The sequence below is a fragment of the Notolabrus celidotus genome, chromosome 8 (assembly GCF_009762535.1).
Source record: "Notolabrus celidotus isolate fNotCel1 chromosome 8, fNotCel1.pri, whole genome shotgun sequence".
Classification (NCBI taxonomy): Eukaryota; Metazoa; Chordata; class Actinopteri; order Labriformes; family Labridae; genus Notolabrus; species Notolabrus celidotus.
In genome coordinates, this window is record NC_048279.1 from 6,885,363 (window position 1) to 6,957,451 (window position 72,089).

The window sequence follows — 72,089 nt, forward strand, 5'->3', positions numbered from 1 at the left end:
CTCCAGCAGGACCAGACTCATGTTAGACACACATCTGCTGAGACCGAGTTGGAGAGAGGGATAGAGGGAGATGAAGAAAGAGAGAGATGATAGTGGTAGTGTCCGATAAAGGATGGCTTAGAACTCATATTCCTGCTGTAATGTAGGCAGGGCCTTTATGTACCAGCATGCATTGCACCCATGATGCAGAGCTAAACATGAGAGACACAAAAAACATCAGCTACATTTTTTTTTTCATGGCAATCCATTCAGAGCATGAATGTCTGCAAAATATTTCACTGCAATTCATCTAACCGAGGTCGAGGTTTTCTCGATTACACTGAGTACATGGACTTACAGACGGATACAGCCATCCTTAGAACCGTGATGAAAAGCATTTCTGAGAAACGCTGAAGGATTCACTTGCACCCTCAGCTCGGTGTAGATGTAAGGCAAAAAAAAAATGTGAAATGAAGAAACAATTTTTAAAGGAATGAAAGAACCTTCACCTAAATGGTTTCAACAATGACTTCTATAACAGAACGCAGGGACATAAACTGGAACATGAGGAAAGAAAGGAGGCGCCATCAGAAGGAGAAGAGACTTTGAAAACAAAAGGAGAGAAAGCTAAAAGGTTTTCCTCCGGTTCTGTAAGAAGAAGCTCACCTTGTGATGGTACCACGTGCGCTGGGTGTGCAATTACTCTATTACAGACGTATCTGGAACAGAGCTTGAGGGAAGTGTCACACAGCAGCGTGAACTGGTTGTGAAATATGAATCCAAAAAGAAATATGTGCTAATTGAACAGTAAATGGACGATATTTATAGAGCCTTTTCTCTGGCTTTCTGACCACTGAAAGCTCTTTTACATTACACTTTGCATGACACCCATTCACAACATATTCATACACTGACAACAGAGGTATTAGTATTAGCTAATCTCTTTCACACATCGCTTGCACAGCCACAGGGGACAGTTTGGGGTGAATTTCCTTGCCTAAGGAGACTTGTGGACAGCAGGACCACAGTTGGGATCAAAACCTCAACCTTCCCATCAAGAGATGACACCACCACTGAGCCTCAGAAGCACCATAGTTCCAGAGGCAGAACATCTGTGGGTCCACCTCACCTGAGATCTGATTGCCCCCCCGATTTAATTGGCTCTTAACGTTGTCAATCAAGGTTGCTACCCAATGTTCAATGATCAAGACTGGATCCCAGTTCCTGACTTTACAATATTCAAAATGTCAGGGGGCTTTTAATTTGAAGTGCATACAGGAAGTGCCAGCATTGGACCAGCTCTGTAACTTTATAATACAGGCACTGGTTGCAGACGTGGACTATGGTTGCGGACTGTGGTCGCAGAGTCTTGAACACTAATTCTGTAAATCTGCAATCTGTAAGTTTATGAGAATTAAAGGTGACATATCATGCTTTTTTCATCAATATATATTGGTCTAAGAGGTCCCCAAAACATGTCTTTAAAGTTTATGCTCAAAAAAACACTTTGAAATCAGATTTTGGTCTGCCTGAAAAGCCCTCTTCTTCAGTCCTCCTCAGAACACTCTGTTTTCTCTCTGACCACGCCCCCTCAGGAAGTGGATGTGCCCTCGGCTCTCCGGAACGTTGATCTAATGTTTACATGTTGGCTGAATATACACGGCTGCGCAGAGATCACGTTACTTCAACCCTCTGAATCTGATCCAGAATCTGATCCTGACAGAGAGGCGCCTGCAGCAGGACCGTTCTAAACGATTGGTCACAGATTTAGTGTTTCTTGTTGTTTTATTTATCAGTATGTAGACGTGTGTCTTGGTACACAGCTATGAACATGTAGCTATGTGGCTATGCTAATTAGCGCTAGCACTTTTCCATGACAAATAAAAATCATCCACTAGATCTTCAAATCTGCAGACGTGGGGGGTAAAACCGACCTTTGTATTTATAAATACAGCCTACAACTAGCATGCCTCCCTCCTAAGCTCCTTGTTAGCACACATGTGTGCAGGGAATGAAAAACAGAGGAGGAGTTGAGTTGTATTTTATAAAGACTATGGGCTGAACAAGCTCCGAGCTCTGACTCCGTGACAGACCGGATATTGTTGTTACGTAACAAAAACACGGAAGTCTGAAACGGCTCGTTTCACACACATTTACAGAAAGGTGTAGAAATCTGAACAGGGGCAGAATGGATTTTTTTAAATTCTCGGGGGGTTCGTAGACATGCCAGGGACACATATTTCAGGTAGAGAACCATTAAAAAGTCCATTTTGCATGATATGTCACCTTTAATGCCTATATAAGTCACTACAAAATGTTGCAAACTAATATAACAATGCATTACTGTACATTAACATTAGAAACTGTTAGCTGCTGGCTTACCTTAGCATGTTCATAATTACACTAACTTCTCCGTTTTCGTGCACTATTGTTTTGCCAACGTGTTTACAAGGTAGACTCAAAAATTAAACAAAGGGGAGACATTCAAGATTTCTTCATTAGAAGAAAAGGAGCTCTCAAAGCAGAGACATTGCAGATTTGGCGCTGAGTGCAATGATATCACTACTGATAATCAGGGAAGGCCAGAGTGATGCAACTATGTCTAGACCAGCAGCCACAGATCTCAGGGGGGAATAAACTGACAAGTAGAAATGATCCTATTATGCAGGATCTTACAGTAGTAAATTAATTGACTAAATAAGCAACTTTAAATACAAAATTGATCTGGTGGTGTATTAGACTGTGCAGTTTAACATTATGCCTTTGTTAAACATCTGCTCTTTAAGCTATGTTATGTACAGTATGTACGTACAGTGAAGCCAGGAAGGAGACCACTGACTCTGATATGATTCAAATGACAGCAACACCACCACCAACACTACCTTGCTTGCATCCACCCATCCATTTACGTTCTTTCGTTGTGTCCACCAAGTTCTCTCTGACAGTTTCTCTATTCTTCTATTACAAAATGTTCCCTTCTAAAAATGCTTTGAAATCTACAAAAGACACTTTGAAAATGATTTCTGTATATGATTCTTTGTTGAATATTCTCAAGGCCTTATAATGACACCCTCCTCTTCTCCCTCATTAAAAAACTAGACTACATAAACGAGCAAATACTTTTAATTTCTAATATTTTTTTGCTGGACCGAAGATGCCTCATAGTTCCAAGCACTGATTACACGCTGGAGGCTTCAAGTTTCCACATCACACTTGTAGGAGTTGAATATTGGATCAAGATTGGCTCCCTAACTGCTTTGTCATGAAACAAATCATTCTCATAGACCTGTCTGAGAAAAAAGTTTTTACTGTCTGCAGAGAAAATTCAAACTTTGTTCAGATTAATATTACAGTCTCCTCGGTTCAAACTCCATATAACACACCATTCCACACAGCGAAGCTCAAACATTGAACCAAAGGAACTAACAGTACTTGAACAGTGATGTAATCCTTGTGAACTTTAACACTGATCAGGAGAATGAGCTTTCAAAGACCCATTTTGAAACTTTTTAATTTTACAGACATTTCTCAAACAAGAGCAGCCCAACTCGGACAGGAGAGGACTAGAGCTTTTAAAGCCTCTTGGTACAAAGACTACAATTGGCTTGGGTATCCTCAAAGCCAGAATTCTGCACATAGTTTTGTATGAAGGCATTTTTCACTCACCTCTCCTCTGCTCGGGTTCTGGTTTATCAAAAATGATCTACATGCCATGGTGGCTTGGACAGAGTACAAGAGGGGTGTCCTGAGTAATACTCTAGGCAATGGACAAAGAATATTTTAAGAAAGATAGAAGAAAGCAGAAAGTATATTAAGACAGTTTTAGATGTCCTGCCTCGTACTGCCACCAAAACATTGCACAGCAAGGACAGTCAGAGGACTCTGGCAACAAAGGAAACTTTTTGGCCATCATGGAACTTATTGCCAAGAGTGATGATTCAGTTTAGAATGAAACAAAGAAATGCCAAATAAACCAGTCACATCATTGAAATTAGATTTTGGAGCTGCTGGCTGAGTCTGACATTGTTGATGAAGTAAAACAAAATTGAGTATTCAGAATCCAGGCAGACAAGACAAAGAGTTGCAAAAACACGAACAGATTTAATAACTGCTCAGGTACCAGAACTGTGCATGAAAGTTTTATGCATTGTGAACATGCAGATACATTTGTTACTGCTGGGAAAAAACAAACAGCTTCCAAAAGTCTGGACCAAGCGGCAACCTCCGGCCTCAAACGATGAAGCCCATGCGGAAGTGTTATAAACTGCAATACATCGAGAATCCGCTTGAGGCTGGCTGCAGAAACACCGGAAACCACATAGACATGAATGGGAAAAATACGATCTTTGCAGCATTAATAAACATGTTTCCAGCCTGGTTCAAAAAACGGCTTGGCCCTACACTGTAAAAAAAAAAAAGTCAAATTTACGGTAAAATACCGGCAGCTGTGGTTGCCAGGAATGTACCGTAAAAAGAATGGGGAATCTGTACAAGACAAAACGGTACATCGGTAAGGTGACCTTAAATTTTACTGTAGATAACATATTTTTTCACTGAAAATCATTGTAAAAAAAACAAATATTGTAAACCATTATACTGTAATTTGCTGTAAAAAATAACAACTTTCCATAGATTTTTACAGTTAGCTGCAGTAAAAACAACAGTTATAATATAGTCCTTTTAACGGTAATTTGCTGTTAATTTAACGGTAATATGATGAACCCTATTGTGGTAAATAACTTTAAAAACAACAGAAATATCGTAAACCTTATTAAAGTCTATGTCAATAAAAAACACGGTAAAATTGTACAACAAATTACAATATTTTATTTTGACCAGTTTAATTTCACGGTAAAATCCTGGCAACCACAGCTGCCGGTATTTCACCGTAAAAAATACAGTACAAAACATGAGCAACATCAGTGGTTTGGCGTAGCTTTTACATTTAGCAACTACTAAATCTAAATTTTTTTTAAAGATGCCCATATTAACCAAGGTACTGTGATCAATAATAATTATTAAGAACATTTTACATACCATCTGTGAAACAGACTGAACAGATCATATTAATTGTCTATACACTCACAAAGCAGCATAGATCTTGAGAGTACAGCATGTGTCCATATATAGTATGACTGGTAATCCATGGTGGAATGAATAAACATGAAACAAATAGTCACTTGCCCCCGACTGATTAAGAGTAATGAGTCAGTGAGTCCGGCCTTGGTTGAAGAAAACACTCAAACATGGAGTGGAGTTTCAAATGCACATGGTGTCGAAGATACAAGCTCTGCTGGAGTACTCATATGTTGTCCATCGGGTGTTCACTTTGGACTGGCAGGATCCTCTCTGCAGCAAAAAATGGACACAAGGTTTCAAAGGTTTGATCAATGCAGTGCTTGCAAAAAATGTACAAAGATTAACAAAAACTTATGTCAAAATAAACTCCCATGATAAATGATTTCGTTAGTGATAAGTCTGCAGGTCTAAATATCTATTCAGGTTAAAGTGACACATCGACTCAAAAATACCCAAAACACAATAATTATTTGTTGGAAACAATGCATCTTAGTTAACCATTGATTTATGATAGAACTTGAAGTTAATGACTCAATAAGGTGGTAAAAAGATCTATTTCCTGTCATTCAATCTATATTTTATACTGTTAGTTTCCTTTATTATATGAAACTGCTCACCTGGACAATGAACCTGAGCTATACAGATTAATGTTTGCATTTTCTGTCCATCTTTCTTTTGCTACAGTGAACAATATCACTACTTACCTCTGAGTGAATCTATAGGTGCAGACTTGACTGAAGACAGGTGAGTCTTATACAGACATGGTGTGATGTTTAGGGAATCCAGAAAATTGCCATCATCTCTACTTGAAGACTCACATGTTGACAAAGGAGGTTTCACTGCAGACTGACTTGATCCCATCTGCATTTAGAAAGAAAACAACAAAAAGGGCATACACCAATAAATAATTATAACAACTATGATAATAATAATGAGGCAAGAAATTACTGTAAGAAGAGTGCAAAACAAGTTTCCCCCTATACTGCACAGTATGGGTTTGTGTTGCTTTTCACACTCTTCCTACAACACTCTGTGACCACTTATAGCACCCTCATCAAAACAACAAAAATTGAAAGAAAATTTAAATAATTAAATGTTTTCTTATTAAAACATTAAAATAAATAATTGAGGGACTTTTGGAGGCAAATAACTAAGCTAGGCAGAGGATGCAAGAAACATGGACAAAAGAAAAAGGTCACTAAGAAAAGAGATTTCCATTTTACACATACTTTAGATTTTAGCTAAATGAGTAAAGCAGTTTAAGACAGAACACAGTGCCTAAATGCACAGATTGCATATTACAATAATATGACTAAAGTCCCATTCAATAAAATTAAAAGCTAGGCCATCCAAGTGGCCAAATTGGTAAAACACATACCAAGAATTTCCAACCAAGGTTTGATTCTGTCTTCAGCACGTTTTGGTCAGTCATCTTCTTGACACTGGTTTGCCTGTCACTCTCTTCTGATGCTGTTCACAAAAACAGGGCACTATTGTAAAGGGACAGAGAAAAACTTAAGAATGTTGCTTTAAAAAAATAAACAACAAAATATGTTTGGCTTTAATACAACTTGAAATCTTACCGTTTCCTAAGAGTCACAGGGCCTTTGAATTGTTTCCCTCGGGTTGCAGTTCAAATTCAGCGCCTGAAAAGGGCAGGAACAAGACACTTCACTTTTTGCTCATAACAAAAGGACAAAATAAAATTTAGACAGCCGACAACTGTTTCAAATATCAGAGATCTGTGTTTACTTTACTAACCTTGAAAAAGATTCTCAGGTCTTAGCTGTGTCACCACCCTTAAACCTACTCTTGTGTATGTCAGAAAACCGCAGAAAAAAAATCTCAGATGTCCTTCACTGACAGTTTTATTGTCTTGAACACATTTTGACCTTTGCACAATACCTGCTAGTCAAGTAAACTGTTTCAAACAAATAAAGGCAAAACATTTTAAAGCTTCTCCTGGCATTATAGAAAAGAAATCCAAAACTGGTAAAGCTCTAGACACTAAGTCAATGCCTGACAGATTAATCTCAACCATAGTCATGAAAACATGAATTACAAAAATGAAAAAATACTGCCTCAAAATATATATGACAAACATTACAATGACAAAGTTGTGAATGGACACAATAAGCAAGTGTCATCAATTTTGCAGAAACTTAGTGCTACAAAACACTATATGAAAACATCTGAGAACATGTTTCCCATTAACGAAAGCTAACAGATAAAATTAAGTAATGTGTATACTGTTACAACCACCTTATTGTGTCTCCGAACTTTAGTAACTTAAATTTACTTTTAAACAGAGCAATTTAAATGCAATGCCTGAAGGGGCTGTTTGCTCATTATGAAGACAAAAGAAAATTTAAACAGTTTAAACACTGTAGTGTAAAATATATGAAATCATTGAAAACAACAAGAATAAAGTTCTCAATAACAACAGCAATAGTACAGATAAAGTATACATTGCTTTAAACAAGCAGTGCTGTATAAAATCTCAATCTTAACAGTTCAGTTGAATGTAACCATTTTTAAATGTCTCTGAATTTCAGTTATTTGAGTCCATTGTTTCAAAGATCAGAGACCAAACCTCTGAAAAGCATGCAGAAAATGCATGTGATAACAAAAAACATGAAATATTTAACTTCTCAATATCAGTTGGGATAACTGACAACACGAAAGAATGCAAACCTAATACAGAATATAGTTCCAAGTTAAGGTACAGTAAAGCTGACCGATCAGTTTGACAGTTTGTCTTTAAACTGTCTCTCGCCATTCGTGATCAGAGAGATCTGCAATGAGGGTGAGCACTCTTGGGTTGACATGCAGTGTCTTCTTTCTAGTTTTTTCAACTTTTGTTCCCTTCTCTGGGTTAATGTTGAAGAAACACCTTGATTAACACAAGAATCAATAATTATCCACTCTATAAAAGAAAAAAAAGGTGCAGAAGTAGAAAAACAAAAAAAAATTACCTCTGAAGGAACTCAAGTGTGGAGCCAAGTTTCACTGGATAGTGGATGTTCAGGCAGTAGTAGCTTCCAAGCATCAAACAGATTGCAGAGATGAAGTCAGTGATTTGGTCATTCACAACTTTGTGGTCAATACTCAGCATGAACAGCCTCGATGCATAGCAGGAGGAGCCTGGGAAGAGAATACAAGTGTAAAATAATTACCAGCAAACCCCCCTTTACTATCCAATTGTGTCTTAAGGGTCTGACAGTGCAGGAATTTAATGTAACATATCCTTAAATTAGCTTAGGTTCCTTGCAGTAAAACTTGTTAACTTACCACAAACAATGATACATGGTGTCACAGGCAGGCTTTCCATTTGGACTTCTTTTGCCAGGCATGTTTCTTCAACATAGTGGAAGAGGGTCTCCTCTTTTTCATCAAAATAGGACAGAAGAAGGAGCAACATATCTTTGACATCTTCTGAGCAGCCCTTCAGCTGTCCTCTCTGCATCCGGAGCTTTATGACAGCCTCCAGGACTCGCTTGCTCTTGTCTGCGCAAGTGGTTTTCAGAAAGTCCAGAAGCCGTTTTGCTTTCTTTTCCAGACTGGTGAGGAAAGTATCTTTTAGCGATACCCCAGTAAGCTCTTCAAAATGGACAGCCATTCCAACCTCCTGAAACAAAAAAGGCCACTCTTCTATGAGTATTTGCAAGTCTGCTCCCTTGTTGACTGCTTTACGCTGAGAGTAGTAGGTGCATTTCATTAGAGTTTTTACTTCTTCAGGACTGAAGCTTGTCTGTTCACTGAGAAGCTTCATTTCTTCTTTCTTCTCCTGCTGGCTTTCCAGTGTCTCACTGACTGGCAAAAACTTAATGTCCCACTTTATGCAGCCATATGTGTCTTGAATAGTAGCTCGCTTTTCAGGTGGGACTTCATCTGTGTCATCTGATCCTCGTCGTTTGCGCTTCTGTATCACTGGTGTAAAAGACCTCTTCATATTCTCAATTCGTGCTTGCATCTGTTTCACCAATGAGTGGTATCCTTGTCCTACCACATCCCCTTCTATAACATCCTGCAGTGAGTTGGGATACATTGCAACCAGTCTTTTGGCAATTTCTGTTGAGGCTCTTCTAGATGGAGAGGCACAGGCTTTCATCATCTCCTTTACAATGATGCGGATCATCTCCCTCCGCAATCTTGGCTTTGGCCTTTTTTCTCTCTGAAGACATTGCATCAAGTCTTCCGGGAAATTTTCGCATGGAATTTTAAAGTTATCGACCCAGTTCAGAGAGGACATTGGACAACTGGGCAAAGGGGAGGCAGAAAATGTGGAGCACGAAGATGGAGATGATATGCTGGCCTGGCTGGAAATTTCACTGTTCGGTGCTGTAAAAAAGAATCAATTAAATTCTATTAAATACTGTTGGGGCTTTGTTTTTTTTATTCTTCACTGTACTTAAAATATAACGGAAAAAGACTGAAAGCTCTTCATGGCTATTGTGCATTGAAATTATAATACTTACTGGTTTTCTTCCATGCAGCCAGCAGTTTTCTTGCCTGAACTGGTCTCAGGACACAGTCCAGATCAGTCTCATTGATGAACTGTAAGTCCTCAGATGTCTCCACCCCTAATGATTGTAGTGCCTCCAGGACGATTTCAAGGATTGAGGCAGTCAGGTCTGGCAGTACTTTAGTGATTGAACTTCTTATGTTGTCACCCATTTCCAAGATGTCTGATAAAAGAATGTGAATAAATGTCAGTTTACACCAAGTGGTACATTTGGCCTTAAAATATGAAGCCAGTACTTACAGCCCAATTACTGTGACAGCACACAGTGTTTCAATGGAACCATTTGGTGCCCATACTTCATGTAAGATGTTAATGGATAGAAATCAATTAAGTCAATGATGTTCAGGCACTGCATCTTTTCATTTTCCTTTCTCACAGAGTACAGATGATACTGAGAATGGTATTCTGTCGAGTGCACCGACACCAGAAAATAGACACTGTCATTTTTTATCAAAATAAGAACTACCTCACTAAACTCAATAGAGTCAGTGCCCCCAGTGACAAGAAATTGTCCTTTCTTGTATTGTGTTCCTTTGTACATCATTTCTACTGTTACCTTTGTATTGGTTTCAGTAAAGTCAAACTTTCCGACTGCATCTTGAATGGCTTTACTGTACAGCACTGAGTAAAATGGAGAACCACCTTTGACTTTCAAAACAGATTGACCCAATGACCCTGCTGCAAGATAAGCCTGAAACATCTGATGTCTTTCTGAGAGTGTATGGCAGAGGTTTTTGAAATTTTTCAAATTTCTCGCACATCTCTTGAAATAACTGTGCTTACTTTCAAAGCGCATTGTCCATAGTCTTATCAGGGGGCCAAATTTCAGAATCAGTGCTGGGTAATGGCGTAGAAAATGGTGTTTTGGTCTCAGGTTGATTTCTGGGAACAGAGCTTTTCTTGACTCTAAATATTCTTGAATAAGAACATCAAGATATGCTACCTGAGGCACAGAGATTTTCTGGGCACATACAATGTCCACAATATCTTTCAGCTGCAGAGTCAACTGCCACACATCATCTGCGGGGTCTTTGACTGTGTCACCAACTATGAGAGGCAAAAATCGGAGGAAGTTCCAGTTCTGTACAGCCTGTCCTGAGAGTTTAGCTGCTGAAGGGCTGACCTCACATGGTTTTGTAGAAGCATCAGAGGCATGGTACCTAAACTGTTTGATGCGTCGATTCAGAGTGGAATAAGTGAACCATTTTTTTTTTCTTTATGAAATACTTAAGATACAGTGCCACATCGTAAGCCAAAACTCCCTCAAAGATGTCATGACCTAGACATGGTGGCAAGCCTGGCATACAAACATGGAAGTATTTCAAAGAATTGAATACTGACCGGAACTTTACTCCTTCGACATCTGGTGTATTGTCAATCTGAAGGCGATCAACAGCAGAGTTGTAGTTATCTTGGGTACGCTCTGGTCCACACAGATTTGGGTCAGCATCCTGAAATTCAGATCTGGTTATTAGGCAGTACCTGCAGAAGTACTTTGAGGAACTAAAATTTTCAGAGAAGCCACCAATGCAGTGAGAACCCAAATTATCTCCAGCAATGCAAAACAAGGTTCCTTTGACTTTAGTTTCATCTGGTGCAACAATTCCATTGTCCTCCAATTCCTTCAAGTCTGCTAGTAATTCTGAGAACACCTTAGCATGACCAAACTCTTTGAAATCCTTCTCCCTGCACAGTAAGACAAGAGACATGTGGTCTGTGTCTGAACGAACATGAAGTGGCAAGTTAGCCACTGATGCATATACAGCTAATACCTTGTGTTTTGTCCTTGCAGAGCCTAAAGGGTTAACAACTTCAAAGGCATCCTGGTAAAGTACTAGCTTGAGGCATGATGGGTTTTGACCAAAAAAATCATTTGATTTAAATAACTTACTATCACTTATGTCACATAGAACATCAACAGGAGACTCAGTATAGGGCTCTTCTGATTTCTGCATCAGATCAGACTCTAACAAACATTTTAAAGTCTCTCTTAAAGGCACATAGTAGGCAAACCTATCTATCCTGTTCTCATCTCTCCCTAAAAACATTTTCTTTGGTTCCACATAGTTGAAGGCTTTTTTAAAAGTCTGAGCTCTTGAGTACACTGTCCTCATTGGCCCCGTATGACATGCAGAAAACAGATCAAAGCCTTTGACAGACTCACACACTTTGTTGATGTCCTCATCTGACAATGATGTGTCATCTTTCAACAGTGATGCAAGTTTACTCAAACTGTATGTCTGACCCAACTCATGTATGTTCTGCATTTCCTCCACAATGTTCTGTATGGTCGAAGCAGGCAGTAGAAACTGACCCTGCAATTTTAAGTAGAATAGTGAAACGTTTCTCAGAAAAAGATCACAGAATTCTGGGGACATTTCTGTATTACCTTCATCTGTACTGGATTCTGCAGCTGCCTCAGAAACCAGGGGGACAAAGTCATCTGATGTGGTTGGAACAGATGATGATTGGCATGCAGAATCTCTATATAAATCACGAATGCTGCTGTCTGAAAATTCTCTGTGTTTACGTGACATGTGGGCAGTAAAAGATGATTTGACCTTAAAAGTGTTTGCGCATCCTCTTACTGGACAAGTCACCACATGTCCTTCCACAATATGGCTCTTCAGATGAGCTATTAACTCTTTAGAGTCTTGACACTGGCGTTCACACATCGCCATTGCGCATTTAAAAGCGGCAACCTCCTTCACAACAGCTACATTGGTCGGGGCAGTGTGTCTCCGGTAAAAATGAGCCTTAAACGCTCCATACCTGGTAAATGTCTGCTTGCAGTCAGCTTCAATACACTTAAAGAAACAACGTGGCTCATTCCGATGAAGTTTACAATGAAGCACATAGCCCCTTAATGATTGAACTACCTTGCCACAGAAATTACAGCTCAACATGTCTTCATATACTTCTGTAACAGCTACTTAGCTAACTTAGCACTTGTTCAAAATAAAAATTAAACACGTGCAATACCTTCCTCTCAACAACAAAGATAACGAAAACATTAAATTCTCAGTCAAAACTGTGCTGGTGGGTTTTTATAACAGTGATAAAAATAGCCTCCCAACCTAGCAAACTTGAAGTAACATTAAAATAGCGTCGGAAATAACTGAGACAAACTTCAAATTACTTTTTACTTTAATACTGGCGAATCTTTTTTTCAGATGTACTCACCTCACGAATAATTTTCAGCAGCCAGGGTGTCGAAAAAGTCCAAAAATGCTGTAGTACCAGCAGCTAAAACGGCGCGGCGAGTTCAAAACTGCGTCCGTTAGCGTGGTCAAGAGTTTCAAAAGAAATGGTGGACAGGCTGTCTCCTGCAGTCAAACGAAAAAAGAGCGATCTCCACACAGCTCAGCATCGCGCCGCGCTATTGGTGAAAACGCTCTGTAACTTCGGCAATTGGATACAAGCTTCCATGAGGGGAGGGTTCTACCAAAACGTCAATTTCGAGCGCTCTGCAATTCAAACTGTCACAGAAGAAGACGTAAAACGTCTGTACCTGAGCTGTATACGGTAAACCAGCAGTCTAGCTGTCAATCAACAACCATCACACCAACTCGAGATTTAAGGCGGACCCACTTAAGGTGGTCTGTTTATATATGAGACATAACAGGACAGAAAAAATAATTCGTAAAATCAACTTTATTCAGCAACTATAAACCTTATTTAAGCATTTTGTTGTGTGTGGAAATGATGGATAGTTTTATTGTAATGTGCATATCAGCAGTATCTGAAACTTGAAATAAGAACATATATTTTAAGGTGATTTACTTGACTGTTTTCTCCTCAGCTTCTACTCTTTTTTTTCCTCTGAAAATTTTATTTTTTTCTTCAAATTTGCACTCTATTTTTTTCTTTCTTTCTGTAAATGAAGAAACAGTAAACTGAGACAGTAAAAACAAAAAGGGTTGATTTTTTATTAATTTCACTATTTTGTCATTTGTGGAAATTGAATGTTTTTCTTATGATAAGATACCATTTTCAATTTTTTTGTCTTTTATTGCTGATGTATATTCCCTTTTTACAGTATTTACTGTTTACATTTTTAAGGTGGACCATATTTTTAACATTTTGCTTATGTAAAAATGAAGGTTTCGTGTTTGCATTCACAATCAACAGGTTTATACTGTAAATTTGAATGTGCACAACTCCATAAGCTGTAGTTTTACCCAAATAATACTGTAAAATTTAAGGTTTTTAGATATTTTTAACATTACAGTATTTTCTTATAAAATGTATGTATATTTATTTGTTTTCACTATAAATCACTATCATTTTAACATTTTTTTACAGTAAAAATCAAAGTTTTTTCCAGTCTCTCAATTAACTGATATTTAATGTATTTAATACAGTAAAATACATTTTTGGGTTTTACAGTCTTTTACTGTTGCTATTTGACGGTATTTTGCTGTATTTTTTACTGACTTTTTTTACAGTGTATGAAGATAATCTCTCTAATGGCACACACTGTACGGGGGGTGATTTTTTTTCTAACGTGACAGTTCAGAAGATATTAAGATTACAAGTTTTTGCCCAAATAAGGACATGACTGATGTGACTCCCGGTCGGGAACACATAGCTGTTGGCTAGGAGTCTCACACTACGTCTCACTCTGCCTGGTTGAGTTCCGCATTTCTAATATGGCTGCCGCCGTCGATTTGCTTCAAAATAGCTCTCAGGAACAGATGGGTGACGTCGCGGATACTACGTCCATATTTTATACAGTCTATGATGCATACTGAGAAATTTTCCCGAGTCAGTACGACATCCGGTTAGTTTTGGCATACTGCAGATTTTGCTCTTGTTAACACACTGCATACTGAATTTTGGCCAAATCAGTACGTTTTTTCATTGTTGCACTTTTTAGTCTGCAATTTGGATCCTCTTCTTTTGTTTTCTGCACACTGTGACACATAACTTTGCATCAGACGTATTAGAGATACTTTTCAAATAGTCCCGGAGAACTATTATTAAGAATCTATGTGATAAAAGTAGATTTACTTCACCGAAAGTTGCCACTTTATTAGCATTCTGAAATCAAGACTCAAAACAGTGACACTTTTCCATTTTAACCTGAGGAAACCTTTATGGATTATATATGGAATGACCCATCCATCATTTAGGACTACACCCTCATTGAAATTAAGTGATCCTTGCACTACATTATTAAGAGCTGGTGCTCCAGGCGCCTGATAATGCTTGGATGGTTTACATTGGAGTAAGTGGGAGCCTCATGTGTTGCTGAGGGCCATGACAAAGCATCTGTTTTTAACTACATGGGAATAAGAGCAGGCTGCTGTCTCTATGCAGACAGGACTGACTGAGACTGCAGTCACCTCCAGCATGAAACAGCTGTCACCAGCTCCTCCTCTGTGTTCTTTTTTCCCCTCTACCTCTCTTTCACAGTTCTCCACTGTCACAGACATTTGGAGCAGTTCAAACTCTTTAAGACTCTCCTCCAGGCAGATACGAATGACATTTACATGTTCTAGTTTTATTTTTTTCTTTTCAGTGTAAAACTAAAGTATCATTTTGTGCTGAAGCAGACATGAGAGAGGTTAAACGAGGACAGAGCTTAATATCATAAGCTCAGTTTGTCACGTCAGCAGAGCAAACAGTATGAGTAATGTGTACACTAGAACTTAACTCTTGGCCTCCGGCTTAATTTCCCATGGCTGTTGAACTTGAAGCAGAACTTGTTTAAGGACACAACGGATGGTGACAACCACCCATAATTAATAATCTAAAGTTCAGAGACAGACTTTTGTATCGCAGGAAGATGGTTTAAACTGTTTAAAAGCATGTCTCCAGTGTTGTAATCTCACCTATAATCCCCAGTGTGCTCCAGGGTCCCTCTCCAGCTGTGTGCTCCTTGAATTGCTCAGACTCCCTGATGTGATCCACTGTGAGGTGAACAAACTAGCTGTGCTTTTGTGTATGGTAATTAATCCAAACACTGTGACACAAGCATACTGTGTTCTCGGGTCTACCTCGAAGAATCTAATCCTAAAAAAAACCACATTTCCTAATAACTCAATCACAGTGCCAGGTTTAGGGATCCAATGAGGATGGAGGTATAAAAGCTTTGCCTCTATAAATACCTGTGTGACTATTTTGAAGGACTTCTCATTTCAGATTGAAATCTGTCTGCTAATATGCCATGTTACATGTAGGTGAAGTACCTGAAAGCCACGCTTCAGTAAAAGTGCAGATATAATATTAGAATTAAAAGGCAGCCATTCTATTTTTGCCTGAGATAAAGTCTTAAAGTATCTGATATTAACTGAACGTAAGAATCACAATCCATAACCATTAGACCAACACATTTGTCCTAATTCAATTTTAAGTGACAAGGATTCTTTGAGGAAATACATCCGAGTGTGAAAACATTTTATTTCAGCAGAGTAAAAGTGGAACTTTACAGAATTTGAAAAACTCCAGAAATTCTCAAGTACTTTAAAAAGCATTACAATTAATGCTAGGGGTGTTAAATGATTGGTTCTTTAATTAATCCCTGAATTCAAACACTGTACAGCTAATTCAGAGTGGTCTCATTTTCAATGTTATCAACAGGACTGTGGTGATTCACAAACGCCAAAATAGTACTCTGCTGACTTTTGCAAAGTGGTTGCCTGCTGACATCAGCCTGATTAGCTGCACCCGTACGTTTAGCCCATAGCTTTTATTTCTGATGTAGTGCATAACTTATCAACTGAGTCATATCAGAGCTTTTTAATGTGTAATGTGCCATTTGAAAGTGCAGTATTGTTATTTTTGATCACAGCGTCATTAGAAGGCTTGGTGAAGCTGCAGCGGATTTACTACGGTGTGCCAAAAGTGACAAACTGGCATGTGATTAAAGGAAAATGCTTTAATTAAACCACTTTTAAATGCCATGGACATATTTCATAAAATGTTAAAATTGTGTGTTGACGTAAAGCATTGCACTTAAAATAGCTGGTAGAGTCTATCAAAGTGTGTGCAGAAAGTCAAAAGTGATGGACCACAAATGTTGGCCTGGTGGTCTAACGCCCCACATACAGAGGCTATAATCCTCGCCGCAGGGGTCACCGGTCTGAATACTGGCCACGACCATTTGCTGCATGTCTTCCCCCACTCTCTGCTCCCCACTTTTCCTGTTTCTCTACAGCTGTCCTGTCAATAAAGGCAAAAATACACTTACATGTCATACTAGTAACTTTATGCTACGAGTCCTCTTTGACAGGTGTTACTTTTCTTGCAGTGAGACTAACACTAGCTGCAGATGTTCCTCATGAAATGCTAAAAGATAAGGAAACGACTACACATTTTTAGCTGCTGAAAGGCTTTCCACTTAAAATTGAGTTAGTTCACATTTCTTTATTTTTATTACCATTCAGTTTCATTTTTTATTTCAAACCTTGTAACTGGACATCGAATGGAATGCATTTTTTGTCATTGCAACAAGCACAATGAATTTGAAAGGTGCAGTCCTCATTAGGTGCCATTTAAAAGAGACAAAAACAACAACAATCAAGGTATAAAAAGTACATCTTAATAAAAAATAAAAAAACTGTCATACACGCACAACATACAAATCAAATCACTGAGTCTTATTATTGCACAGTTTGTTATTGTTGCACTTGTGTATTGCACTTGACTATATTGCACAAAGTCAATATTCAAAAAGCCTCAAGCAGTGTTGAGAGCAGTAATGGCTCTTGAATAAAAACAGTTTTTTAGTCTGTTTGTTCTTGCTTTTCATGTCCTAAAACGTCTGCCAGAGGGAAGCAGCTCAAAAAGTGAGGATGATTTGGACCTCTTAGGATGTGTTTTGCCTTCCTGAGGCAGTGCGAGCCGTAGTTTTCCTCCATGGATGGAACTGTGGTTCCATGACACGCTCACTGAAAAAGATTTGCTTTCAAGGGTTGCTGGTGTAATGGATTTGTCCAACTCAATGGGCTGTCGGTAAGAACAGAGTACCATGAGGCAAGCTTTCCAGTCCAAATGATTTATCTGAGTTCATTCAACTGGTTTGTCTGTTGAAAGGATCAAACAAAAGTAACATAATTATGATAGTAGTTACCATCCCATCAAAATAACTTTAAGTTATTCCACAAGATATTTTGTTTAGGTAGACTTACAGATTTAGTTATAACTGTAAATAAATCAATACATCTATAAGGCAAAATCAATCAAAGCACACACTTTAGATAAGAGGACAACTTACAAATCAAATACTCTGTTGGTCAATTGAGGAGATGTTGGATCTACAGCCAAGCAGCCAGCTCCATTGTTCTCTGAACAGGCTGACACAGGTGAGCTGGCTGTTTATTAGCTCTAGAGCTCCTCCCACTTTTCCACACTCACTGTATAAAAAATATTACTCCTTATAGCTGCTTTGTCTGCCATATATTATTGTGTTTATCTATCACTTTGTGTCACTCTTCTGTCCCCTGACATTTTGCTCAGTCCCCTGCCGCTATATTCTTCTCCTGTTGAGCTTCACATTGTGAGTTTTATGTGGACAAACGGGCATCTCACTGGGGGACACTCTGAGGTTGGTAGAGTGTGTGTTCAGAGAGAACAGGAAAAGGAATAACGCTGATTTTTAAAAAAGAGCGCTAAGAAAAGGTAGGGACGAGTTAGATAGCAAGTGGTCAAAGGAAAAGAGAAGAAACGAAGGAGAGAGCGAAGGAGCCTCCAAAGTGGCTCTTAAACTGCTTCAAATTGGTCATTAGTGTAATCAGGGGGGAAAGCATTGCGGAAGCCTTCTCCATTAGGGGGAATGGTGACTCTCTGTCCCTCTCTTCTTTTCTCCCTCTTTCTGTCACTTCCTCTCTCATCATTTCTTCTCTGCTTCCTCTCTCGTGCCTCTTCAAAGACCCGTCCATCTTTTAATGCTGCTCAGGCAGAAAAAGAAGCCTACTCGTCTCACATTGATGTGACAGCCTGAGCAAGGCGTAAATCTCTGGAGGAAGGATAATTTCTAAAAGTAGTAATCACGGTATTGTAAAACCAAGTCAAAGGAAGTTCAGACATGCATGGAATATTTATGGAAACATTACTGGTGCAGAACAAACTTCAAATGCTTGAACATGAACAAAATAACAGGTTAATTTTAACAGCACTGCTCAGTCAGTCTGTGCCTGAAATAGATGCTACCTGTTGAACTGAAGGAGAAGTTTGCTAAGATATAACTTTATTCTAAGGGTGTGTTGAAAAACAGTGTTGGTAAAAAGTATGAGACAATATATGGTGCTAAAAATTACAACTTTAAAAAAAAGTGGATCAAAAATCAGTAAACACAAATAGAGTAATGGAAAAGATTGACAGTAGGAATGGCCAGTGGTGAGTTGCAAAGCTGCACAGGGCAGTTAGCAACAAAGCACATGATCAGACCATGATTTTATTTGTATAATATCATCGTATCAATGCAAACAAGTACATTTTTTTCCTGAAACAATTCTTTTTTTATCTTCAATGATGGTTTATAAGAAGGGTATGAAGTATGTCTTTGCAGAGATGCTGCTCTCTGCCTGTTTTTACTCAAGAACAGAAAGTAGGGTTTAAGGACAGGACCATTGGAAACAAAATCTGGTGCCAGATAATAATAAAATAATAACTTTATTTGGAAAGCACCTTTAAAAAAAAATGTTAACAAAGTGCTTTCACAAGCAAAGCATGGCCAGATTCTGAAGACAGAAGAAACCTTTAACAGACAGAGAGGAGTGTAGAAATTCTAACAATGCAAAAAGAAATACAGCGCAAAAGATTAACAAGCATAAACGCAAATGAAACAGAATAATGTAGTGAGACAGTAGACCATTACATCATTGTTAAAAATGATTTTAAAAAATACAGAAATAAATGAATAAATACAAATAGATAAGTAAATAAAAGCATCAAAGGACAATAAAATAAAAAGGATTTAAGAAGAAGACATCATATCTGAGAAAGACGAAAATGGAAAAGGATCAATTAAGAACATTAAAATACCAAACGTGGTTCTCTCCTGGCACGTCGGCAGATACTGTTTAAATGGAAAGAAAAATATCCTCCAACTTTCAAATCATGGATAAATAATGTTATTCATGATTTGACATTTGAGAAAATACGAAAAATGGACGCGAAAGATATTATAAATTAGAGCTGATGACCCCAAAACATTCCAGGTAATCTTTTATTTGTTTCATTTCTAATATTCATTTATGCGCTTATTTATTCATTAATTAGTATATTCTTATTTTGTGTGTACATGCATACATGTGCGTATGCTTTTATGTGTATATATTTGTGTGTTTGTGTGCGTGTATGCATATATGTATCTTGTTAATTTCATTTATTTATAAATTTTTATTTATTTAATTTTATCTTCTGACGATTTATTTTATTTTTTCTTTACTAAGTAAGGGTACATTGGGAAAGGGGCTCTGTTGGAGCTTTGGGGGGGGTGGGGGGTGTTTAACTGTTCAAAAAATTAAACATCATTGTTGTATATGTTTGTTTGTGTATAACTTAGGGTAGGGCGATTTGGCCAAAGAGTTGAATCTCGATTTTTTTCAGCTCAAAATCCGATACACGATTTTAAATCGATTTTTTCTGTGTAAATAAACACAATTAAACATAATTCAAAAACTAGATTTTTTTATTGGATGACAAAACATCAGCATATAACTAGGCAATATAACATTTTAACAACACTTGCATGGGCACTGTATTGAAATAAATAAATGTTTATAAGAAAATAATGAAATGATAAATAAAACAGTACTGTATGACTGGAGAAAAAAGTGCAATTAATGCATTACAACAAATGAAAACAAAATGTGAATTATTCACCATGAAAGTGCCACAGAAGAATAACAAGAACAGCACCATTATATGACCAACTTTGTGCTTCTGCAGAGGTATTTTTACTCAAAAAGAAAACTTGCATCAAGTGCACAGTGCACTGCACTGAAACATTTTTAATAAATTAAATAAAACAGTACTGAGAAAGAAAAATGCATTGAATGCATTACTACAAATGAAAAAAAAAACCTCACAAAATGGTTAAATGAACATTCTTCAACATAAAAGTGCCAGCATAGAGCAGAAGAACAAGAACAGCACCATTACATGACCAACTTAGTGCTTTTGTGATGTAGGGACAGTCTAAGGTTGTGCTAGATGCACATAAGTGTCAAAATAAGAGACTTTTTTTTTCCCTCTCATGCTTACTAACACGAAAAAATATAACTTCTGCAGAGGTATTACTTTACTTGATTTTACTTTGAACATCATTTAGTAATGTTCCTTTTAGGTGGACATTTGCATTATGTGCACTGCATTTAAATTTACAAAACAGGAAAAAATAAGATGATAATCACTGCATTACGAAAGGTAAGCATGAAACCTTGTCACTAATATAACTCTCTCAATAATGTACCCAAACAAAAATGATTTTTTTTTAACACCTATGCATCAACCTGCCTCTCCTCCAACTAGATTACAGTGTCAAATGTCTTGCCAAGAAAACAAGTCTATCAACAGACTCTGGCTTGAGACATACTCTATGGCATGTCACAATGTTCCCCCCAGCGCCAGTCCTCCTGGTGTGGTGACTGTGTGTATTACGTGCACCGGGTCGAAATAGCAGAGAACCAGGGAAACATCAAACTCGATGTTGAGATTTAATTTTTTTCATATCGATTGAAAAAATGAAATCGAATTAATTGAATTAATTCGTTTAATCGCCCAGCTCTAGTATAACTATTGAAAAACCAATAAAAAGACTTTGACCAAAAAAAAAAAAAATACCAAATTAAACAATTAATTAATTGGATAAAAATTAAAAAATAATGATACATTTTTAAAAAAGCGGTTAAAAGGATGAAGTCACATAAAAGCAAGTCTGTAAAGATGTTTCTTAAGAAGAGATTCTAAAGATGACACTGACTCTGGGAGCTTTATCTCCTCGGGGGAGGTCGTTCCAAAGTCCAGGGGCTCTGATGGAGAAAGCGCAATCTCCTTTGGATTTGAGCCTTGACTTTGGAAAGACCAAAAGTGCCCCACCCAAGGATCTAAGGCTGCGAGATGGTTCATATTGTGTTAGCAATAGCTCGGGGCAAGACCCAGGCAAGCTTTAAAAGTGGTCAGTAAAATCTTAAAATCTATTCTAAAACACAGAGGAAGCCAGTGGAGAGAAGAAGGACAGGAGTGATGTGATGTCGTCTGTTAAATAACATAGTAGTTCAACTTTTCAGGGGACACTCCTGAAGTTGCAAGGCCAGGAACAAAAAACAAGGTGATGCAACTAAGGTCTGAATTAGTGTTAATATATTTCTATCGTGTGGCTTTTTTGGTCCCTTTCAACACATCATAATTCAACTTATTCTGCCACCTCATAAATATCAGTGCTGTGCTTTTAAATGGCAGATTCCACCTTGAAAACCTCTCAGGCAGCTCAGGTGATGAGTCAAAAGTAACATGCACTTTGTGTCAAATTAAAATATCCTCTGAACAAAAACAGAGAAAGTGACTGAACTAGAACTCCTCAAAAGTGTGAATGCTGTGATGTTAAAGGTGACATATCACGCTTTTTTCATCAATATATATTGGTCTAAGAGGTCCCCAAAACATGTCTTTAAAGTTTATGCTCAAAAAAACACTTTGAAATCAGATTTTGGCATGCCTGAAAAGCCCTCTTCTTCAGTCCTCCTCAGAACACTCTGTTTTCCCTCTGACCACGCCCCCTCAGGAAGTGGATGTGGCCTCGGCTGTCCAGCACGTTGATCTAATGTTTACATGTTGGCTGAATATACACGGCTGCTCAGAGATCACGTTACTTCAACCCTCTGAATCTGATCCAGAATCTGATCCTGATGGAGAGGCGCCTGTAGCAGGACCTTTCTGAACGATTGGTCATAGATTCAGTGTTTCTTGTTGTTTTATTTGTCAGTATGTAGACGTGTGTCTTGGTACACAGCTACGAACATGTAGCTATGTGGCTATGCTAACTAGAGCTAGCACTTATCCATGATAAATAAAAATCATCCACTAGATCTTCAAATCTGCAGACGTGGGGAGTAAAACCGACCTCTGCCAGAAAGGCAGCGGGACCTTTCTGAACCATTGGTCACAGATTCTGTTTCTTGTTGTTTTATTTGTCAGTATGTCAACGTGTGTCTTGGTACACAGCTACAGCTATGAACATGTAGCTATGTGGCTATGCTAATTAGCGCTAGCACTTATCCATGACAAATAAAAAACATCCACTAGATCTTCGAATCTGCAGACGTGGGGAGTAAAACCGACCTCTGCCAGAAAGGCAGCAGGACCTTTCTGAACCATTGGTCACAGATTCTGTGTTTCTTGTTGTTTTATTTGTCAGTATGTCGACGTGTGTCTTGGTACACAGCTACAGCTACAGCTATGAACATGTAGCTATGTGGCTATGCTAATTAGCGCTAGCACTTATCCATGACAAATAAAAAACATCCACTAGATCTTCGAATCTGCAGACGTGGGGAGTAAAACCGACCTCTGCCAGAAAGGCAGCAGGACCTTTCTGAACCATTGGTCACAGATTCTGTGTTTCTTGTTGTTTTATTTGTCAGTATGTCGACGTGTGTCTTGGTACACAGCTACAGCTACAGCTATGAACATGTAGCTATGTGGCTATGCTAATTAGCGCTAGCACTTATCCATGACAAATAAAAATCATCCACTAGATCTTCAAATCTGCAGACGTGGGGAGTAAAACCGACCTCTGCCAGAAAGGCAGCGGGACCTTTCTAAAGGATTGGTCACAGATTCTGTGTTTCTTGTTGTTTTATTTGTCAGTATGTCGACGTGTGTCTTGGTACACAGCTACAGCTACGACATGTAGCTATGTAGCTATGCTAACTAGCGCTAGCACTTATCCATGATAAATAAAAATCATCCACTAGATCTTCAAATCTGCAGACGTGGGGAGTAAAACCGACCTTTGTGTTTATTAAGACAGCCTACAACTAGCATGCCTCCCTCCTAAGCTCCTTGTTAGCACACATTTGTGCAGGTAATGAAAAACGGAGGAGGGATTCAGTATTATTTTATACAGTCTATGGGCTGAACAAGCTCCGAGCTCTGACTTCGTGACAGACCGGATATTGTTGTTACGTAACAAAAACACGGAAGTCTGAAACGGCTCGTTTCACACACATTTACAGAAAGGTGGAGAAATCAGAACAGGGGCAGAATGGATTTTTTTCATTCTCGGGGGGTTTGTAGACATGCCAGGGACACATATTTCAGGTAGAGAACCATTAAAAAGTCCATTTTGCATGATATGTCACCTTTAACTGGGGATCACTGGACGTGAGTAAGTAATCAGTATTATCTTGGACTAACTGCACACCATATTGACACTGACTGGACATTTTGTATGATCATTTCTACATACTTCTCAGCATGTTAAAGCACTATCCTTTCAATGATATAGTAAAAATAAATTCTGCTATGTAAACAAAAAGGATTCTGTTTTTCTCCTCCCATGGTTTCACACCACACTGGTGTAGCATATTTACTTCCCTTGTAAACAACTTGTTATATTCCCATGAATGAGTAAACACACTTTTTGAAAACATTGATTCTTCGGCCAGCTCCATTTGCTGCAGGAATCCTAAATGGGTCTCCAGAAACATATTAATTCATTTTATTGTTCTTCCTTTTGAGTTGTGGCATTACCAGTTATAGTATTTCAGGGTTTCTCTGAGGCTAATGGATGTCCCATTTAAAAGGAAGGTTTGAAATGTGTTTATTAGTGGAGACGTGGAGAGTTTGGATAAGGGCTTGAAGCCAAAGTCATTTAATAAGGTGAAAAATGTGAAAAATAGATCACTTTAATGGGGAGGTGTTTGAGGTAGAATAAAGGGATTTTTTTTTCATTCTTAGTGTCATATTTTGTAGCAGACACTTATGTGTTTCAGAGTTTTAATACCTTTCTTGCAAGTTGCCAAGATCATTTCTCTTTTCATAAGGTTTTGGCCAGTCTTCCTGCTCATCCCTCCCCTCCTCTGTTTCTTGTTTTCCCTGACACTTTCTCACATAACTTCCTCCTTTCTGTATTTCTTTCTCTTTTCACACCGAGCCATCTTCCCAATGCAGCTCAAATTGTTGAAAGGAGGACCTGCAGATCTTTTCCCAGCCCTTTCAGAATGTGCTCTTCCCCTTACACAATGTCTTTTAAAGCTTGACCATCCCTCACCCCTTCTCTCTCTTTCCCCTTTAAACCACATTTCTTCCCTGTAGAGTCAAGCCAAAAGGAGCAAATCCTTCAAAAGAGAGTTTTGATGATGAAACAAATAAGGCAGCCATCGGAGAAATGCCTTGTAGCTCCAGCGAGGCGTGCTGGGCAAGATTAGCAGCCAAAAGGCCCTTTTTTTCTCCTGCCTCTCACTCTCAGGGTGCAAAGTGAATCTTCCGTGGCAACTTTCCAAAGGAGACGGATTTTATCCACAACTTCTTGCACAGAAGACTGAAATAAAAACAGAGGATGGGCACTGGATCAAAGCCCAGTGTCTCCAAAGTTCAGCAGTTCATGAAGTGAGCAAACAAGTGAGCTGATTTTACTTTCTCCAGGGCTCACTTCAGGTCAGTGGGATTATGACACTTCCACTGATCTACACTACTAATACTTACAATAACTGATGATGTTATACAGTGACAGAAGCAGCATGTTACAAGTTTAACTACTTCAATAGCGAGGGCCATTGTTATTTTTGAATCCATTAGATTTTCAGGTGCTTGGCCAACATTTTGGAAAAAACACATATTACCAAGCATTTCTCAAGGTGAAACAAGTCAGGTATTGACACCATCCCATTCACAGACTCCTCTATGATGGTGTATCAATTCTACTACTAGAACTGTACTACCATGTCTCTGATGCTGGTGAACCGACTGGTGAGCTTCACTTGACTTCAGAGAATGATGGCGAATAAAGTGGGTGAAAATAATGTCCAGCTGATCACTGTGGCTTGAGCAAGTGGCAACCTCCAGTCTCAAAATATGAAGCCAATGCGGAAGTGTTATAAACTACAGTTCATTGAGCGTCCCCTTGAGGCTGGCTGCAGAAACACCAGAAACCACATACACACCAATTCAAAGAAGACGATCCTTGCAGCAGAAATAAACATGTTTACAGCCTGGTTCATGAAACGTCTTTTGGTCTACATAGATAATTTCTCCATCGGCACACACTGTACGGGGGGTGACATTTTTTAGAACGCAAATGTTCAGAAGATATTAAAGGTGACATATCACACTTTTTTCATCAATATATATTGGTCTAAGAGGTCCCCAAAACATGTCTTTAAAGTTTATGCTCAAAAAAACACTTTGAAATCAAATTTTGGCATGCTTGAAAAGCCCTCTTCTTCAGTCCTCTTCAGAACACTCTGTTTTCTCTCTGACCACGCCCCCTCCGGAAGTGGATGTGCCTCGGCTGTCCAGCACGTTGATCTACTGTTTACATGTTGGCTGAATATACACGGCTGCTCAGAGATCACGTTACTTCAACCCTCTGAATCTGATCCAGAATCTGATCCTGACGGAGAAGCGCCTGCAGCAGGACCTTTCTGAACGATTGGTCACAGATTTAGTGTTTCTTGTTGTTTTATTTATCAGTATGTCGACGTGTGTCTTGGTACACAGCTACGAACATGTAGCTATGTGGCTATGCTAACTAGCGCTAGCACTTATCCATGATAAATAAAAATCATCCACTAGATCTTCAAATCTGCAGACGTGGGGAGTAAAACCGACCTCTGCCAGAAAGGCAGCAGGACCTTTCTGAAGGATTGGTCACAGATTCTGTGTTTCTTGTTGTTTTATTTGTCAATATGTTGACATGTGTCTTGGTACACAGCTACAGCTACAAACATGTAGCTACGTAGGTATGCTAACTAGCGCTAGCACTTATCCATGATAAATAAAAATCATCCACTCGATCTTCAAATCTGCAGACGTGGGGAGTAAAACCGACCTTTGTGTTTATTAAGACAGCCAACAACTAGCATGCCTCCCTCCTAAGCTCCTTGTTAGCACACATTTGTGCAGGGAATTAAAAACGGAGGAGGGGTTGAGTTGTATTTTATACAGTCTATGGGCTGAACAAGCTCCAAGCTCTGACTTCTGTGACAGACCGGATATTGTTGTGACGTAACAAAAACACAGAAGTCTGAAACGGCTCGTTTCACACACATTTACAAAAAGGTGGAGAAAGAACAGGGGCAGAATGGATTTTTTTCATTCTCGGGGGGTTTGTAGACATGCCAGGGAAACATATTTCAGGTAGAGAACCATTAAAAAGTCAATTTTGTATGATATGTCACCTTTAATGCGGCAGTGGCAGTGAGTGGAGGAGCACTGGAACACGATCTGTCCAATGATGCACAATTATCAAATCAAATTAGATTTTAAAGTTGCCAGACAACGCCCCTCTGGGAATTTCACCCAGAGAATTATTTTCTTTAACACTTAAGACACACAGGTTCATCACTCAAGAGGCCAGAGACGCGGTTCCAAATGTAACAATATATATTTTATTTTCAATCAGTTTTAAAAGTTATTCTAAAACACCATTCACACAGGGGGGGAAAGGGGAAAAATCTAATCAGGTGCTGAGGCTTACTAGATGGACAGGGGGCTAGTGAAGGGGGGAGGTATCCACCAAACAAACCAAAAACATCACCCAGGTATACGTGAAACAACCAAATCCCAGGCACAGCACACAGAAGGGGGGATACCACCACCCGGATCACCACTACCACCACCAGTCCTCAGCAACTGAAAAAGGATTGAAAACGGGGTCAAAACAATAAAGACACAAAGAGACAGGTAGTATAACTAAACAAAAATAATCAAAAACAACAGGGTTAAACTTATACAAATTAAACCACTCAATCACACGAATAAAAATGTATATGCGATTCCACAAAGAGTGTGTAGTGTCTGTCTGTCCGATCGAGGAGGCCCCAAACAGCCAGTAGCGCAGGCGGCTAGTCGAAGCAGTGAGCACTGGCCGGCAGTCAGACCAGCAGCAAGCAGAGCAGGTAGCCATGCAAGAAGCAAACAGAGCAGGTAGCCGAGCAAGCAGCAAACAGAGCAGGTAGCTGAGCAAGCAGCAAACAGTGCAGGAGACAGACAACAACACAAATTCCGGAAGTAGCCTCGGGACAAAGCAGCAGTCGATCAGCTGATGGTGATGTCACGCATCAGCGCTATTGAACAGTCACTCAGTTGGTTTTCACCTTTCTGCAGCAGCAGACAAACACACACACACGAGAGGAGGGAGAGAGAGAGAGGACACTCACCACAGTACACCTGAACGAGACACGCATGCGCCAGGTTCAATATGGCACCCGCCGCCGACTGGCTTCAAAACAGCGCTTCAGGAACAGATGGGGGACGTCACGGATACTACGTCCATTAATTATACAGTCTATGGGCATGAGCAAAGCAAGTTTCTCTAATGGTAATCAAGCGCAAAAACACCCACAAAGTTCTGCAGCTCTGTGCACTTTGCTCATTGTTTTGCACCTAATTGTGACTAAGTACAGAGCTCCACTGTGAGGTATCATCTTGATGGTGCTAAATTGAATTTAAATAAATGCAAACAACACTAGTGCACAGTGTACTGTTTGCTCTGCAGCAGTTTGTGGAGTATTTAACCCTTCCCACATGCTTTGTGATTTATAAATGTCTTTTTAGCCCTCAGTGTTACACCTGCCCTTCTCTCTTTCCTTTTCTATGTGAAGGTCTACAGGAGCACAATACATGTACAGTGAACACTGGATCTTCACTATTGCATCAATCAATGGCAGTGCTGCCAGTGTGGCCCACAATACATATACAATGGGTATGAATGGCTGCAGCAGGTCATGGGGTCATGACATCACATCAACCAATAAAGGCTCTTGTAAACATGATGGATTTTTTCAGCCACAGGGAGCTGCAGCTGTGTGGGCGACTTCAGCAGCATTCAACAGGAAACAATTGGATTCAGGAAACTTGAGACAAGGACAAGCTGCACACGGAGATGAAGCAGCCATAAGGAATAATAAAGAGTACCAATACATTCATATTATTGTTTGTGAAGAATGTGAGATTATACAGCGTCGCTTGAGATGATTTCACAGTTGTCTTAGGCTGTTTTCATTCATGTAGCTGGTTTGTTTTGTTCCAATTCAGATGAGAAAAAAAAGGTACATTGTTGAGTTTGTCCCCTGGGACCTTTTGTGTTCACACTGCAATATTGTAAAGCGAGCCAAAGGGGATTGACTTGGAGCAGCGAAGAGATCAATGCTTCATTTGCAAATGAGCATATTTGTCAAATGTTGAAAACCATTCACAAAAACACAGAGGTCAAGCCCCTGTAAAGTTGGTACACATAGCTCTTCTACTTATGTTTAATTGGATGTTGGCGGTGAGTAACATTAGTCTATGGCCACTTATGCTAACTATCTGATGTTATATAAATTGTCCCGTAGCTACTGCATCTATTTGCTGCAACTCGTGTGATTAGTCAGGCAGATATTTGTCCTGGTTGCTGGGTTGATTGCGTTGAAATGACTTGCTTGTTCTGTTCCACATCAGGGTGTTATTGCTGTGTCCACATAAGTCCAAATGGACCAAGGGGGAATACACCCCCATGGTTTATCCAAATGATCCAGGTATGAAAACACCTTTAAGTGAACAGTGAATACCTCTTTTCAGGTACAAGGCCCCCAAATGCATCAGTGCAGATGTATTAAGTTATCCTTTCATACTGGGCGAAAAAAAAGATGCATGTTTCTCAGAGTTATGAAAGAAGAAAGTGTAATCGCATTAAGGTTCTTGCAAACTATTTTCACAAGTTGAAAAAATAAGAAGGCTCCTTTAGAAATGTAAGCTATGTCTTCAGGAACAGGGAGTGCAGTAAAAACATAACCACAGTAGAAATATTAACAGTGCAAAATTGTACTGTAAATGTCACTTTATGTCAACAACACCAGCACTAAAAAGTTTATTTGACTTCTTAAAGCTGCAGTGCTGGCTCCTTGCAGACACATACCATTTTTCAGCAAGATTAGCAGAAGCAAAGTGTGAGCAGTCCCTGAAAGCCGTCAGTGAACTCTGTTTCACTCTGGAGCCTGGATTAATGTCCTCTGAGTACAGTAACATTGTGTTAATATGTCTCCATTAGATATCTCTGCCAGCTCCCAGTAGTTCCCTCTACTTGCTCCACTGTCTTGAGACAGTGCAGAGAGAACAGAGAAAGTGAAAGGATGGAGACGGACAAAGCCAAAGAGGGTGAAATTAATGCAGAGGGAGTGAGATTGACAGAGTAGTATGTGAGGTGGGAGGATGTCTAGACAGAGAGATAGACAGATACAAGAAGACACAGGACACCCAGAGGCAAACGGTAGGGAAGTAACAGGAAATGGACGAGCAAGGACAAAGAGAGGTAGAAATAGAAAGCTGGAAACTGTGAAAACAACAGAGGTACAGAAAAGGGAAGGGAAGGAGGCAGGAGCGACAGAGAGGGACAGAGGAAGAGACAGATCAAGCAACAGAAAAAAGTAAAGGCTGATGCAGGAACCCGAGTGAGGGAGTAATTTATTTAACAGGGTTGCCATTGGGAACAGCATCTGTGAGGAACGTGTGGGCTGATTATGCAACCAATTGACTATAAATCACCCAGCTGACAGAACATCATGACCACTGATCCGAGGGGAGGGCACACATCACTGAAAAGGAAATACAGGCTGTGTAATGCTACAAACATCCCTACGCTGGAGAAACACTGACTGCTATTGACCAACAGGTCTGACACACAGAGACTGAGCTTATCAGGAACACACACAGCAGCTGACACAGCGGGAGACACCACATCATTTTAGTAGAGTGGTTAAATACCTGAACACTTTCATTCAGATGACTGTAAAGATGTCAGCCATGCTCGTCACTGACGGTTTAGGCGTAATACAGTCGTCGTATGTGGCTGTGAAATGAAAGAATTACCCTGTTCATGTTACATGTTAAGGATTAGATATGATGAATACTGTTTCTCAAAAACTGACTTTACATTTCTGCCAATATTCTGTTTTTGGACAGCCATGAAACATCCACCAAATTGTATTTTGAGGGCAACCTAAGCTTTTTTATGTACACACATATATATATAACAGTCACAGACAGTGTTGTAGTACTCAAGTCCAGGACATGGACTCAAGTCTTGCTCCGGATTCTTCTTCACCTGCCATCCTAATATTGCACGGTGACAACCAGAGCATCCTTTTATATTTCACACCCTGCCTCTTGAGACCCACCCTCGCTGCTCTAACATGCAAAACAGCACGTTGTGATTAGCAACATGTGTGAAGTTTGGAAAACTTCAGGAACCGGCCATCAGGAAATGTATTTGAAGTTATCAGGAATGCATGTGTGGAAATTCTCCCAGTCCTATTCACCAAAACTATGGCACTATGACACCAGATGCACATTAGTTGCAATTTTTCACAATTCAATTCATTGAATTGTGTGGTCCTGGTCCAGTGTGTGGTCCTGGCTGTTGCTTTCTGTTAAGCCACATCACAAATCATTAAATTAATAAAAGCAAGAAAAAAAACCAACAACAAATAGATAAAATAAGCAAAGAAAGGCAATACCCTTGTTGGCTAAGTAAAAAAGCATTTATGATTTTAATTATTTAAATGTAACATAACATGAAGAAATCTAAAATCTAACGATTTAACCTGATGACGTTGATGTTGTCACTGTTTCTTGTCTTTGTCCATCTCTCTCTCTCTCTCTCTCTCTCTCTCTCTCTCTCTCTCTCTCTGTCTCTAGCCATCTCTTTCTATCTCTCTTCCCAAACCCAATAATGCTGAGGCAGATGTGTGTCTAACATGAGTCTGGTCCTGCTGGAGGTTTCTGCCTGTTAAAGGAAGTTTGTCCTTGCCACTGTAACTTGCTAAATGCTGCAAAGTGCTCTGCTCATGGTGGATTAAGATGAAATCAGACTGAGTCCTGTCTGTAAGATGGGACTGGATCTTATCCTCTCTTGATGTTGGGTCTTTGTTAATAATAGAACATATAGTACTGTCTAGACCTGCTCTGTTTGGAAATGGTCTTAGGATAAAATGTTTTGGAATTTGGCGCTATATCAATAAAGACTGATTGATTGAACCTTGAAGTAAGGGCACATCATTGAACATTCCTTAAAGTCATTACACACTTAAATAAGTCACTGGTATATATAGAAAATATGAAATAGACATAAGGTCATTTGAATAAAATTTCTGACAATATTCAAATTAATAAAACTAAGTATGTGCTGTATTTTTTTCAGAAATCCGATGATCTTGAACTCTAAGCAGTGTTTCCAGGCTCTGAAATAACTGATGAATCATGTAATGAAGGCTGGTCGGTCGAGCAGCTCTGATAAGGCCCTGCAGGATACCTCTATGCTTAATTCAGTTAAGTGTTGTAGCCCTCAAGCAAAAACATGAATGATACCACTACTAACAATGTAACACACTATTTTATCAATCACAGACATGATTGTTTGATGTGTTCAGTTTATGATTGATGAGATTTTGGCTATTTATGTTCCAGGACAAAGTATGAAATGCTGACAGCGCTGTGCACAATCTGGTCCTTTGAAGTGTTCTCATCCTGGTTCTATACAGACTGTTTGAAATAAGAATGTAGTCAAAGTGACGGAACCGCCCACACTCACTGTTAAGGCTGATTTATACTTCTGCGTCTCCCCTACGCCGCAGGGGGCTGACGCGGACATGAGCCCCACATACTTGTGCGCCGAAATTCTCCGCCGAAACGCCTGAGGGCAGTGCGTTCTCTCTGATAGCCGGCCGCCTGCTTCCGGTCCCGCTACGATCTCTGTTTACTTTTCCACAGAGTTTCAGGGCATGTTATGTTAAACTACAGCTGATACATGTTGCTGTTTATCATACAGACATGATTACATGAAGAATAGAGAGGAGGAGATGAAATACACGGCCGATGTGCGGCCGATGTGCGGCCAATGTCCGGGATCCCGGAAGTGTTGTAAATGCGGGAAAGACAAAGCCGCCCAGCGGACCAATCACAGAGCTTGCCGAGTTTTTTTGCAAGAATTTGTGTTTTATTTTCAATGAATTTCTTTGAAAATGTCCGCGTCGGCTCTACGGGGAGTTACATTTTGGAGGAGGTGCACGTCAGCTACGTGCGTAGGCCTCGGCGTAGGCACGGGAGCTACGCGGACCCCCGGCGTAGGGTACGCCGTTGATTCAACGCAGAAGTATAAATCAGCCTTTAGCCTGGCAGTTGTTAGCTTGTTAAAGCTTGTGATTGCCTCTACCTGCTTCTCTTCTTCTGCTCTTCTTTCAACCTGTGGCTGCATGATGGTTTGTATTAGTGTAGCTCAGAATGTTGAAGATAGAGCTCTTGCAACTAACACATCTTCTTTCAGCTGCAACTTCTTTGCATGCAAAAACTTTGTTGGGCATCCATCTGAGCTCTCGATGATGAAGTTAAATTTGAAGATGTGTGAGGGGAGGGGCAGAGCACATGCTGTGCTGCGGAGGAAGAAAAGAAGGGTTCACTTCATTCAAACTGTTCAAAAACAGTTTAGATCTGGGTAGCTAATTTATCTCTCAGCACACACTGTACTGGGGGACGCATTTTTTTTTATAACTCTTTATTTCAAAGATGTTAAACATCAGATTTTTGCCCAAATAAGCACATGGCTAATTTTATTGACAGACGGGCACACTGCAGCTGTTAGCGAAAAGGCTAAAGGCCCTCCTCTGTACCTCACACTAGCTCAAGTTAGGTTGAGTTCAGCATTTCCAATATGGCACCCAACGATGGGTGACGTCACAGATACTACGTCCATTAATTATAAGCTAAATCTTGTATATCGTATTTACATGACGATGGGAGACCCAAAATTGAAGAGAGCAGGTTTTTGTACTGTATTGTTAAAAACCAGAGTTTGCTGTTTGTTTTTGTACTTCTCTTAACATGGTATTCATCCATCCATTATCTTGACCGCTTATCCCGTTAGGGGTCACGGGGGGCTGGAGCCTATCCCAGCTGGCTTCGGGCGGAAGGCAGGGTACACCCTGGACAGGTCTTCAACCTATCACAGGGCTAACACAGAGACAGACAACCATTCATGCGCACACTCACACCTATGGGCATCTTACAGTGATCAATCAACCTGAGCATGTTTTTGGATTGTGGGAGGAAGCCGGACTACCCGGAGAAAAACCACGCATGCGCGGGGAGAACATGCAAACTCCACACAGAAAGGCACCCGGCCGGCCGGGGATTCGAACCAGGAACCTTCTAGCTGTGAGGCAACAGCACTACCGTGCAGCTACATGGTATTCAATGCTTTCTATATTGACACATGCAGGACCCTCTCATGTTGCCTCTGTTTTGTTGAGATTGGGTACCAAAACAACATGTTTAAGGTTTGGAAAAGCAAAGGTTTTCCAAGGTTGGAAGATAAAGCACACCTGGGAGCTAACTGTGGTCTATGGAGTGAATACCCCATATTGTTTGACCCTTTCATTAAACCCTGACCAACACTCCAAGATCACTGTTTTGCTCTTTATTCAAAGTCATCAGCAGCAGGTTTTTTTTTGGTGAGCAGTACAGTGGGCCAGGAGCCTGCTTCATCTCACACGGATGCTGAAAGGAATCAAGTGAGTCTGAAAGAGAAACTGAAGTCTGTGACTGTATCTGTGTTTCTTGCCTTAGGGAGTGGGTTGGTTCTTACCTACAGGCAAACCACACAGGAGTACGGTGTTCTTTGAAACTCCAGAGCTCTGTCTCAAATGCTTAAATACCAGACGCCAATGTGGCAAACCACAAAACCAAACTTCTTCATCTTGGCAATAATGGTGGAATAGTTCAAGCAGGGCCGGATTCAACATGTTTGAGGCTCCCAGTTAGAACTCTATCAGGCTTTATAACCTCTTTCTGACGTGCTGCTGCCAAAAGCACTCCATCTTCAGTGATGAAGATAGCTTTGGAGCCTCTGTGGTCTATGAATTTTTAGGTAGAGAGGAGATGGAGGGGAGAAGTCGTTGCTTCTGGGAGGGTTTGGGGGGAGAAAGAGGATGTTAAAACGCTGGAACCTGTCTCTGGAAAGTGCCTCTGTGAAAGTGCTGTCCCTAAGATTTAGGATGAGGAGTTTTATCTGGGATGTGGAGATTATAAAAAAGAATAAAAGACTCTGTACCTGCAGGATAATGAGGTAGTTGATGCTATGCACGATCTTATAAATGCCCCAAGCCTGGATTTTCCCCCTAATATCACTCCAAAGTAAAAAAGGTGCCTTTGTATAAAACATAACCCTTTTAATGACTTAGGGCCAAATTGTGTTCTGGATACAGAATTTACTTATTAAACAGCCGGCAGCAGATATATAGAGGTGGATAAAGGCTTCTCTGGTTTAAAATTAATGTCAGCACTTCCCCAGCTTGTGCAGGTGAATGTGGAGCAGGTCATTGTTAAAATTGAGTTATAACAATGCAAAGTGATGTAAAGTCACCATCAGTGATACAGAGGGCTGATGCCATGGCAACCAGATACGCACTGTATAACGAGCAGCAGAATTCATGTGATAGACCTCTACTGGAAAATGACTAATTTAAATGGAAACGTATTAGAAATTCAGGAAAGCTCTGAACATCCAGACAATGAGACATGACTTTAAATAATGATAATAATACAAAGCTTTTTTCATTTGAAGATGTGTACGACAGAGAAACCTGTTTGTACTGAAATTATGTTATGGAAATACTCCTTAATCTGTTAAAGAAATCTGGTTCAAATAGATATTTCTGATTCTGAAGTGTTCTTAACTTTTTACATTTTTAGTGCTGAAACATGAAATGTTTCATGGTTTGGCTGCACATCCCTCAGTTTCCTTACAATGAGTGATTATGCTGTGCCGGGGGAACTGGCACACTGACACACTGGGATCCTAACTCACCCCCTTCCCCCCAACCCCCTTCATCACTTACTTTAACTCTGCCTGTCCCATTAAAGTTACTAACCATAGACCTTCCTGGAGACCCTGAGCTCCATTGTCTCGAAGATTCCTCTGAGCTGCCGTAGACGTCCTCCTGCTGCGGACGATCTGGACTCCAGCTGATACGGACGTGCTGGACTCCAGCGGCAACAGCTACTACGACTCGTCTCATCACTATCACTTCTCTCTCTTACTCCCCTCTATCTGTCTTTCCAGACCCAACTCAGTCGAGGCATGATGGCTGTCTAACATGAGTCTGGTTCTGCCTGAGGTTTCTGCCTGTTAAAAGGAAGTTTTTCCTCACCACTGTAGCTAGCTAAATACTGCGATGTGCAATGCTCATGATGGATTAAGGTGGGGTCAGACTGAGTCTTACCCTGTCTTGGTGTTGGGTCTCTGTTCATAATTTGACATAGAGTGGTCTAGACCTCCTATGTTTGTAAAAGCGTCTTGAGATAACGTTTGTTGTGATTTGGCGCTATACAAATAAAGATTGATTGATTGATTGATTGGAAATAAAAACTTCAAACTTCAAACTATAAAAGAGAAACTATTAGTTTAGGACATCTATAAGCTCTGCTTCAGCTGAAACCCTTTTCGATGCAGCCTATTTGATTTTTTCTTGTAATGATTGTGATTTTGACGATTTCTGCTGCTGCTGATCAAAATAAAATGACTCATTCATTAATTTATTATAAAGTGCTTCCAAAAACTCTTGTGGGAGGATACGGCTTAAATTAAAGGGAAATGTAGGAACACAAGACCTCATTTTGAAGATGTTCTATAAATGTGGGAACACAGGTCTGTGGGACCATTGGGCTGTGGGAACATAGGGACTACCCCCTCACATCCATCATGAATAAATATCTCTTCATTTACTCAGCTTTCACCACCTTTGGTTAGAAACAGAGGGTTAAAATGACTGCCTAGCAAAGCAACAATCATAATGTTAGAGACTTGAGAGCATAAACTCTTCATGGTTGATGTTTTTGTTTTTCCTGCCTTGTGCTCTTACAGCTGGGCTGGCCGTTTTTGTTGGTTGGCCAGCTTTCATGGCACATTCTTGTTGATGTAGTCAATCAATAAAATTCAATCACATCAGCAGATTGAAGTTTGTGGTTCAGAGATCAAGATATAAACCCTTTCATGCAGACAGTGCGTTAACTTTACCAAGCCCTTACCTTTTACTGGGGTTCAGTTCAGTGGTGTGAGCTGGTGTCACCCACAGTGGCAGCTGGCAAACCTAAAAACCAGATGCTTGTTTATTTTTATAGTCTCCCTGAAACATTTAGTTCTAGACTAAAGTTATTGTTGTCTGGTTACAATATTTGAACATTTTAAAACCAATTTCAATTATTGTCATCATTACACAGCATCCGCCAACATGTAATGGCTGCCAACAGATATCCAAATTTCCGCTTCTGGCTGGGACCCCGACAACTTAGAAGACATTTGCCAGTTTATCATGATGAGACAGAGCTCCCTTCTTAATGTGTTCATGAAATGTCAGCTGGAAGGCCAGCGGAAACAAGGCCTACAGCTGAGGAGGATGTTGCTCCCACTACATCAACGAGTGCAACTCCTCTGGCAAACCTGTCATTCACGCACTAGGTATGGCAGCATAACTCTGTTAATTATTCAAAACTCACAACGTGCCTTCATAATGATAACTAACTGCCTTTGACACCAAAGGAAGGTAGGCTGTTAATCTGTATTTATTTATTGTTTTCCTAGTCGATCACATGGATGCATCCGTGCTGCGTGCTCGATGGATACCATACTTCTTATTGTTTATTAATATCTGTGGGCTTGATGGTTGATGACATGTGGGAAGTTATGATTTAGAATTGTGAAAAACTTAAGTTTAATAGTGTTGAGGCACTACACGACTTAGACATGGACCACTTTGTCGTTCTTGTAAGTAAAAGACTGCTGTAAGATGCTGCCGAGTGTGACAGGTGAGTCATTATGCTGTAATTATGAATTAATGTAGACTGATTGATTTAAGTATACAGTAATTCTACATAATATGATATATATTATATATATTAGGCCCACATGCAAAAAAAAACCACATTCAGACGGCTCTGATGTTACTGATCTGCACATATAGTAGCGTTTCAGTAACATCAGTGACATCCCATCGGTCTGTTGGCTTTGAATCCCAAGATAGGGAAATGTGTTAAGTTCTGAACCTTCATGTCCGTGCTGTTGTTGATGGCATAGTTTTGCCGACCCAACCCCCTCCCCAAAAAAAAGCTTGTGGAGATCTGGCACACAGCTGCAGCAGGGTTCCCCCGCGTCCTGGAAAAACTGGAAAACCTGGAAAACAGTTGACCAGTTTTCCAGTACTGGAAAACACCTGGAAAATGGGAGAAAAAGTAAAATGTCCTGGAAAATCACAGATTGTCCTGGAAAATTATTCCAACATGACAGTGTGCGATCTAACAAGGTTAAAAAAACACATCCCTATTCAACATTTGTGGCCATTTTTGTCATTCAGTTCTATTTAGGTCAATTTATGCACTGATCCTCTGATTTTTATTATTATTATTTATTTCAGTAAGGCAGCTTCCAGAGTCCTTTGCTGGCTTTTTTGTTTTTTTACTTAGCAAATTTTGTATTTTTTGAGAAAACAGAAAGCTGAGATGAGAATTGCCCACCATTGTTACTTGGTTGCACTAATAAAGTGAAGTGCTGTCCATCTGTGGTTGCATTGTTCTATAATCAATTTGCCATCATTTTTAAGCATGTAAGATATGATTTCATGGATAGCCATAGACTGCATGTCTTCAATGTAGACTTCCACTGAGAGGAACATATTAGACTATTTAGGAACTAAATTTAGACTGTCATACCAGCTTGATCATCATTGAAAATGTCCTTGAAATGTCCTGGAAAATGACCTCTGGAAAAGATTGGGAACCCTGTGCAGTCTTCAGCTGAGCGTCTCCGCTACCCCTTCAGCCAGCTGATTTACATTGAAACATGCTTTAAACAGAAAACGTCCCTAATAGCTGAATGAAATAAGAGACTACAGGACATTTGACATTTGTTCCATGTGATAGAAATGTGTAAATAAAAGAGTGTGTTTGAGTAAGTTCTCAGCAATCAATTAATTGTTACTTGATTAATTGTTATCATCCCTAGTGTGTTTCCATTGTTGTATTAAGTGTAAAAAAAAATTGGGCCTACTGATGAAAATGTAATACTTGAACTGATGTAGAGAAAATAATGTGGCACACCCAATGTCTGTTTTCTGGTTACGCTTGTGGTTCAGTTTACAGGTGTACTTAATGTCAGATGATATTCCATCTGTAATATGAAAGCACACCAAACTCCTGTCTAATGCCTGAATGTCAATTCTGACACCTTAAAAAGTCTGCTATTGTTCTTTAAAGGTAGATTTTTTATGTGCTTTATCTAAACTCCAGTTAGAGAACAGTGACTCTTAATTTCTGGCATATTAATTTAATTTCTGTCCAAACTAGCAGGTAAAATATAGAGTTTGGTTGGTGGCCCAAACACTTCAACATGGTATCTCCTGTAACATCAGTTTTGCATGAGCAGGGCTCCACAGTCAGATCAGCATTCATAAATATTGTCCAGTTAGACCTACGAACTGAAGCACACTGAGACATGGCATTTTTTTAAGTGAGGTTGTCTGAGGTACTTCTTAATAGTAAGTGTATTAGCCATAGGTAATCTTGGTGTGCTTGGCCCCTTTGTTCGGAAAGCAGTTGGAGAACCAGACGTTAGGCTATCAACAGCTGCAGACAGGGTCAACTCAACCATGTAATTTATATTATTTTAGAAACATCAACTACAGCACACAACTGTGTGAGTGTATGCTGTATTTGAACATGTTCAGCCCTTTATTTTGCTGTCAAGAAGCCCATTTATTTTTGCACTATTCTCAGATGCAACACATGCATCCTCTTTCGTCTGCAGAGCACTCATCAGCTAATCAGGTCTACGATGTGCAAGTCACTGATATATTGTGAATTTTGATATTTTTCCATCTGAGTTCGACATTACTTTAAGCACCCAATGCTCATGATCATCTGGTGCACAGTCACGCCTGTAGAGATTGTTATTCAAGCTCAGTCTTACCCTTCAACAGCTAACACAGTGTATTTTCATAAGGTAAACATATCATGTACACCATGAGTCATGTCATTATGCAGTTAGAGAGCTGATCAGTGTGCTGATTGTTGTTTAGATACAAACTAATTACGCCAGAGTAATCAACATAAATTAAACTGCTTTACTTGATGTAACCAAAGTTACACAAGCTTTATAAGTCATGTAGATTAAATGTAATTTACGAGAAGGAGTCAAAGGAAGTCAACATTGACTTTTGGTTTTACACAGTAAATTTGCTCAGGTCTGGTAGGTGACAGCCCCGTGTTTGACCTATGGATTTCCTCTTGTTTCATACTCACCTGACTTCAAAGGCACATCAATACTAAGAACAAAAGGACAGTGTCCAGGAAGAAGGCAGAATAGTACCTCCAGCATGAGCTCTGTGCACTGGTCCACTGACCAAGCTGAAGTATATCTGACAGGTGAGGAGGTGGAACCGGCTGTTCCAGGTCATGACACATGTTCTGCACGAACACCAAAAACACACCGCAGGTATTTTGTGCATTGTAGGGATTCAGACAACAAGTTTCATGAAGCAAAGTGACCCTGTGATGGGATCAATATACTGATGAAGTCATTAATCACTAAAACAGATAACTGAAAAAAGTACTTTAATATTATTCCATACCACATCTTTGCTACTTTGCAATTCATTTATATTTCTGGGCGTTAAACACTCAAGGAAAATGTACAAAAAAAAGCATCAAAAGAGATTTTGTTTCTTCTGTAAGAAATAACCTTGATGCTCCAGAGTGGCGAACATGCTACTCTGTAAAATTGGAAGGGGGATGCATGGAGGAAAAAAATGTCCTGAAGGGAGGACACTGTGGAGACAAGATTTAAACTTTCAAATCCATATTGTACACCGATAACAACTGATGCAACACTGCTTTTTCCCCTCTCTCCCATCAGGTAGCTTCCAACCAGACCAACAGGAAGCGTTTATGCTTTTGAAGCGCCACATAAAAGGAAATTGAGTCTGTGCTGTAGCTGCTCTGATTGTGAGAATCAGTCAATAACATGCAGAGCGCTGCCACAGTGGAGTACCGACGCCCTGTGGAGCGAGGGAGACCAAAATGATAATCTGAAAGTTATCACTTTTCCAAGTCAGATTGTAATATTTGTGTCTGTTCTGTGTTAAAAACTATGTTTATGTGCATACTGTATATGTTTTTGTTAAAGGCCAGTCCAAACAGCATTCCAAATCTCAAAAATCTCAGACTATTGTTTCTTTCTTTTAGATTTCTTAGATTTCTAGGTTTTATTTTACACATTATTATTATCATTCAACAGAGACCAACTAACCCCTTTCATGTCCAACATTGCTGTAGTCAGATGTCCTCTACCGATGGGACAGTGACAGCTTCATGAGCCTGCCGACTTATTCAAATAGTTTGGGATGTTTTTCCAGCTGCAGCTGTGTTTCCTTTGGACTGCACATTGTGTAACTCCTTGGTGTTTGTTTCAGTTGGCTTTGGATTTATTGTGCTCTGCTGTCAGGAGACTTGTCAATATTTAAATGAGGTCATGCTGTATGCTGCAAACATCACCTCCTCTATATGAACACACTCATGGCACTGAAATAGATAACAAGTGGTATGAAAAGTGTAAATGTGGCTGTTTAGCTTGATGTAAGAGTTGAGTTAACACCGTGATTTTTCCTAATTCAGGTACACTGTTAAATAAGAACAATAATTCACTTGAACTCTTTTTAAACACCTCAGCAAAGACTACACATTAGATTTGCATGTTCTTATATACAAATGAAAACCCAGACAAAGTTATTTGAGGTGTTGTTTCAAGGATCAAAAATTGGGAATAAAGAAAGCTTTGTTGCCAAGGGAGCTCACACACAAGGAATTTGACGTGGTTACTGGAACACCAATACTTAACAACAAGACAAGAATAAAAAATTCAAAAATAAAATATTCAAAAAAAAAAAACAAGACAGTAGGAAAAATAAATCTAGAAACCTAAATATAAAAATTCTAAGTAAAAATACTTTCTGTCCTAATAAGAATAAAAGTACTACATAAGGACATAAATGAATGCATTTGCCTTAGCCAGAGTGCACATTTAAGCACTCCAAAGGTTAGTAAGGTGTTCATTTGGAGAACAGATGTAATAAATGATGTTATGGGTTAAATCACAATATTGCACAGGGTTATTGAGGTATTGCCAAGCGGCAACCTCCAGGCCGTGAGAATTGAAGCAAATGCGGAAGTGTTAAAAACTGCAGTTCATCGAGTGTCCACTTGAGGCTGGCTCCGGGAGTACCTGAAACCACATACACACCAATTTAAAAAAAGCTGATCTTTACAGCAGAAATAAACATGTTTACAGCCTGGTACAAAAAAAAAGTGTAATCTGGATAACTAATTTCTCGATTGGCACACACTGTACCGGGGTGATTTTTTTCATAACGCAGCAATTTTCCATTACGAGGCACAGATGACTTGATTGACAGGCAGGGAGACTGCAGCTGTTGGCTAGGAGGCTAAAAGCCCGCCTCTTTATGTCACACTCGCTCTACAGCAGTTATATTGAATTCAACATTTCCAATATGGTTCCCACCGACAATTGGCTTCAAAACAGCGCTTCAGAAACAGATGGGTGATGTCACGGATACTACGTCAATTATTATATAGTCTATGGTAGGGGCGTAAAGACTCATCCACTACATCGATGTATCGATTTATATTCCTATGATGCGACTACATCGATCTGTGCTCGGCAAGTTGGCCTTCCGGACGACATGTATCGATCTAACATTGTTTTAAAAGGTAGTAAATCGATTGTATTGATACTAGGAAATAACACATTGGATTTCAACACGGCAGACTTTATATGGATGTGTTTTTTTGCACTCTTAATGATAAAGACATTAAGCATTACTCAATTCAGTCTGCCTGTCTGTGACGTCATCGCCACTCACCAGCAGACAGCAAAACATAGCATGGCGGACGGCAGAGGAGAAGCCGGCGAGCGAGAAATGATCAAGCCACTATTGCGGTCCAGTGTGTGGAAACACTTTGACTTTTGCAAAGAGGGAGATGTTCTAAATAAGTCGCTCACTGTTGGATATGTACAGGTCAAGTAAAGTACCATGGCAACACCATAAATCTATCCAACCACCTACTAAGGTGCCATAGGATTTCACACAATGCCAGTCGTCAAGGCACCTCTTGTAGTGTTCCCGCTGCAGCAGCAGCACAGGGTAACATTAGCTCTGCAGAAGCCTCAGGCCTCGCCAGCATGTTTAGTCAGAGACTAGGACAAAACTCGGCTAGGGGGAAAGTATAGTATATCTGCAAAGACATGCATAATTTATACCTGATTCCCTTACAAGAAACATCAGGAATCTAGTTACTGAAACGATTTCAAGTCATTGAATCGTTTCGGATCGTATCGTTCTAAATTAACCAATATCGTCCTTTAAAGCTGGGGTTGGTAATCAGATTTAGATACACTTTTTGTCATACTGGTTAAAATTATCTTTATGTCCTGATGGCAATCATTACATGATGTGTTCCTAAAAAAGAGTGAAAAAAAACTGTCAGCTGTCCTACAGAAAATATATATTTATTGTAGCGTCCGTCCGGACGCTGTAGTGATGACGAGCCGATTCGTGAACACGTTGAGTTTTAATAACCGGTCACTGTCGGCCGTGATCACGCCAACCAACAAAGCAACAATCAATGTTTGAATGAATGAAGAACGTCTCCTCTTGTCTCTCCTCTCTCCCACTCGCACACTCTACACCTCTCCTGATGCCTTCACTGACTGTCAACACTGTAGGAATTAAGAACATCTACACTGCACAGGTTTAACAAACAGTAGAGCTGTTACAGTATTATATGTGTTATAACTTTTCTCCTGATATCGTGTCACGGGTACAACTGGATAATGCTAGCATGACAGTTGTGAGTACTAACAGCAGCCATGTTTGTTTGTGTTTTTAACTTTCACTATGATAATGTTTTGGTGAGGACCGGTTTTGAATCAGTCACGATCGTATGGTCGAGAATCAGCGGCGCTCGTGCATGTGAGCGGGGGGGGGGGGGGCGTCGTTTTGGAGGAGCTCGAGGGAGGAGGGGAGGGGTTAGACGGAGTCATGAGGAAAAGCTACATTCAAATTCATGCTGGTTTACCGAGACTACCAACCCTAGCTTTAATCATATCGGCAACCACGAATTGTGATACGAATTGAATCATTGTTAAAAGTAATCTTTACACCCCTAATCTATGGGTATTGCACCGGAAATCAAAGTATTGCAAAAGTATGTGATATTCCACAGTAGTCTTTAGTGATTTACTGTTTGAGATTCCTATTTATTTACCATGTTTGACACAAAATTTAACACAATAACACTAAATTAATGGCAGAACATGTATGGATATTTTACGTAAAATAAGGGAAAAAAATACTTCCTCCTTTAAGTTTATGTTTGAAAGTGCACAAGTAATAGAAATATACTTCTACAAAGCATAACATCAAAAAAGTTTCACATTTTGTCAAATTTAGGTCATTTGATCATTGAACTGATAAAACCTCCTGTGGGTCTGTCTGTGAGTGTGAGAGGGAGTGGTTGTGTGTGTCTGAGATTGTTTTAGACGTGGTTAATTCTCATTGAGCATTTTTACACTGTTTGTGTAGCATGTCTCAGCCAGCCCTCTAAGCAAAGATGTCAATAAAGTCACAGTAATTACCCCTGGACTGACTCATTCTTCTGAAAGTGTTGATATCAAGGAAGGCTCCTCCTGCCTGTTTCATCTCCTCCAATGCAACACATACGCTGTCTGCACACAAGAGTGTGTCCTGGCTCAGGACACTCACTGATGACATCTTCAAGAGGTGCCAATTTATATTCTAAGCAATTATCCACTCAATATACCCCCCTCAATGTCAGGATCACATCTAAGGGCCCTGGCATGAGGTGAGATGTGATATACATCTTCTGTCTTCCTGGTGGTGGATGATTTTTATTCCTTAGGAGAAGAGCAAAAATTGTTTTTTGAACGGGCTGCTTTCTTCACCCCAGGTATGAGATACCGGATTATCACCCTCTGAAGGTCAACACTTCTGTACTGGCTTTCCTCTCTTCTTTTAGTCCCATCTCTACTTTTCACAGGAGGGAAAGATTATGGCTGAGCTACTTTTTCCAGCCTCCTCCCGCTGCGTGACTTTCCTACATGTGGACTTCATGTTGTAAACACGGCTCACACTCCTCTCCTCTCATGGGACCGTGTTTTCTTTTCGTCTTGTATGCCTCGTGCATGTCTTTGAAGCTAATGTCAGACGACAAATATCATCAATTTGTGGCCGGCTGTCTTCTGTAATGACTGCTTGTTGGTTTCAAAGACTTAATGTGCACGAGGACACGCTCAATTGTATTGGCAGTTGTGGGCAGACACCACATCATCGTTTTCAGAATGCTCATCCTCATCATCATCATCAGTTCAGGCTCACACGATGCATCGGTGGATAAAAGTGGATTGAGATCACACAGTTTAATGCTGAGGTGTCACCGTACGTGACTTAAATAAATCGAACTGATATTCAGGTTGTCTTTGAACGCGTCAGCATGTGTCATGATTTTTGATCAAGAGTCCAGACTTTAATGCGGCTTTTAAATTATAGACAGTTTGACACTACAGTCGTGTTGCAAGTATTCACTATTGCTGCTGCCGGAGGATTATTCTCTGCTTTATTAATTATAATCCGTGTTAATGCTTTGATTGTAAGCCCACCATCATTTGACTCGGGGACAGGCTCATGGTTGTGTTGTCTTAGCTGTGAGCGCTATCTCTCCATGACAGAAGCAGAGCAGTAACAGCAGCTTCTACAACACAGAGTTCAGTGACATACTCTGGCTTCGTTTCAAGCATCATTTTCTAGTTGCTTTTCTTCTCAGCATTCACACAACTCTAAGACATAATATTTTCAACAGGGTTAAACAGCCAACTGATTTTGTTAAAGCAGTTCTGACCAAATTTGTGACTCAATTATTCGGCTGAGAAGCCGAGGCTTGAACAGTTGATTCTGGGTTCAATGTTTTATTCCTTATTTTGCATGATTTATAAGACTATCATCAGTTCTGCATCTTCAAAGCGTCAGTGACAGGGGAATTGCTTCCAAATAGTAGGACAAATCTTCACAGCGGTAATCTAAGCGTTCTTTCACAAGTCAGCCAGCCACACTGATTTAGAACTAGAAAGCAGCCAGCAACATTACAAAACCACAAACACACATCAACCACACTCTGGAAGACGTCAACCCCAGTCTCCAGCATCAATGGCCTGCACTTTACACACACACACACACACACAGAGAGAGAGAGAGAGAGAGAGAGCACATAGAGCACACACTGATCAGATCTGTGAGAAACAACAGACACAGAAAGTCCTTTGCTGGAAAAATTGAAAAGACAAACAACACAAAATAATCAAAACATCAATCATGTTTCCTGCTAACCTCATTTCAGCTGTGTCCTGTAATCGGTTAAAACCATAGACTGTATAAGTAATGGACGTAGTATCCGTGACATCACCCATCCGTTTCTGAAGCGCTGTTTTGAAGCCAATGGTCGGCGGAAACCATATTGGCAAAGCTGAACTCAACCTAACTTCTGTCGTGGTAAAGAGGCGGGCTTTGAGCCTCCTCGCCAACAGCTACAGTGTTCCCGCCTGTCAATCAAGTCAGCTGTGTCCTCGTAAGACGATTGCTGTGTTATGGAAAAAATTCATCCCCCGTACAGTGTGTGCCAATCGAGAAATGAGCTATCCAGACTACACTCGTTTTTTGTACCAGGCTTTAAACATGTTTATTTCTGCTGTGAAGATCGTCTTCTTTGAATTGGTGTGTATGTGGTTTCCAGTTCTTCCGGAGCCAGCCTCAAGTGGACACTCGAAGAACTGCAGTTTTAACACTTCTGCATTGGCTTCAATTCTCGCGGTTGGAGGTTGCCGCTTGGTTATTACATTGCTCGATCTGAAAAAAATATCAAACAGTAACCCCCTAAGAGGTAATGCATATTGTATTGACTCACTCTCTTGTGTTTGTGTTTAAAAAAAGCACAAAAGGTAAGTTAGGAGTGACGTGCAGAGTCTATATAAGACAGCAAGGTTTCAGTCAGGCACAAAGATGTCTTCATCTTTAATAGGATGGAAATTCCTCTTCTGCATGGCAGCTTTGCATTTTGATTTCGGCTAAGAAATAATTGTATTCTGAACACAACAACCTTTGTGGCCCACAGCTTCAGTTTATCTGCATTTTGATCTGATCAAGAATCAACTTTTATAACGGAAACAAGCCACCTGTCACCCTCAAGGAGGCAACGTTCGCATCAAAATGTCACTTTTGATGCTGCTGTTTTCTTTATCAGTCAAAAGCATGCAGCATCTCTTTTAAGTCTCAAATAACCGGCAGAAAGCAACAACCAAAATACTCCACCTTCCTCTAATCCCCTCCATCAATCCCTGCTTCCCCACGCGTCTATTTATCTCAACCCCTGTGGAAAGAAAGAAAGAAAGAAAGCACCACACAGCAAAAATAAAACATCACAGGGACATAGTTCAAATACAGCAGCACACACTGCTACAGTACTATAAGCATGGTGTCTGCAGATGAGAGGGAACATTGTCCCTCACATGTATTGAAAATGATTCAAGCCAGCCCAGTGGTAATGATTCTAAAATACAACCAGGGGTGTCCGTGGGAGGGAAGATGCTCTTTTTCACTATTTCTGAAAAGTTTCTGCAGATAAAAGAGGATTTTGCAGTGTATAGGTGTTTTTCTGCTTCCCTGTAGTCAGTTCCTGTGTCGCCGGCCGTCTGTCTCTCTCTATCTACCCACCTATCTATTTCCAGCAGCACATCTTAGGGTAGCAGTGCTTTGCTGGAAACTGGCATGAATGCTCAGTCAAAGTACCTTTGGCAAAGAAAGCAGCAGACAGCAACAAAATCCAGCTCCCATCCAATCCCCTTTCTTATACCTCATCTCCACACAGAGAGAGGGAGACCCAGCAAACAGAAACGATGAGTTCAGAATATGGAAACACCTCCACGGACAGAAAGTCTGCTTCACCCATTCAACCCACAGAACTGTACTGCTACTGTTCCTCCTCTCATCCCTGCAACGGAAAACTGTTTGCGTCTTCTTCAGTCTATTTTTCCTCCTACACAGTGAGGTCAGAGTTCATGGTCAGCTGCAGAACTTCAGGGAGGGATTCACAGGCATCCAAGGACACACCATTAGAATGGATGCTTCTGTATCAATGTGCTTCTGCTGCCAGTCATGTAACCTGTATTACAATAATGTATAACCTATTATGTTGACTATCCTGCTCAAGGCAACATAACCCAGATAGAGCCGCAATTATATGTTTACTCTATTACTTTCATACAACCTTCTACCTCCCACAGCAGAGCCTGAGGGGCGCTGGCTCTGTGTAGAACTGTCATGAACTCACTGACTGAAGACTTTGCTCTCATATCTTACTAACATCTCATCATCTATCTCAATTCTAAAATTGTTTTGTCAATTACTTTTCTAATATTAATCATACACTGAAGATGCCTTTCTCTTTCCTACACAGGGGGGCACGACATCTACACGCTCATATATTGAGTGTATGGAGGCGGTGATGATGCAGAGAGTCAGCTTTATGTCATAATGAGGGTTTCTTCACAAAGTGTTTAGGATGAGATCCAATATGTTTCCTTTTCAGAGACATATAAATTCTTTATGTTTGATTTGGAGGAGACTGTAAAACCATTATCTTAAAGGGATCGTTTGTTTTAAAGCGGGTTGTATGATTTACTTGTCAATAGTAAGTGTATTAGCCACAGAGTATGCCGGTCAGCTCTACCCCTTTGCTGGGAAAGTGGTCTGGAACCAGAACAAAAGCTGGGCTATCAAACTCTGCAAACAGGGTCAGTTCTACCACATAATTTTGCTTATTCTAACAAACTGAAATCAAAGCCCTGTTCTCTTCGTAAGTGTATGCTCTGTTTGGAAAACGTTCAGTGCTTTACTTTGCTGTCAGAAAGCTGATTCATTATTGCACTGCCTGCAGTGTCATAATCAGCCTTTTGTTTCTATGAGCTTAAAAGGAAAGCCAAATAAAAAAAAATAAGTGTGAGTCTGACAGCAACATGTCTTTACTGTGGTCACAAGTGGTCACCTTTATGAACCAGAGTTTACAGGGGACGTCCGGGACTCAACGGCCTGCATGTTAAAAGGGGATGAACTCGAGCTAACTGGAGAGCAGGAGAGATCTGAAGTTACCTGGTGGGGTCAGGTGTGTAAACTGCAAGCGCATGAACCCAGAGAGCTCCTGCTGTCATGAGTGGGGCCTGACAATAACAGTACTGCAAGACTTTTCAGATCATAGGATGCTGGTCTGCATCACTCCCCACCCAGAGCTCCCTGCCTCACTGAACGCCACTGTTTTACCCGCTTTCATCAATTTTTCATTAACATCTAAGATTCAACACAAATACAACATTAGAAAGAAAGTTTGAATATTATCACCAACAGTTATTATAATCAATGCAATGCTAATGTGATAAAACTTATATCTAAGGAGCACAAACATGAGTTTATCAAATGTGTCAAGTGAAAATAAATAGATGTGTTTTTTGTGTAGAAAAAAAAGAAAGTGTACAAGATTAATTAAAGGTGACATATCATGCAAAATGGACTTTTTTATGGTTCTCTACCTGAAATATGTTTCCCTGGCATGTCTACAAACCCTCCGAGAATGAAAAAAATCCATTCTGCCCCTGTTTTGATTTCTCCACCTTTCTGTAAATGTGTGTGAAACGAGCCGTTTCAGACTTCTGTGTTTTTGTTACGTAACAACAATATCCGGTCTGTCATGGAGTCAGAGCTCGGAGCTTGTTCAGCCCATAGACTGTATAAAATAATACTGAATCCCCCCTCCGTTTTTCATTACCTGCACAAATGTGTGCTAACAAGGAGCTTAGGAGGGAGGCATGCTAGTTGTAGGCTGTCTTAATAAACACAAAGGTCGGTTTTACTCCCCACGTCTGCAGATTTGAAGATCTAGTGGATGATTTTTATTTATCATGGATAAGTGCTAGCGCTAGTTAGCATAGCTACATAGCTACATGTCGTAGCTGTAGCTGTGTACCAAGACACACGTCTACATACTGATAAATAAAACAACAAGAAACACTAAATCTACGACCAATCCTTCAGAAAGGTCCTGCTACAGGCGCCTCTCCGTCAGGATCAGATTCTGGATCAGATTCAGAGGGTTGAAGTAACGTGATCTCTGAGCAGCTGTGTATATTCAGCCAACATGTAAACATTAGATCAACGTGCTGGAGAGCCGAGGCTACACCCACTTCCGGAGGGAGCGTGGTCAGAGAGAAAACAGAGTGTTCTGAGAAGGACTGAAGAAGAGGGATTTTCAGGCAGACCAAAATCTGATTTCAAAGTGTTTTTTTGAGCATAAACTTCAAAGACATGTTTTAGGGACCTCTTAGACCAATATATATTGATGAAAAAAGCGTGATATGTCACCTTTAAGGTAGGCATTCAGCAATCCACTGATACCATAGCATCATGAGCCTCATACATTCAGAGGAATGTAACAAACAGAACCAAACCTGTTTCATGAAACACAAAAAGGAGAAACTGTCATGAAAGATGGCGCCCTGGAGGGATTTTAGTTTGACAGACCCCATTTCTGCACCTTTAAGAGATGAAATCAAACCATGTGACGACTGACAGACAGAGACAACAAACAGAACTAAGTATTGCTTTAAGAATAAAATGATATGAGTGACAGAGAGCCTCTTACAAATTTACTGCAAATATTTCAAAAACGTGCACTTCATTTGATGGGGGGACAAAAGCATGCTGAAACCTGATGAGAAGTCAGAACATGATGTAACTCTGGATGTGCTTGAGCTTTTGTGTGTTTCAAGGCTAACAAGCAAACTGTTGAGAAGCATCTCGTTCCAGCTAAAAACTCAGAAAGTCCATTCTGATGAAATCAATGTCTGTTTGATATTGACTCAAAAACATAACAGAGGAAACAACTGTTAAAGAAAAATACTCTCGTGGGTGCAAATATATGCAAATGAAACTTTTTGTAATGGTTTTATCCATCTCCACTATTTACTTTATACTTTTGGCAATGCTTTGTGTTTAAAATGTATTAGAGCCTCAAGTGACAATGTTAGAATTTTACTTCATTTGTGTGGAAGTGTGTTTTTTAAATTCCAGATAATGTTTTTTTTATTGTAGTTTCAGATTTCATCGAGTTCCTCATCAAAATAAAACTTACCTAAAGTGAGAGACTTAGCCAAATCTAAAGTATTTTTACTCCAAAATTCACAAAGAAAGTAAAGCTGTGGCGGGGTGGAAGGGGTCTGACAAAGTCTGTCCCTGTTTCAGAAGTAAGGGGAACACACATGTAGATTGGATTATTTGATTGGTCTACATTCACTTGGTATCCTACAGGTGGAGGGATTTGACAAAACTGTTGAACAAAAAATCTAAGAGCTGAGAATAAATCCAAGAGCAGATGCTTCACAATGCCACAGAAGCATCCTGAAGAAAGGAAGAGAAGAGAAAAGGAGAGGAGAGGAGCTGGACGGCAGGAAATCTATGCAAGCTACAATCAATCTAAGTGCAGGCAAACATTGTGCTTGCTTGATTTGCTCTGTTGTTATTTACAACCTATTTAAGAGCAAGGGCCGGGAAAACAGACGTCTGATCTAAAACCAGACGTGAAGTGAATCATCACAAATTGACAATTCATGCTCCCACCTTCCTCAAAACGGTTGTTCTGAAGAGACCAGATAAAGCTGGAGATGATCTAAATTGATTATTATAGAATCATGGAACAGTATCCCAAACTTAAGCAGAGATTCAGAGAACAGTTACTCATGCTTGTTGGTCTGGGTAATTTCAAGGTTAATACCTATTGCCAAATAGGTGACAAAATTGTCCTTCATCACTGATGACGTACAAATATGTTGGAAATATAATCTCTGCAGGGTCCTCCAGTATCTATCCATGACAAAAACAAAACCTCAGAAGTCAGAAAACTTTTTATTGGAAAATATGAGGCTGGAAACACAGATCAGATGTTTTAAATAGACAAACTATTTCTACAAAATTAAATTAAAAAAAATTGTGGCAAAATCACAAAAGCAAAATTGTGGCTATTTTATCAACATGAATTGAGCATTATAAGCCCCTGCTATCTACTTCATCTCAAGGTCCAATCACAAAGCGTATTTGCCTCAATGGGAATGATGCACAAAAACACTTTGTTTGCTTTTGTTTTGCATTGTTTTCATTGTTTCTGCGATGAGCTGTTGGTATCTTCACTCTCTGCTGCACTGGGTGCTCTCATCCTGATGACTCTCCATTCTGTCTGTAAATTGACGATGAGCTGAATGAAGAGGGGGATCTTTTTAGTAGTTAACTGAGGAGCCGATTCATTACAGATGTGACAGATTTCCCCATTTCTTTCCATCTGGCATCGAGAAGTGAGCTAGCAAAGATAAACTCATTCAGATAAAACAAACAAAAAAAAGCTGTTCATAGTGCGTAACTGCAAAATCTGTATGTGTGAGAGCCACAGTCTGATTTTTGATTGCTAATTACTTATCATAGTAATGGTAATATTATCAAAACAAGTGTACAGAAATATTAATTTTACACCTCCTAGATGCAGAATTGTTGTCATGATCACTCAAGTGCATGTGGCATTTTTTTTTCAATGAGGCTTGCACAAAAAGGGGCCAATTTTGCCCCAAATTAACACATATTGGCTCATCACTTAAATTGCCCCCTAGAGATGATTAAAATTTTTTAATTGAATTTAGGGGGTTATGTTTAGTTAGTATTACTTTGAAATTCAGTTTAATTAACTGTCCATTTTGTTTACCCCTTATATAAAACGTGGTTTGGCCAAACCACTATATAAGTTCACCTTATATTTTGTCTTGTTAATTTGAGTTATGTTAAGTTGACCTCTTTTTATAGGCCTAGTTTTTATAATTTTGGTCTCTGAATTTGGTCTGCTTCATTTGTGTTAAATAAAAACCCACTTTTCTTTCAAAATTAGACCTGTGTCTTGTGCCTTACTGCCTGGCCCCTAACGCAGGCTCAAAGTTTTGATTGGCATAGTACTCATCATTTAATGATGAGGGTACACACAATGGGTTAACAGTCACAAGTAACTTGTCCAAAAAGATGTCACTGGAACAACTTTGTATGCATCAGACTCAGAATCAGCTTCATTGGTCCAGTTTGTGAGTACTTACAAGGGATTTCACTCCAGTTGACTTAGTCCTCTATAAACAAAACTAAATGGAAGAGCAGTGAAAAGTGTGTCAAATGTATTGTCAACAGAAACTCCATGAAGCTGAGCTCAATCCAGACCCTTCCAAGGGGCTGTGCTATGAAGTGAGATTATCACTGATTTGGGCTTTGGGTCGTGTCAGGTCAGCTCTTCCAAAGAGCCCAGATTTATCATTTCCAATTCAGAGTAAAGTCGTCTGACTTTCTTTTAGTTCCACCAAAGCCCTGATATCAACTTTGTAGTTAGAGTGATTAATTGCCAAGTTGTCAGGAGGCTGAACATTTGTGGTCCCAGACGGTGAAGTTCTATTTGTTTTGGTGTTTTCATTGTGTTCCTCAGTCACACAGTAGTAGCAAGATTTTCACTGGCACATAAGATATTGCATCATGTAACCAGCTAATAAACACTGGAGCCTCTAGGAACCACATTTTCAGCTCCAAGACTTTGGTTTTGTTTGCAACAGAGACTGAATATGCACACACAGCCACTATATACAGTGGCTCCTTTCTGTTTGTAGGCCTTTAGGCAAGGCAGAGCAGTCCTCAACCACTGCAAGTACAACCAAACATGCTAACTGACCACCCACGGGTGCTCTGAGTGTTTGTGCGTGTATGCTTTTCTGTTCATGTGTGCATTGATTTGTGTGAGTGTGTGCGTGTGTTTGTGTGCGTGTGTGTGTGTGTGTGTGTGAGTGGGTGGTTGAATGGCTGGAGTTGACATAACATGACTCTGCACACCAGATTTAATGAGGGAAAAGGCAAAAAGCTGCTGGCGTTTTGAGATGCGTCACCAATCTGAATGTCTCCCCAATGGAGCTCCATAAAGTGCAGATGCTGTTGTTTACCCATTAAACCCAGTGAATACATTGACATTATCCCTTTTTATTCTGTTCTATATATACTCCCTTCTCTGTATAGATACCCTGAAAAGCAGATTTACATGTATTATTATTGCATAATATTAATCCTGTCTCCCATAAATAAACACTGATGCATCCCAGAAAAGGTGTCAGGAGCACTATGTTTATGCTATTTATATGCACTTCAGTGTTGAGCAATATCTCTCTGATGTTGGTGATTTGGAGTGATCATGATTAGGTATTTAGTCCCCATCTTTCTCTCTGAAATAGATTCAAAGTGGCATCATATTGCTTGAATGTGCAGTTTCCTTTTCCCCTTGATTTCCTTGTTTACTCTACTTTGAATTTATGTTGTTAATTACTCTTAAAAAGCACCTCGAGCTGAACATTATGTTGTGTTTAGCAGACATCCATTAGAACTGGTAGGAATGATCTAGAAAGTGTGTTATGCAGTGTTTCAAGGGATTGTGGATCCTCATTGAAAACACACCCATGTCCTGAAATAACAGTTCCGGGAGTGTGAACAATTATTGATTACTTGCAGAAGTTACATGTGACTTCATCAGTTCTTATGTACTATAAGAGGACATTACAAAGTTTATAATACGCACATCCTTTACTCGGAGTATGAACTTTTACCGTGTGGGGGAAGGTACAGAGTCCCAATTGAATCATTTTAAAAACTCCTTTGTGCCCATCTCTATCAGAATTTTAAATTGTAAATAGCCTGTTACGATTGGGACAGTATTATGGTGCTTTTTAAGAGTATGCTGCGTGATGTATGACCGTGTAGTATTTGCTGTATTTTTGAATGCGTGTGTTCTTGCTGTCATTTTGATCTTTTAAAAAGCAGGTAACGTGTGCAGCACTGATGTCAAAAGAGAAATTTCCCTTCAGGGACAATAAAGGACATCGTATCGTAAGATGATAGTCAAGCTTTCAAGTTGTTTTGTTATTTTCATGTTTACACATGGAAACTGTAACGGGTTGAGTTAGGACCCACAAGCAGTACCGGAAGCCAAGAGATCAGTTGGTAATGACCTTTATTGAACAGTTCATCAATAGACACGGGCAACAGGTGAATAGTCTCTCTACCTCGAACACAGGTAGGGAATCAAGTCTCTCTGGGCTCGATGACAGCCTGACAAATCAAGCACCAGTGACAGACAGATCCTGGAGAGGGTTAAAGAACAGACTCACTCGAACTCCACAAGGACGGACAGGCAGAACCCCAGAAGGGTGAAGGCAGAACTCGTAGTCAGGGACAGAAGGCGTAGGTGTTTTCTTGGGAAGCGGTGAGGAGGGATGGTCACTGGCAGGCAGGGTCGGCAATGGGAGATCAGTCCGGAGAAGACCGCTGGAAAGTCTTGCATGAGGTCAAAGAACAATCTGGCAAGGAGTGGAGAGTGGCTGCTGCTTATAAACCGGCTTGATTGCAGATGAGGAGCAGGTGAGTGTGCAGGTGAACTGGGTTGCCTGATGAGGGGGTATGGCTGGCCAGCAGAGTGGAGCAGAGGCAAGGAGAGTGGAAAATTACTGACAGGGGGGAGGAGGTGAGCAGACTGTGACAGAAACTAACACTTACATTCGTAATAATGACTGTATAAAAACTATTTAAAACACAGCAGCATCAAAGCGGCATGTCTCTACATTCATTAGTGAAGTATACATAGTTACCTGGCGGCTTCACAACATATAAAAATATGTTCTTCCAACTCAAAGTGTTTTGTCTTCAAAATAGATTAATCATATTCTGGATTATTGTTACCAGTCAAATATATCCTCATCACTAACATCCTCTGCACTCGTACTTCAGATGCCATTTCACAGTTTTAAACATGGTTGGTCTTCTGTACAATTGGAGGTAAAACATGGATAAATAGCTTGCAGTTCCTCTCAGTCACTCTCCATCAAATGGTGATGCTAGTGCCAGAATACTGCAAGATTTTTGCCTTGAAATTGCTTCAAACTGTTTACCGTGTGATGCCACAGCCGCACAGTTAGAGAGGTTTTCATATCCCTATCTCCACCTCGCTGTTCTGACTATGAATTCTTCTTAGCTGCCTTGATGGCTTTGTAGAAAGTTTGAAGTTTAAAGTTTTTTATGGTATTATTGTCATGCATACAATCATATGCCCAGCCCGCATGGGCTGACAAGACACCATACATTTGTGCAGTCCAGGGTCAGAGCACACAGCAGGATCATTCATTGTAAGGAAACTGAGGAAGAAAATTATAACAGAATAAAATAAAGATAAAAATAAAAATGCACACTACTTAAAGAGACTATCTTGTCTTCTTTTCCAGGCTTCTGAGACAAAATTAGCAAGTTTTAAACACGCCAGAACTAAACAACCATTCTAGTTTTTGCACATCTGTCCATCACAATATTTCAGGCTTTTTACAGGCAGTTTCTTTAAAGGTGACATATCACGCTTTTTTCATCGATATATATTGGTCTAAGAGGTCCCCAAAACATGTCTTTAAAGTTTATGCTTAAAAAAACACTTTGAAATCAGATTTTGGTCTGCCTGAAAATCCCTCTTCTTCAGCAGTCCTCAGAACACTCTGTTTTCTCTCTGACCACGCCCCCTCAGGAAGTGGATGTGCCCTCGGCTCTAGTGCCTCTCGACAGCTAGAGCTAGAGCTAGAGCTAGAGCTAGAGCTAGAGCTAGAGCTAGAGCTAGAGCTACAGCTAGAGCTACAGCTAGAGCTACAGCTAGAGCTACAGCTATGTAGCTCTTCAAATCTGCAGACGTGGGGAGTAAAACCGACCTTTGTATTTATAAAGACAGCCTACAACTAGCATGACTCCCTCCTAAGCTCCTTGTTAGCACACATGTGTGCAGGGAATGAAAAACAGAGGAGGAGTTGAGTTGTATTTTATACAGTCTATGGGCTGAATAAGCTCTGAGCTGTGACTCCGTGACGGACCGGATATTGTTGTTACGTAAAAAAAACACGGAAGTCTGAAACGGCTCGTTTTAGACACATTTACAGAAAGGTGGAGAAATCAAAACACAGGCAGAATGGATTTTTTTAATTCTCGGGGGGTTCGTAGACATGCCAGGGACACATATTTCAGGTAAAGAACCATTAAAAAGTCAATTTTGCATGATATGTCACCTTTAAACAATAACACTCCACGGTCATCATAGTTTGTACAGTACAAAAGAAAATGGGACTCTGTTTCCACTTCATTTCCACAACTCACAGAGTCTGTTTTCTTCTGGAACATTTTTGGAATTGATAAGTTATTGCTGGTTATGGGTCATTTCTTTTATATTCATTGTAAAAAGCAAATGTTTAATTCTAGGGCGTTGCTGAAACTACTTGTATTGACAAGGAATTACTCAGCTCAGCAGTGCAAATATTGTACAAAGTACAGCACTTTCCATTTGTCTGGGATTTTACTTAAAGAGTTTGTTAATCTCTAAAACAAGACGAGAAAAACTGCAGCGTTAATCTGTCAACAAATATATGAGAAAATTAGGTCATACGTAGGTGTGCGTCTTGGTCTCCTGTTGTCTGTTATTAGCACACTGTGTATATCCCAAAAGAAGTGTTACCAGTCAAAAGTTACACACGATGCAGTTGACTCACAGGATTTGTAATGTTGCTACCTTTTGTTGTTTGTACTTATTTTCAAGAGAAAAGACAGACTGTGTTTACCCAGACAGGTACTATAGTTATTCCACAGGGCTCCTGAGAAAGCACTGATAAGTTAGCATTAACAACAAACATTCGTATGATGATGGAGCTTGTTTGCACGTATTAACAAAGAGCCATTCCTCAGAGACAGATTCCTTGTGCAAAAGGCTTGTTGAACAAACAGACTCTGTAAGAATATGAGGCTTAGCTTGGATAATGTGTCACTGGAAATGAGCAATTGTCATCTAGAGACATTAGTTCGGGTAGGCCCAGAAGTTGTCTCAAGATTAAATGAAGTTCACATTTGCTGTTATTTGCTTTACAATGAAGACAACCAAGTTAATCAAAAGACAAAACTGTAGCCAAACCACTGGTGTGGCAGCTCAGTTTCTTTACATGTAAGTTTGAATGTGTGTCTTATGGAATTTATGCTCTCACCAACATGCTACCAAGAGAGCACATCTGCTGTACTGTTAAAATGAGACATAAACAAAAGTGATGAGATACAATGTAGGTAATGTCAGCTGGTTGAAGTCCCTCGATCAAAACAATAACCAAAGATGCAGTCTGAATGATACCATGTCAAAATCCATAGTATCATGAGGTCTGTTGTCTTTATACGTAGTTACACACAAACACCATTTCCAACAATGGAAATGAATAATCAGGCTGTAGTCCAAGTAAGAGTCTAAACTAAAGCAAACACTGTGGAGTAGTTGGGTCGCTTGCTGGATTTATGACTTCCTTAATCACTTCTTGCAGTGCTTTTGATGCAGGAACCTTAGTGGAGGCATTTGTGCATCAATTCCATGAAAAGTTGCAGCATTTGCAGAAGTCAAGCACACCTAATATGCAAATGCAGCTATGCAAGCTTTCTTTTCCTGGAGGCGCTGTGGGTGCAGAATAAACTGATTGAGTTTGCCTTGCTGATTTTGAGAATGCACTAGAAAGAAAGTAAAGATCAGAGGTGAAAGTTTGTTGAGCCTCGCATTGTATCAACTTGATGTTAGATAGATATAGATTTGAGGAAAAAATAAGTGGCAGAGTCTTTGTAGGTTTTACAATGGTTTATTTGGATGTCATAGGCCTGATCGACTAAGAGCCCAAATAACGAGCGCTAATTTGCGTGTGCAAATAATAATTTTGCACATGTTATTTCGGGGTGTGTTTTTGGTTGATCTACTATGACTGCGTGCGCAAATGATAACGAGTGCAAAAGTGATGCAGACCGCCCTTTAATGAGTATTTTGCGTGTGCTATCGGCTGTCACCATGGAGAGTTTGAGAGAACAGAGTGGTCTTAAGCGATAAATGAAGTTTGAAGCCATGGAGTTGGAGGTCTTTGTGGAGGAGGGAAATAAACACATCAGTGAACTCCAGCAGTGACATCTCAGCGTTAGAAACGCAATGTGGGAGGCCATCTGTGAAAAGGTGAATGATGTGAGAAAAAACAGAAGATCTGCCGATGAAATAAACGCATACTACTCTACTCCAAAACGCAATCAGCGTTTTGATGGAGTTTAGAGAGCAATTTGATTAGGCCTGTCCCAGTTTTATTTTTTACTCTTCCCGTCAACATTGCACCTTCTGAGCGCTCATTCTCCAAGTTAAAACTAACTAAAAACCCCTTGATGAGCATGGTGGGACAGATTGGGCATGTCATGTTATCTATTGAGAATGACAGATAAAAGAAAATGGACATATAGTGCATCGTGGGCAAGTCCGCGGAGCTTAAGGCTCGTCCAAACAGTGGTGAGTAGGCCGAGTACTTCATGTTGATTTTTTGTTTGTATGTGAAGATGTGGGCCGCTGTGCCAATTTGACTAAACTTTATAGCTGTTGATACAGTGACCTACTGTGCTCTCATTAGTTGAAAAAGTTAAAGGGGATGTCAGAATGATGCGGTCGCTATCCGTGGTGCTGAACTGCTTTGAATTTGTGTTGTTTTATTTATTTATTTGTGTTGTTCTCTTGGTTTGTTAAACTTCATGTCTGTTTGATTGACTTAAAAATTATATAACTGTGTGTAAAAACGGTAGTAAAGTAACAGCAGCCATGTGTGCGTAACGCTGTGCCAGTTTGCACCTGCCTTTCAAACGTGCTAAATATAGACGCAAAAACAGCGCGCGCTATCTGCTTCAGGTTTGATAAATCACATTGCGTGTGCTAAATGATTACATTTGCATCTCCTCCTCCCAGTGTTTTGCGCGTCCTGATGATCTACATGTATTCTGCATATTCATGAAGGCAAACACGCTAAATGGATAGCGAGTGCTATTGTGCTCATTTGACAGACGCAATCCCATGTGCTCCCGGTTAGTACGTCAGCTTTGTGTGCGCTATCAAGTTTGCACATGTTTTTATCGAGCAAACCTTAAGTAGATCAGGCCCTAAGAGGAGAGGACACCATTGGTGACCATATTAACTGTAGTGTCTTATCTTTAACCCAATTTGTGATAATGAAAATCAGCATGAATAGGGATCGTTTTAGGTTTCATTTTCAGTAATATATTTTTTAAAATTTCTAACATGAAATACAAATACAAAGTCAGTCAGATAATAAAATCAGTGAATGCGGTTTGTTTTAAACCATTTACTCTGACCACATACTCAAACCATAGTCAAAGCATGTTATTCTCTGGTTGTACTATTTATAGGTTTGTGTGAAATTAACATTTTTTCTCCGTCCAGGTCTTTTATTTATACATCTAGTTGAAAATTTGGTATTTTTCAGACTGGGATTAATGCCAAGAAAGAACAAGTTCACTCTGTTTTTTTAAACAACAGATTAGTTGTGTTTTAACTCAGAAATATTTCAGAAACCAGTATTTGGTGGAGTGAACCTGATCTTTAGTAACGGCTGTATTTTGTCTTGGCATGTTCTCCATCTTCACATATGACGCAAAAAATGATATTATAACTCAAGAGACACAGAAATAGAATTACTTCCACACATGTAGAAATGATATGAGGTCTCTTCATTTCTGCAGAGCTGTATGTGTGTTAATGACTCAGCCAGGAAGTAATTTCCCTGAGTAGATCCAAAGATTTCTGCTTCCATTGTAAGAAGACAAAGTCAGTCTTGAATGAAGGTCCTTGTTATGGCTGTTAATTAAAGTAAAACAATTTAAAGGTTTTTTTATACTATAATAAACATGTATAAGATATTAAATTGAAGTCTGTAAACTTTTGGTACTTTCATAAGTATTAAATGTATTTAAATCTAACAAATATCAGTCGGACAGCAGTATAACAATTTCCTCAGACCCTCATGAAATCCTGTCCAGGAAACATTTGCTCCTGCCACTGTACATGGCAACTGATATTTTTAGCCCCTGAGTTGAACATTGTATGGAGCGCTGTATGGAATGCTTTTGACTCTGACAAGATGTTCTGAGAAATTGAAAGCATATGATTGAGAGTATAGGTCAGGCCATGTCCACTCCATTATAGCATTTTATTTGGCTTGTATTTCCTCCATGGCAAAGGTTTTTTTAGAGAAAAGGTCCAGCACAGATCCACAGTGTATGCTTTCATTGTTTTCTTTCATGTTCTGTATGTTGGAAACAAAAGGATCTAGTTTTTCTCCCCAATCAAACCCAACGCAGAGGTGTTCACGTTAGTTACGCATAATGGAGGAATAGTTACATCAAAGAATTATCCCTACATTTGTACTTGTATGAATGGAACTTCAATATCTTTGTGACCTCCCCTCCAAGTCAGTCACTTTTTCTCTCAGATTTCTGTGTTTTGAGTGTGGTCAGCAGGACGTCTTTGGCCTCCAAGCTCCATTCTTCAAGTTCCCCTATACGTGTTTGAGCCTCTTCGACACTTTGTTTTTGTTGCTGTATTTCCGTGTTGTTCACTGACAGTTTTCTGTCAATTTGTTTTTAAAAGATGTTGAATTCCTGCCTGAAGTCGGCTTTGAATGCTTCCTTAAATGTTGCAAAGTCATGTTTTATATCTTGTTTGAGTTCTTGTATTTCTCTCGTTAAGCTAGTTAGCCCCTCGTGCAGCGTCTCTGCGTTAGCTCCCTGCATGTTGTCGTCTTTGGAGTTTTAATCCAAATACAGTTCTTTTCCCATTTTTTTCTGGAGATTTTGCATTAAGGCTGATTTATACTTCTGCGTCTCCCCTACGCAGCAGGGGCTGACGCAGACATGAGCCCCACATACTTGTGCGTCGGTGTGTATGTGTCGCGCAGCAATTCTCCGCCGGGCAGTGTGGTCTCTCTGATAGCCGGCCGCCTGCTTCCGGTCCCGCTACGATCTCTGTTTACTTTTCCACAGAGATTCAGAGCGTGTTATGTTCATCTACAGCTGATACATGTTGCTGTTTATCATACAGACATGATTTCATGAAGAATAGAGAGGAGGAGATGAAATACACGGCCGATGTGCGGCCGATGTCCGGGATCCCAGAAGTGTTGTAAATGCGGGAAAGACAAAGCCGCCGAGCAGACCAATTACAGAGCTTGCGGTCCGCGTCAGCTCTACTGGGAGTTACATTTTGGAGGAGGTGCACGTCAGCTACGTGCGTAGGCCGCGGCGTAGGTACGGGAGCTACGCGAACCCCCGGCGTAGGGTACGCCGTTGATTCAACGCAGAAGTATAAATCAGCCTTTAGTCGTCTACTTTGTTGGTTTCCCCCACTCATTACTCGTAAGAGTTTATTATGTATTAAAGTTCTTGAGTTTTTTGGGGGGTTACTTTCTCCTCGACTGGCTGGAGCTCTGGCTTAAGCTGCCATCTCGCTCATCACTAAACCGACAAACTGGCAGTCTGTACGAAAAAAACATTCAGAAAACAGTTTAAATAGAGCTAAATCTATTTAACACTGCTGAACACATGCCCACAGACTCTGTGTGTCAAATTGATTGATTTACAGAGTTTGGCTAACGTTCGTAGAAGCACGAGCCTACAATCCTCCTAACAGGTTAACATCCACATGACTGTGCTGGTTACACACTGCCCAAGTCGAGTGTTTAATACAGCAGATTAACCGGACACATACCTACAAACAACTGTATCTTTAAGAGATGCCAAGGTACAGCCCACCGCTAGTGTCAGGAGGCTGGTCTACAGATACAACATGTGACTGGCATGCAGTATCAAAACCATCGGTATTTTATTTAACTCACTAAAAGTTCTGATGGGGTTAGAGTTACGGCCAACTAGCAAGGGTGACAACATTTAGTTGACAAACCGAGAACATACCTACCATGTGTCTGTACAAATGCTCATACTTTTCTTCTCGCTGTTTAACATTGTGTACCAGTTCAACCATTCTTGCAGACATATTTGCCCTGAAACTGATTGCCAACACAGCATAGTGACCTGCTGAATAGCTCTTCCAGTACTAAAGTCAAGTCAAGTCAAACTTTATATAGCACATTTAAAAAAACAACCTCAGTTGGCCAAAGTGCTGTACAAGCTTAAAAACACATTCAATAAAAAACAAATAGTAATAATTAAAAAAAGAATAGATATGAAAAACACAATAGATAACACAAGAAAAAGCCACAATAAATAAAAGCAAAATAAAATGTTGGATGTCTCGCTCAACAGGTATTAAAATCCAATGCAAAGAGGTGCGTTTTAAGTAATGATTTGAAATTCTCAATGCTCTGAGCATGTCTTATATTCAGAGGCAGACTGTTCCACAGTTTGGGAGCAGCCACCAAACTCGAGGTGACCGGCTCGGTCACCTCGAGTTTTGAGCATAAAGATTTATAAAGATAAAAATATGATTAGTTGAAATAATAGATAACAACATATTTTGGAGTTATTTAAATGCCACACATTTAGACATATGAGCAGTTTTCTTTTTTTTAATTTAATTTGAATGTGTTTCTGTTTAAAGGGTTGTAAGCTGTTGCAAAGTAAGTCGTGTTATGTGTTAGAGATTTACCTCTGGTTGAAAAAAAGAAAAGTTACTGTAATAGGTTTAATGGTTGAATGAGCCCTCATGCCTTCGACTAAGCATGCTTACAAATCAGGGAAAAGTACTACAGGATGAAAATGGCCTCAGGCACGTTCAGTCAATTCCACAAATATTTTGAATCCTGTTATGTTTCAGCCATGGAGCTGTTGAACAACCAAATACAATTTAGACAGTTTTCTCCAAAATTGTCACTGTAGCAGCTCAACAATGACAGCCATGGAATTATTCTTCTCCAACAAAGGCCATGTGCCTCAACCCTCAGAGGAGAATTTTCAGCCTTTCAGAAATACTCCTACCATGACGACTGTGCATCTGTTAAAATTCTAAGTGACTGCAGAAGATGCTGGTGAGGAAGAACGGGCTCTTCAGTCTTTGATGAATATGGTTCCTTAGGAAGCCAATGCATAAGTGATTGTGTTGCCTTACATTTGCTTGAGTGTGTCTGAAGTAACCCTGGGCGTTCCCTGTACCCTCACACACACGAACGTGCGCATGCACACACACACACACACACAGCTTAGGTTGGCTTATAGACTTCTGCTTTGAGTTTGTATACTTTCATGCTACTGCTACAGGAAATAATATTCCTTTTCCACATTGTCTGTATTTATACAGAAACTGCCAACAGTTATACATTTAAGTGTGATTGTGCACTGTTGAACATCCCTGAGGTTCATGAAGTATCCAAGCTGAAAACATTATGTAGCCTTGCATTTGGGAAAGGTCAAGTAGCACCAGCCCTAATATCTGGTTTCTTCCATCAAGCAAACCTAAGCCGCCTTGAGCTATAATGATCTGAGAGGCGCTACCATCCTTTTTCAAGTGTAAAGTAATGGAATCATTTGGCTTTGACCACTACATCAAAAGAATGTGATGCATTGCAGAGAGCCATATTATCTGAGAGGCAGCCCTGCCATTTCAGATCCCAATAATTCAGCTCATGCTGGAGTACCCTGAAAGGATAATGCTTCATTTCATGTATGATACTCAGATGGCTCTTTGGCCTGAGAGCTGGTAAAAAGTACTCAGGAAAAATTGGTCTGCGTTTACTACCACAAAATAAAACTTTCAAAAGGCACAGACACATCCTCAATTTCTAACTTTTTCAGATTATGCTGCTCAGTTGTGAACATAAGGCATGCTCAGTTGTGTCTTTTTTCTGTCCAACTGTTGAACAATGAAGAAGTATATATACATTTTTAAATACATAATTTTGTGTGAGACACCAGATTTATAATCATTATTCTTATCATTATTCTTATCATCATCATCAAGGGTCGGGTCATGGTGGCTCCAGGTTTTACGAGTCGACTGAGACCCTCCTCAGCAACCCCTCCAGTTCCCTTCCTTGCTCCTCCCGGGGGATTCTGAGGCGTCACCAGGCCAGATGGTATACAGTATATAATCCTTCCTGCAAGCTCTGGGTCTACCCCAGAGTCTCCTCTCAATTGGGATACATCCAAAGAGGGCCACCCAGGAGGCCTCCTTGTCTGATACTTGAACCCTAAGCTCATGAACATAAGCGAGGTTTGGAACATGGATCGACTGGTAGATCAAAGCTTTGCCTTCAAGCCAGCTCCCTCATCACCATGACAATCTGGTACAACACCAGCATTACTACTGCCACAGCAACAATACAGCTGACAATCTGAAGATCCATTTTACCTTCACTCCTTAAAAAGGCCCTGTGATTCTTGAACTCCTTCACTTTTGACAAAGCAGTAGTAGTAGTAGTAGTAGTAGTTGTGGTAACTTTAAATTATTAAGTTGAATAGTCAAAATACGTGGGATGGCCCTTATTTCCTGGGGTACACCTTTACATTGCTGCAGCAAGGTAAGAAGTACCTCTGTGAAAGCTACTTTCATGTGTTTGCTTAAAACAGAGGTGTATAATGTATATTTTATGACCAGGTTCTCATTTAATCTTAACACTGTTTCAACAGCTCAAAGTTTACACAATAATGTTGTAAATAAAAGTGCAAAATCCAGGTTCAAGATACTGACAAAAATAAAACATGAAATTAAAATTAAGTAATGATCCATATACACTGCATATACCTTTCCCATATGGATGTATCAATCAAAACAAGTAGTGATGATGACGGAGTGGACTGGATTTAACTCTGTCATTTAATTTTTTGCAGAATACAGAAGACATGATAAAATAATTCTTACGCCTTATTAATTTGACTGTGGTTCAAATTTTTCTGGATGTTTCAATCAAGTCTTTATGATAGGGGCGCTGGTGGCCTAGCGGTCTAAGCTCCCCACATACAGAGGCTACAAGTCCTCATCGCAGAGGTCGTCGGTTCGATTCCCGGCCGGTCGACCATCTCCTGCATGTCTTGCCCCACTCTCTACTCCCCACATTTCCTGTCTCTCTTCAGCTGTCCTCTAGAATATAGGCAAAAAGGCCAAAACTATATAACCTTAAAATCTTTCTGATTAGTTTCACAGAGTACAGTGTGACTCTTCGTCTGTTTTTTTATTGTTGAACTAATCTTTTTTTTATAGGATATATATATATATAAATATATATATATATATATATATATATATATATATATTTTTTTTTTTTTTTATTTCATACATGAACAGGACATCAATCTTAAACATACTGTACATTACATACATACATTACCTACAGTTTATATACACACACACAAAATAAATAAAATAAAGAAGACTACTGCAAACAAAAACAGAAGGACGACAGAAGATGGGGGGATCAATAAATACTTAAAGCATGCTTGGAGTTCATGTGAAGTGTAAATTCATGTTGATATGGCTGATTATAAAAATAACCATAACAATCATGGAACTAGTATCATATTCTCTCTGGTAAGTATTTCAAGAAGGATCTAACTGTATAACATTTAATCCCTGATCGAGATGTATTAATGTGGCAGCAGCTCGCTCCATCTCGATAAGGTCTACAAACTCCTCTAACCAGCTGCACACACTAAAACAGGTTGGAGTTCGAATCTTCCAATTCAAAACTATTATCTGTTTAGCAGCTAGACAACCCAATGTTACAAATGTCATCTGTGTCACAGATAACCCCTCTATTTTGTCAGCTAATATACACACTGAAAAACATTTTGGAACAACAACATGAAGGATCTCTGTGAGGGCATTTGTCACAGCTAACCAGAGGGAGTTCAATGTAGGGCACTCCCAAATACAATGTATAAGGGTGCCTCTTTTACCACAGCCATGCCAGCGCCTGTCTGAAAAGGATGAATTCATTTTGTTGCATTGAACAGGGGTGATATATTAACACACTGTTTCACCGTAAATGTATCAAACCTCCTTTTGAATTAATGTCTGACCATTTGAACAGTATTTTTCACCCCTTCCCTAGTATGAGTATGGGAATGAACAAAAACACATGATGCAACATTACATGCTGTTGTATGTTAATCCGATACATGTGTTTATTAACTATTTTAAGAAATGTGTAAATCACAGGTGTAATTTCAACCCACTCAAAGACTCTGAAAAAGACAGTGCTGAATCTGTGAAAAGGCATGTTGTCAAAGAAGCTGCAGTATTTTTCTGTTTATTATTCCCTTGTTATTTTTCCATTGAACCTCACACAACAAACTGTTAGTATTCTGTCACATATACTTCAGCCCAGTGGGAAATCAAATACAGGGAACTCCATTCCCATGCAGCAATTATGTTTCCTTGCATGCAGCAATGATAGTATTGAAGTACACAGGGGGTTGGGGCAGGAAAGTAGGTAAGATAACCTGTTGGGAAGCACATAACATGGATGAGTGAAGGGAAGGGTATAGATTGAGGTAGAGGCAATGAAGGCAGATGAAATAGAAGGAGAGCTTAGCGAGACGTAATTTAAGGATATCCTAGAGACTGCAATATGCTCAGGAGATGCAGCTTTTTTTCCATTATCTGTTCCTTTGCTGTTTCAAAGAGAATGACTTCCATGGATTTTTCATTATCATATATCATTTATATACTACACAGGATAAACTCTGCTTCCATGTTGTCATTGCTGCACAGCATTTCCATCCCAAATATCATCTTATTACTGGGTTTGGGAATGTTTTGTATGATCTACCAGTATTTTTCAAATGCATTCACAAACTAAACACGTAGTTTGAAGAATAACTTTCAGTTTCACTTGTGATTAAACTCAGTACAGAGGTGAACAGCCAATCTGAACCACCTTCCACTCTTGCGGTATCGTAACACGACTGTCTTCTGCCAAAGACCTGCAGCTTTGAGCCACTGGCGTTGGCCACCAGAGAGCAGGAAAAAGTCAACCACGTGACCCTTCTGTCATGCTAAAACAAGACTGGATTCACTGCAGAGCTGGACCCTCTCCGTGAAGTGCCCTTTACCACCCAGCTACACTTGCTCGAGAGCTGCTGTGGCTTGAATGCATCTTTTCCCCACTTTCTATCTCTTTTAGAATCCAAAGAATGTGGGAAAAATCAGCCACTCCAGCAAGACGGTCCCCGTTTCTGCCTGGCACCAAAACCCTTGCGTACGAGTGTTGACTGGAAAGGAACAAGCGTAAGCATTCACTCAAATGCAAGGCCAACTCGATGCTGCATTGGTTGAGTGAGCAAGATCATTTCAGGGAGCCACATGACATGGTCAGAACCCCTTCCTGACTAGAAGGACAGTATTTTCTTCTGTCCATCGTGTCAGCTCCCCTACTCAACGTTCTCTAAACAGGGAGGTGAGCAAAGTAAAGTCTTGTGGAGAATGCGGGCATCGATCCCGCTACATCAGGCGAGCGCTCTGGATTTGAGCTAAAGGTGGGGGACAATAGTGTGTGTGGGGGGGAGAGAAAAAAGATGAAGAAGGGGGGAAGAAGAAAAGAGGAAGAAAAGTGAGAAAAATTAGAAAAGAAGAGAAAAAAGAAGACGAAAACAATTCTGTGGCCCCATATTTTAATCTTTGAGCACCTTTACAGGCTGAAATTGTATCTTTAATCAAAATTATTTTAAAAAAAGTGCTTTGCAGGGGGAAGATGTGACGTTCATAAGGTTGGTGGATCGAATCCCGGCTGCAACAAGATTGTGGATGAGAATGTTCAGGATGATACATTTGTGTTGCATCCGTCTTTATAATTTTATTCAAGACTTGCTGAATGAAGCATAATGTACTTTAACAGAGTTTTATTGTTTGTTTTTAATTATGTAATCTAGATTTTAAAAGCATGATATTGTTATATCTGGCTGTGTATATTAATTGAAAAGTACCTGCAAAAATGAGAAAGAACATTAGTATTGATAGCAAAAATATTTGTATTGTTTTGGGCTGTTAGACAGTCAGACATTTTCAAAAAAGGCACCTTCCTGTGCCTTTTAGAATAAATGCAATGCAAGAAAAATACAATATATCACAACACAAGAGTCAGTGAAATTGAATATAGATTTAGAATATATAGAAATTGACAAAAATAGGAAAATAGCCTAAAAAAAAAAAAAACACACACCACACACTCGAAGCAATACTATTAGAAGTGCAGAAACATGAACAAAGTATTTAAAAACACTAAATCTTATTTGAACACTAACGTGATAAGTTCTATTTACAATGATCCATTCCCAAATTGGTGATTTTAGCTAGGAGGAACAAAACAAGAGTCAAAACTAAGCTGGGGAACTACTTCTTTTTTATAGCCTCAAGCCAGTCATCTTTTCAGAGCGTCTCTGTTGAAGGGCAGTAAATGGTCCCTTTGTACTGGCTGTCCTGTTTCAGCAGTCCTGTCGTGACCACACTTTCTGCAGGTGTTACTCTGCACTTTTTTTTAATACTTCATCAATGAAAGTGAGGCTTCACTTGTGGAAACAGATTGAGAGGTCGATGGGACTTGTGGCAAGGGGTGCAGTGGGGGTACCAATAGAAAAGACAGCTCGTGAAAAACCAGGGCAGGCGGGAGGAACAGGGGATAAAACAAAATAATGGACTGGGCTTGGGGCTGGAGGCTTTGGCAGAGAGTTGTTTTTTGGGTGGAACAGGTGGTGGTGTGTTTAATGGGACAATGGTGGCTTTCCTCTTAGTCAGTGCCTGTCATTTGTGTGTATAAATGTAACTCGCCAAGCTGCTGTGGAATGACAGCAGGCCGATGTTAGCTGCTGGAAAAGCTTCTGTAGCCAGAGGAACCCAACAAGGCAAGTTGATTCCCTGAAGTAGGAGCCTTTCATCCTGCCTCTTGACCCTGCGGTTATGCCACTGCACAAGTGTGGTCTGATTTATTTCGACCAACTGCAGAGACGTGTCGCTCATTGCTGCTGCATTTGTTAAGACCAGGCCACAATTGTGCTCACCTTTAAAGAGGAGAAGAAACAACCAATGGAACAGAGATTAAAATTTGTATACAATTAAAATGTATGTAAAATAAAAATATTGGACTGAGAAAGACATACTGAAAGGATGAATAATGTATACCTCTTGGTTGCTGAGGGTCATGGCATTGTGTGTCCCCAGTTCAACCAGGAACTCTGCCAGGCTGTCAACCCGGTCCATGCCTGGCATGCCATGCTCATCCACTGCCTGATAAACATATAGTTAATGACAAGTGAGAAAAGTGGAAAAAGACAAAGGACAAACATGAGGAAATAATACATTTTGAGTTTTAAATAAGACCTGACTCACAAGCTGCATTTCTTGCACAGTATCTGCAGGGCCAGGGATACCAAGTATGGGCTGAAATGCAGGCTGGATCCACTGCACTGGTAGTTGAGCAGCAGGCTGGAAAGAGGGCAGAGGTGGCTGCACTGTCGGATGGACAGAGGACAGAGGAGGCTGAACATAGGGCAGAGGAGGCTGCACTATCGGCTGGACAGAGGTGGCTGCATTGTCGGCTGGACAGAGGACAGAGGAGGCTGCACTGCCTGCTAGACGGAGGACAGAGGAGGCTGCACTGCTCGCTGGAAGGAGGACAGAGGAGGCTGCACTGCTCGCTGGACGGAGGACAGAGGAGGCTGCACTGCCTGTTGGACAGAGGACAGAGGAGGCTGCACTGCTCGCTGGAAGGAGGACAGAGGAGGCTGCACTGCTCGCTGGAAGGAGGACAGAGGAGGCTGCACCGCTTGCTGTTAGGAGGACAGGAGGCTGCACTGCTCGCTGGACAGAGGACATAGGAGGCTGAACGGAGGACAGAGGAGGCTGCACTGCCTGCTGGACGGAGGACAGAGGAGGCTGCACTGCCTGCTGGACGGAGGACAGAGGAGGCTGCACTGCCTGCTGGACGGAGGACAGAGGAGGCTGCACTGCCTGCTGGAAGGAGGACAGAGGAGGCTGCACTGCCTGCTGGAATGAGGACAGAGGAGGCTGCACTGCCTCTTGAAAGGAGGACAGAGGAGGCTGCATTGCCTCTTGAAAGGAGGACAGAGGAGGCTGCACTGCCTGCTGGAAGGAGGACAGAGGAGGCTGCACTGCCTGCTGGAAGGAGGACAGAGGAGGCTGCACTGCCTGCTTAACAGTTGTCTGTATGGCAGACACATTTTGCTGGATGGCTGGCTGCACAGGAGGCCCAACTGCAGACTCAATCAAAAATACTTTCTGGTCATTTTGCACTATAGTGGAACCCAGGCTTGACATTTTGGGGTCTAGTACATCTTCCTCCTGAAAGCCCTCATCTTCCTCTCCATTATCCTCTGCCATATCATCAAGCAAGTTGTCAGTGTCTTCAGACTCTGGATTAACTTCCTGCAAAGGCTGTCCTGTTTGCCTGAGCAGGTAGTTCACACCAATCAGCTCTCCTGAAAAGTAATGCAAATCAAAACACTTCAATTAATACAGAGTCTGCAGTAATATAACTTTTCATTTTAACTATAAAACAATATGTACCAGTGTATTTCGCAGGAGGCTGGAAAGAGGCGACATATCTCCGTCCAAAAACCTTCAAACTGTTGGTGTTGATGCTGTTGATGATATCGCCTCCATAGGTCAGCAGTGTTGGTGGCTGACTTGTGGTGGAAGCAGCTGCTCTGTCCTGGTTCCATCTGCTGAGACCTTCCAGGAGGTACAGCTGGAAGTTCAAGCTGTTAGCACTTGTTCCTAGTAAAGTGACACTGCTTTAGTTAAAATAACCACAGTAGAATAGATTTCACTGCTCATAATTGGTTGATATTAAATGTAAGTGTTACCAACCTGGAATGAATCTCTGCAAATGCAAATGGAATGACTCAAGGGATGTGGAACCCCTGGCACACTGGTGACTGGTGAGGATGATTGTCCCACTGGTGATGGTCCCAGTTTCAGTCTACAGGGGTACCCCGGTCACATTCTGTATAAAACCTGACGTGTCGCTGCTGAACACACCAGATGTGTTCCATCGTTACTCTGTCAAGGAGAGGGACACCCAGGAGACAAGGCCCATAAAGAGATATCTCCTGAAAGAGGCAAGGTGGCAGCTTTTATACAGACTGAGAACACTGGGCCAGTGTGCTCCAAGTTAAACTGATTAACCAGCCACACCCACCCATTACCTCTACTTGCAACACACAAGTAAAGGCAGGAC

General features: G+C 40.2%; 2 protein-coding genes and 1 long non-coding RNA gene across 13 annotated transcripts in view; all 3 read right to left on the reverse strand.

Moving 5' to 3' along the window:
* Nucleotides 1-4,783: 4,783 nt before the first annotated feature.
* Nucleotides 4,784-13,015, reverse strand: LOC117816833. Of its 11 annotated transcripts, none has more exons than XR_004632028.1 (9): nt 12,767-13,015; nt 10,925-11,034; nt 9,537-9,746; nt 8,350-9,399; nt 8,034-8,202; nt 6,642-6,704; nt 6,437-6,528; nt 5,763-5,919; nt 4,784-5,328 (listed from the first exon to the last, which is right to left on the reverse strand). XR_004632028.1 is itself a non-coding variant. In XM_034689204.1 (7 exons), the coding sequence occupies exons 3-7, from the start codon at nt 9,733-9,735 to the stop codon at nt 7,819-7,821; spliced, it is 1,449 nt and encodes a 482-aa protein (XP_034545095.1). In that variant the 5' UTR covers nt 9,736-9,746; nt 10,925-11,034; nt 12,767-13,015; the 3' UTR covers nt 7,607-7,818. The 11 variants fall into 11 exon arrangements, 3 of the variants coding, with proteins under 3 accessions (XP_034545095.1, XP_034545093.1, XP_034545094.1); XR_004632027.1 differs by having other exon boundaries at nt 6,437-6,548; XR_004632024.1 differs by lacking the exon at nt 12,767-13,015 and having other exon boundaries at nt 6,437-6,548; nt 8,350-8,686; nt 8,789-9,399; nt 10,925-12,750.
* Nucleotides 13,016-16,939: 3,924 nt separating this feature from the next.
* Nucleotides 16,940-17,883, reverse strand: LOC117817756. The gene is made up of 2 exons (XR_004632196.1): nt 17,805-17,883; nt 16,940-17,613 (listed from the first exon to the last, which is right to left on the reverse strand). It is a non-coding gene; the product is annotated as an uncharacterized LOC117817756 (long non-coding RNA).
* A 51,174-nt stretch (nt 17,884-69,057) lies between these two features.
* Nucleotides 69,058-72,089, reverse strand: part of LOC117817574 (proline-rich protein 36-like) — an 8,826-nt gene continuing 5,794 nt past the window's right edge. The window contains exons 2-6 of the mRNA XM_034690321.1: nt 71,720-71,831; nt 71,417-71,626; nt 70,220-71,328; nt 70,013-70,117; nt 69,058-69,891 (exon numbers count right to left, since the gene is read on the reverse strand). Of these exons, the coding sequence (XP_034546212.1) occupies nt 69,865-69,891; nt 70,013-70,117; nt 70,220-71,328; nt 71,417-71,626; nt 71,720-71,831 (1,563 nt within the window). The 3' untranslated portion in view covers nt 69,058-69,864. The remainder of the gene's footprint in view (nt 69,892-70,012; nt 70,118-70,219; nt 71,329-71,416; nt 71,627-71,719; nt 71,832-72,089) is intronic.

Bases quoted from the DNA above. Each gene is read 5' to 3' on its own strand.
- LOC117816833 (XM_034689202.1), bottom strand. From the start codon at position 9,735: ATGGGTGACAACATAAGAAGTTCAATCACTAAAGTACTGCCAGACCTG. The intron at 8,203-8,349 runs GTAAGTTAACAA...TTCTCTTCCCAG, and splicing joins ACCATGTATCATTGTTTGTG to GCTCCTCCTGCTATGCATCG. The intron at 7,952-8,033 runs GTAATTTTTTTT...GTGTTAATCAAG, and splicing joins ACACTTGAGTTCCTTCAGAG to GTGTTTCTTCAACATTAACC.